The sequence below is a fragment of the Hemicordylus capensis genome, chromosome 2 (assembly GCF_027244095.1).
Source record: "Hemicordylus capensis ecotype Gifberg chromosome 2, rHemCap1.1.pri, whole genome shotgun sequence".
In the NCBI taxonomy this organism is placed as follows: domain Eukaryota; kingdom Metazoa; phylum Chordata; class Lepidosauria; order Squamata; family Cordylidae; genus Hemicordylus; species Hemicordylus capensis.
In genome coordinates this window covers 200,087,643-200,159,731 of record NC_069658.1, presented here as the reverse complement: position 1 = coordinate 200,159,731, position 72,089 = coordinate 200,087,643, and the positions used below count along the sequence as shown (strand labels likewise).

Sequence of the window (72,089 nt, the reverse complement as noted above, 5' to 3'; positions counted from 1 at the left end):
GCAGTCACATAACCTGTGAAACCCACTTCCGTTGCAGCTCTCACTGCCACATTTTGAACCAGCTGACATTTCTAAGCACTATTCAAAGATGTGGAATATGTTGCAGTCATCAGTCAGGGCAGAATTGACATTCTAGGGGGAAATTATGGATGCAGCCCTTGGGCATCAGCTGTTGGGGGGATCTGGCCCTCCAACTCCTTTGTGTTTCACACTCCTGTATTAAGCAGGCCCACTTTCTCCTTCCCACCCAGACTACCACTGACATCCCCATCTCCCCTCTCTTTCTTCCTCTCCTTATGTGCAGAGCACCACCAAGACAATGAGTTCCCAGTCTCCACTGGCTCATGGAGAAGAAGCTTGCCTGAAATAAATAACAACAAAGAAATGAACCCTAGGAAGGAAAGATGCCTCCAGGAAGATGAGGGCAAAGGCCTGTTTCTAAAGCGTGGCAGGAAAAGCCCTGACAACGTCATATTTCTATCTCCCCCCAGAGCCCAGATGTTCCCAGACAGCTTGACAGAATCAGCAGTTCTGTGCAAAATAAACACGCCAGCCAGAAAGCGCCAAGATCAGCAATTCTTCAAATGATATCTGTTGGCTCAGAGTAACTCCACAAAGACTATTATGGGAAGAAGAGGGTGGTGTAGCCTCAGAGCAGAGGGCTGATGCTGTGGTCTCCGGCATAGGGAAACAAACATATTAACATCCCCACACCATTGATTGTTCTGATCAGTACGTCTGGGAGGACTAGTTTTCTTCTGCATTCTTTTAGACAGTGAATGAGACCACTTCAGAGAGGGTGGGGTTGCATGCTTGAACACTCCCCCACAAAAGAATAAATCAATCCCCACACATTTCAGAGAAAATAATAGTCTGGAACCCTTCTTCCTTATACCTCAAGTAGATATTACTTTCAGTATACAACTGGGGTTAGCATGCTTGGTTTTATTCAGTAAGTAGCTGTCAAATTGGGCCTGCCATGGATTAGGACTACGTCTGGGTGGGTGGACGTTTAACCGCCTGCCCCTGTCATAGTCCTGATCCAAATCAAAGCTCCACTGCTGGTATTTGTCCTAAGAGAGGGAAGTTCCTATTGGGGCCAATGGGAGCTTTTAAACTAGGCAGATAGCAACCGTGAGAAGCCCCAGTCTGGATTGAGGCTGTGGAGTGGACAGAGGGTTAACCTTCCCTTCCCAGTGCCATGAACACAATCCATGGTGGCCCTGCTCCAACTGCTATTTGCTTAAGGAAAAAACACAAGCTTGCTAGCCCTAATAATGTACATCGTGAGATCTGGTTTGACCCTCCAACATTTTACAGATGAAAACAGGGACACTCTGGTAACATCCCTATTTTTATAATCAGGGTCACTGCTTGAACCTACCCTCTGCCATCATTACACATTGCTGAAGGCTCTGCTCCAAGCTTCAAAACAAGCTTCAGGGGCTCATTACAGTGCACAAAAGGAGAGGTGAACGTTACAAGCCTCCAAATTCTTCTCTGACATGGATTTAAATGTCTGTGGAGAAGACTTGCCAGTTCCCTTGCTCCTTTTTTAGTGTAATAGATCTCTGTGACTCCATCACATCAAATTGGGGCCAAATGGGGGCTTTTGAAGGGTTGTACCCTGGAAAATGGGGAGGGGCAAGAAAAACCAGCTTCCTCAATGGAGCCCACAGCTAACCCCGAGGGACTTCCATTGGGGGTTTTCCTGCTTCCTCTCACCACCATGCTTCCGAGTCCATCCATTTAAACAAGCTTTTCAATTAAACAAGAGAGATGTTTCCCTTCTCCTTTGTTAGGAAGCTGTCTTTTTTGGCAGGCAGGGAATAACTCGATTCATTTGCAAGACTATCCAAGAAAATCCTGGGAAAGTTTTCTTATCTCTTCTTCTACCTTCTGTATGCTGTGTTTAAGTATTTTGCAATTGTCTTCCTTCCTTCCGTTTCAAAAGTTGTTAAGGGTGGGAAGAGTTGAATGCAAAAATAAACCCTTATTGCCCTATGATACATTAAAACGGTTCAAAGATCTCATCAACTGCAGTCTGTGTAATAGCAGACTGTACTGCATTGTGCCTTAGTGTTCATGTGTGTACATTTCTGCACATGTGCACAATAGATAAAATAGATCTACCCAGAGATATAACATCTAGAGCCTTAGGGAGGAAACTTAATCCTGAAGAATGCCAGTTTTAATAACTTACATTATAAACATTCTAACTGGATATCTCTCAAAGTGAAAAATGGGGACAAAATGGGGACAATGATCGACAGGTTTCAGGAAATCTGGACTGTCCCTAGAAAATAGGGACAGTCATCTATAATCTAGTTTCCTATGTGCAGGGAGATTTTCATATTGCATGGGGCGGGGCAGCATTCAGTCATGCAAACTCTTGTGGTCTGTAGTGATACTGCCCATGAACAGTTGTGCCACTTCATTTGCTGATCATATCTTTTTTTTTTAATGTGATCAAAGAGAAGGAGCCTATTCTATCTTTATGGTGTAGGATTGCACATTTGTACAGATATAGTTTCTTTAATTGTCTAAAGAGCTAACACAGACTGACTGGGAGACAAATTTAAATGGTACAGAAAATATCTATCAACAAAAGGATTTCATATAAACTAATTCCCATGCAGACAAACGTTGAGCTGGGCCTTTTGTCTCAATGAAAATGTGGTTTGGCAAAACAATGGGTGTGCATATGAGCAGATGGGTCCCTCAGGACCTCCTGCCTAGTGTAAACTGCCTTGGATATGTGTGGGATTCTGTGCATGAATTAGGAATGGAAAACACTTCCTAGGTGTTTTATAGATCAAAGAGTTGAATTGCTGTTTCTGGCCCAAATCCAGAAGTGAAAGAACTTGTGCTCTGGGTGCAGGCTGATGTTGCAGTGAGAGTGAAAGGCACTATAAACAGATCGGAGGAAGGGGCTAGAAAGCATGGGATAAATCCAAATGGAACCTTTGAAGCTTTGCATTTTTGATTCTTCTTAACGGCTAAAGAACTCCTTTGTCTCAGTACATCTCGACAATGCAAATGGGAATCAAAACCCATCTGGGGGTAGCTGACGAAACCAATCTGCACAGTCTGGCAGAATGGGCCGAGATCTAATTAAATGTTACACACAAACACATGTAATAAAAACCTGGTGCCCTCCTTCTTGGCAGCAAAGCAATGTGGGGAGGGAGAAACAGTGTGCGCCCACCACTTTTCTGAGCTGAACACCATCCTGCTGTTGCTGTCCCCAATCACAGTGTTCTAGATGCATGTTTACTCTGTAAACAGGCTACCAGAACCCCATGATGGTGGAAGGAGGTGGCCTGGAGGCAACTTTCAGTAGAAAAGCAGCGTGTGTGGAAAAGGGCCATACACGCACACATTAACAGCTTCTCCAATTGTCCCCTCTGCATGCTGCTTTGGGGCAAAGAAGGAGACCATCAGGTTTTTACTGCATATCTTTGCATGTAGTGTTTAGTTGCCCAACAAATTGCTAGCTAAAGCAAACTGGAATTTTCCATGCACAGAGCTGCTTTGAATTTGGGGTGCTGAAATTAATGTTGCTGCAGAACTGGCAGTGCTCGTATGTGTATGCTGCTTGGGCTGATGCTGCTGCATCCCCATAATTCCATAAGAACTCAGATACCTCAGAGAGGAGAGCTGGTCTTGGGGTAGCAAGCATGACTTGTCCCCTTAGCTAAGCAGGGTCTGCCCTGGTTGCATATGAATGGGAAACTAGATGTGTGAGCACTGCAAGATATTCCCCTTCTTGGGGGATGAAGCCGCTCTGGGAAGAGCAGAAGGTTCCAAGTTCCCTCCCTGGCTTCTCCAAGATAAGGCTAAGAGAGATTCCTGCCTGCAACCTTGGAGAAGCCACTGCCAGTCTGTGAAGACAATACTGAGTTAGATAGGCCAACGGTCTGACTCAGTATATGACAGCTTCCCCTATGTTCCTGTGTTCCTCTTCTTAAGACTCACCAGCTCCATCAATTTTTTTAAAAAGCCATATCAAAGATTGTGAACTGATTCAGTTTTTCCTCAAAAAAAACATAATTAGCAATGTTAGAAAGACATTGAACCAGAACCTATGCCAAATGGCATGATTAGGCATTTCAAATGTCCATCGCAAGGCTCCATGAGCATCCGGGTTAGCACAAATTCAAATGGTTGGAAGCGTGTCCAGAAGTTCCAAAGTCAGAGGAAGGCACTTCAGTTTGAGACAGTTAGTTAATTTATTTAGGATGTGACAACCTATGCAAGGGGGAAGGAGCTGTCTTCTTTGGAAACGGAGAAAACTGTAACTTTTGGACTGACCTAGATGGGCAGATAAGCAGAAAGGTTTTTGTCCAGTGGTGTCACATGGGGAGAATGGCTCCATGTTCAGAACATGGGCAGCCCTCCCACTTACAGAGGCACACTCTGTGGCAGTGCATGCACTCTGGTGCACCCCCACTAACTCCCACCTGCAAGGGGGCCACAGCGTTCTCCCTTCCCCCAGGCCAGGGCTCCTGCTGGTGCCGGCCACCTGCAGCCACTGATGCAGTGGCATCTCCTGTGGCTGCTCACTCTACCCAGACTCCTTACACTGGCCAGCCTCCCAGTCAGTGGAAGGAGGATGGGTGCAGCAGGTGAGCATGGCCAAAGGCAGCAGCTGGAGGTGGGTGGCAGCAGCCTGGGGAAGGGGAGAGTTCAGCGGCTCCTCCCAGAGGCTCTGTGGCTCCTGGAAACAGGGCACAATGGCCTTTCAGAAACCCATCAGTACTATGACAGCTCTGCCCATTTTCATCTATGTAAATCCTTTGAAGACTTTGAGTAGTGGTTCTGATGGACAGCAAATCTAACTGAAGGGGATTTTTGCTCCTGCTTGGAGAGCAATTGGGCCATCGGAGGCTAATTGAAGACCCAATGGCCAAATTCAGATGTAGCACAAAATCTGAGTTAAACGGGGCAGGGTTTGGAACGATCTCCAAATTTGTGCAGCTGCAGTTTCGAGCTGAAAGTGACCTGTGATTTTCCTTGCCAAACTCCAGTTTGAACCTTCAGTTTGCATAAATGTTCACCACCAAGATCTCTGGTTTGGCTGCCGAAGGGTTACAACTGATCCCAAATGCCACCATATCACCGCAGTTTCGTGCCAGTTTTCAAACTGCGCTCATAGAGACGGCGATGAAGAAGAGACCCTCCTGGGGATGTGGCTGCTCCGTGGCTGCTGCACTCCTGCCGCAGCACTCCAGTCAGAGGAATGATTCTGCGTATGTGATTATGGCAGATGCTGACCCAAGGTGGACCCCACTTGTTCAAGAGAGTGCCAGGCCCTAGGGACACCCCCTCACAACTCATAAGAAGAACCACCAGAGGTTCATTTGTGACACCAAAACAATCCCTTCTCCCACAGACTGCTCTCTCCTGAGAGTGTCAGGCCACTGGGGCTCTAGATCAAGCCAGGTTGCTGTATGAGGAAAAGCTGCTGGGATGGGTACACTGGCCACTCCTCTCCCTATCTTGTTGACTGTCACTAAGTAACTGTCGAAACTTGCCCCCTGACAGCCCGTCTGCCCATGTGGAAACCAGACAGAACCCATGTGGCAGACAGCCCGTCTGCCCTGGAAACCAGAGCTCCCCTCTCCCGAAATTCCTCGCACTGGCAGATCTGTATACAGAGCAATGCCAGACCAAACCCAGGAATTTCGAATGGGTTTAAAGATCTGTCCCCACACCCAGTGTTCCCCACCACCCAGTCTGTGCATGCAGCCACGCTCTAACACATGGAGCATCAGAATCTGGGTGTTTGCTTCACAGGGAAGGGAGGGTTGTAGTCCTTCTGTTCTATCTTTTACCATGGAGAGTTGGGGGTTTCACACAAACAAGGAGCCCATTGTTGGGTTAGCTCAACTCGTGAGCATGCAGTCCAATGGGGGACCTCAGGGTTACAGTTACATGGCCCTCCCCAGTAGACTGGCCCTATCATGAGAGGCCTAGCCCACTGGCAGTAAGCTGCCAGTGGAGCTGGAATATAGTTTGGTCTGCATTGACTGCTTTGATGCGGTGATACCTCGCAACAGCATCCTAGCTCATGGCAGACCCCACCCCGCACCGTGGATCCTTTGGCCTTCCTCATATACATATACCCTCCTAGGAAGTCTTCAAGTTCCCTTCCCTTTCTTGAGTAACAGGGAAATTGATTGATTAAGTGCCATCAAGTTAGTGTCGACTCTTAGCGACCACATAGATAGATTCTCTCCAGGATGATCTGTCTTCAACTTGGCCTTTAAAGTCTCTCAGTGGTGCATTCATTGTTGTTGTAATTCAGTCCATCCACCTTGCAGCTGGTTGTCTTCTTCTCTTTCCTTCAACTTTTCCCAGCATTATGGACTTCTCAAGGGAGCTGGGTCTTCGCATAACATGTCTGAAGTATGCTGGTTTGAGTCTGGTCATTTGTTCCTCGAGTGAAATAGTGCCCTCCAATATCCTCCCACCCTGAAATCGTGCTTGTCCCCCAAATATCCCCCCCACCCCAAATCGGGACTATTTAGGTGCAGGGCTCTTAGGAGGGTGGCAGAACCATCGATGTCTGAAGAAGCACTGGCATGGCATGGCATTTAAAGGGATTTAAATGCTCTTTCCATGCCAAGGGCAGGCAGGAAGCTGCGAAAATGCACAATCATGCTCAGCACACTCCCTTCAAGATCGTGACCAATCATGGCCGCTCCGCTGACATGCTGATGCTTTGCCCACAGTCTGGCTGTGGGGCCTGCTGTGATTGGCAGCAGGGAGGGGCGCCTCTTCCCGGGAACTGGAGGTTGGCAGACTGTGGCTGGAAGAATGTTTGTGGTGCAATTTAATGTTTCAAACTGAAACCGCGGGTTCCCCAGCCTCCGGTTTTATGCTACATCTGAATTTGGCCAGTGCCTCAGATCCTTCTTTGGCAAATCTATTCACAAAATTATCATGCTTTACAGAAGGTCTAAAATCCAAAGATAGGCCACAACAATCACAGGAAAAACAGAGGTGCCTAAAAGAGCTCTTTGACTTCAGTCCTAGGCACATTTAATTAAATTTATAAAATAAACCAGCAACGTCCAATCCCTTGAAACAGTATTATAATATCTGGCCCTGGTGATCACATCTTAGTCAAGACATAGTGAAATTTTGCTCAGTTTGCACAGCCCTGAAGGATATATATTTTGGCCTCAAGGGCCCAGAGGACTTTTGGTGGAAAGGGAGGTCATCAAAATCCCTCCCCCACCCCACTGGGCACGTGCACATGCATGAGTGCCTGTGCTGCATTAGTTCAGACTGGTGCCTCTCACGGAATACTGGTGCTTCATTCCTTCGGATGTCACTCCTTGGCTATATTATAATGAAGCTATTCACACATGCATGCAAAACAGGGCTAAGGAAGTACCGCCAGGATTGGGCCTGATCCCGGTGGCGAGTGCTCTCCTAACCCCGTTTATGTGATCGTTGACCAGGAGTGGCTGCCTGCAGCCAGGGCTGGCCGACTGCAGGGCTCCTGGTCAGCTTCGGGGAGGGTGGATCCCCATAATGCACCATGCACTAGTGTGGTGCACTATGGGAGCTCCGGGGTGGTGGGCAACACAGGGCAATGTGCCCGGCACGCCAACCCTTGGAGCTACTGGCAATAGCCAGTAATCGTCTGGGCGGGTAATAGCAATAGCAATAGCACTTACATTTATATACTGCTCTATAGCTGAAAGCTCTCTAAGCGGTTTACAATGATTTTAGCATATTGCCCCCCAACATTCTGGGTACTCATTTTACCGACCTCGGAAGGATGGAAGGCTGAGTCAACCTTGAGCCCCTGGTCAGGATCGAACTTGTAACCTTCTGGTTACAGGGCGGCAGTCTTACCACTGCGCCACCAGGGGCTCCTTACCTGCGCCACCAGGGGCAAGTAATCCACCTGCCCAAAGGAAAGAACCAGATTATCTGTGGGGAGGGAAGCTTTTTAGGGCTTCTTCCCCTGCTTGCCCTCTTGCTCTTTCTCACTGCTCAGAGATTGTCCATCTGTGAAGGGGTAGAATGGTCCTTGATTTCATTGTTATGGCTCAGGTCCAAACTATACGCTAGACGCAGGCCTACTCAACTTTGCCCCCCCAGCTGTTTTTGGACTACAGCTCCCAGAATCTCCTGCCACAGTGGCCGATAGCCAGGGGTTATGGAGCTGGAGACCAACAGCTGCAGGAGGGCTGATGTTGAGCAGCCCTGCGCTAGAGAAAGGCATGTGAATGCCTCCAACCATGTCTCCCTGGTAATAAGTAGCTAACAAATACACGTGATGTGACACCATCATGTTATTGTTTCCCTGACACCCATATGCTGCGGCCAATGAAGCACAGCAGGGGGGAAGGAAATGCTAATGTGATGGTGTCCCTTTGCATAGATTCCACATGTTACCAGGCAGATATAGGAGGGAGCATTGGTTTGTCGTTTGGGTCTCACTATCACTGTTGAACCCAACTTAGGAAACAGGAAGCAGTTTTTCCACTGAAGCAAATCAAAAGGGTGATGGGAATCTAAACTGCTCATAAATAACATTCATACATTTTGCTAGCAACATAAAACGACAATAATAATAAAATAAAAAAAAACCCTAGCTAGACACATACTTTCTGAAAGGTATAAAACAAACCCCTTCCAAGGTCTTCAAGGAGAAAACTGCAAATAAATTACTAACAGCATTTGACATGGTTAGCAGATGCCTTAAGTGGGGTTGTGGGGGGTAGATGAGAAAGAGAGAGAGGGGCTGAGAGAGAGAACGAGAGAAAGAGAGATTTGTTTCTAACAAATGGATTGAGTGTTGGGTTGTTGTTTTTTCTTACTCTCCTTATTTAATAAAAAAAGTAATCATAAGTCAATGGCATAAATACTGAAGATGACAGCACTGTTAGTTTATAGTTACAAATAGATAAGGAGATGAATGGAGATATATTGGTGCCTTTTGAGAATAAATAGCAAGCAAGCTTCTGTAAAGTGCAGTGAAACATCTACAGTGTTTTCACGACTCCTGCTTTTTCACCCCAGAAAGGAGGGGAAATTATCCAGGGGGAAATGGCCCAAAAGGAGGGGGGAGTCCATTTTCAATAATGAAAGGCATAAGGAGCTCACTCAATTTTGTTTTAGTTTATTGAAGAGAAGGTTTAAAAAGCAATTTGATTTGCATCCAAATTTAGCACCAAGTAATACAGAATATGGCACCAAGAAATACATTAAATCTAGTCAACTTGTCTAATACATATATACAGGTCACAATCCAGCCAATGTGAGGGATTTAATTAGGTGCTTAACCCTCCCATTTAAATCAATGGGATTTGAGGAAATGCTTGATTTTGGCTCTGTCATGCCGTGTGTGTGTGTGTGTGTGTGTGTGTGTGTGTGTGTGTTTGTAGATCTAGATTTTCACCATATTTGGTGGTTCATTTTTATTCTCTCCCCAACCAGTGGTAGCTGGTGCTCACTGGGACTTGTAGGAAGGAGAACAAGGCAGCGGGAATAAAAGCAACTCTAGAAAGGGTACCCTTTTCCCCGCTGGGTCCAGTGTTCCCTGTAACAGGGATTCCCAGATGTTGTTGACTACAACTCCCAGCATCCCCAGCTGCAATGGCCTTTGGCTGAGGATTATGGGAATTGTAGTCAACAACATCTGGAAAACCCTGTTACAGGGAATACTGTCTGGGTCCGCCATGTGTAGCTGCCCGTCTCCCATCCCCCAATTTACAGCATGCACTCCATAAAAACACACACAGACACACACAGACATGTTAGAAAGAATTTCTCTTTGGTTGAAAGTAGTGAAAGCATCCACTCATACAGTGAAATAAAGGTAGAACTCAGAAACTAGAAAAAAGAGAGAAAGAAAGAGAAAGCAGAGAGGAAAGGGAGCAAGAAAGAGAGAGAAGAGGAATAGATCCCGTGTTTTGGGATGGGAGAGCGCTGCCCCATCTGCCCTTAGGGACCAACCTCTCCTGTCCCCAACACACTCCAAAAACTAGAGCAGCAGGAGGGTTAGGGAAAGAAAAGGTAGAAATGGATGGTAACTAAGAAGAGCATGGGGTAATGACATTAGCCATGGTACATGGCTAGCCAATGTCCTCCAATATCAGGTATGATTGCAATTCTCACTATGTGGCTCTTCTTTCCAGTGAGAGGGGACATTCCTTTGGATGTTGCAAGAGCACAGAGGTCAATGGTCACTAAGCAGTTTGCCTGACTATATCCCAACTTTAGCGGCCTTTAAGAATAATATTAAGAGAAATAACAAGGGAAAGCCAAGGGGCTCCAACTGGAAGCCCCACATATTATGTAGGCCCTTGTGAACAACTAAACAGTAATTTACAACATTCTGCAGTGTGCACCCCACACCCCAAACTAACTGCAGGCTTTAGCAGTGACACAGGCGCAGCCAAAAATATCCTTATCAAATTTTCTGTGTGTCATTGTTCTTCAGAGATGGTAGTGGCATAAGCAAAGGCCAAGGGAACTGTGATTCACATCTTCCAGGCATGAGATTGAAATGAACTGCAAAATCCTGAGATTGATTCGTCGAAACAGCAGCCATAGCTGGCTGTTTTGACTAATCAACCTTGAAATGTTTCGAGCACCATTTTGAGGCGTGTTTTTCCAAGGAGAACTGGTCTAGCAACTGGGGCAACTGGTACACCAGTCCTCCGAGGTGGAATGATGCACTAATTCTGGGGTGGAGGCCTGCTATATCTACCTCCTGTGGTGGGTAGACCAGCCCTTTGCCCCAGACTTAGCACCTCAGCCCGCCTCGGAGGAATGGTGTACCAGGTAGACCAGTCCTTGGAGGCAGGCTGACACACTAAGTCCAGAGTAGAGGGCTAGTTTCTAGCTTTCCCCAGAAAAACAGGGGAGCTCAAAACGAAACAGCAGAGGTCTGGTCTACCCACCGTGTGAAGCGCATAGACCAGGCCATGTAAAGTGGCTAGCTAAAACATTTTTGCTCTGATCCATGTGTCCTAGAGAACAGATATCTCTAGGGCTGATTCTACTGCTCAGATTGAAACTGGGTATTTTCAGCCAAAAGATACACAGCAGGTGTATCAGAGTCTTGTAAGTCATATTTTCACACATTTCTCAGTAACAAAGAGGCCATTCATCTTTCTTTTTTCTGTATGTAACACAAAACGTAGAATTACACCTGGCCATTCCTGCATGAAATCTATAAAGCTTAAAGAGACACCCCAGCTGGATCTGTTGGAAATAGGCACCGTGTGCATAAAGACACACCAAGAGGTTGATTACATAACCATGCATTCATTGAGAGTTACCTAGGAACAATATTCCAATCATTAATTTTCTTCGGCTGTAGGCCTAAACTCACTAGCTAGGGAAAGGGGCTAACTGAACACAGTGGCTGACATCCAGATGAACAATGTGCTGGTGCAACAATTCTGACATCCACAGAGTGCATCTGCTTGGAAGGTCCTATGCAGCCAAAGCACCTTAAAAATGTTTTGTGTTTTTTTCATGTCAGCCGAGAAGCTATGAAGAACACGAGATGCAGAGTGAGGGGGTGTGTGGAGTGGTACGTCTTGGAGCCAACCTTCTCCTGCATCACCACCACCTTAGATATTTGTTTGTTTATTAGTTACATTTATATACCGCTCCATCCAAAGGCTCCGGGAAGTGCACAGCAAGTAAAACAAAAAGAAACACCATTTAAAACAATGGCATAAAACAATATAAAAACAAATTTAAAACTGTTTCAAACTATTTAAAACCAATTAAAAATATTTAAGAACCTTGGAAGGCCAGGCTGAACAAATAGGTTTTTAGGGCTCTCTTGAAGGCCAACAATGAGCCCAAACTACAGATATCTGCCGGGAGTGCATTCCACATCTCTACAGCTTGCGCACAATCTGTTTACTCACCACTCCTACTCATGGAATATTGCACACACACACACACACACACACACACACACACACACACACACACACACATTCAAGACAGTAAAAAAGTAGTACTGAAAAGGTCCAGCTCTCTCGTGGATCACAGTGCTAATTGTTAACAAAACTTGTGAGAAAGGCAAGTTCATCTGGCCATCTAACAACTTTGCCCACAGAAATTAAAAGTTAAGGTGGCATAAACTGCCATCTGGAAAGACTCAGAGTGCTGAATGTGATGTGGCTTCCTTCATAATTGTTGTAAACTGCCCAGAGATGCAAGTTTGGGACAGTATAAAAATAGGTTAAATAAAGAAATAATAAATAAATAATTTAGATCTGTTTGGTGAAGAATATAGCAGCCTAGCCTTCATGAATTCACTCACTATGGTGAATACTTCACTTATCCAAATCGAGAGCCAAAAGATGTATCTGCTATAAAGAAGTATCCTCGGTCCTTTTCAAGGGATCCAGGGAAACTGATTTTTCTTGTGACTTCTTTCGTGAGAGATAGACCCACAGGAGAAGGTCAAGTAATCTTTAAGTTATGGAAACACCATCTGATGCCTGTTGGGACTTCTTTACCTACAGAGAAACAAATTGAGCCCATCAGTAGTGTCCAGTAGGAGACGTGTATATTCATTCAGGAACTTCACAAACGCAATATAGGCCAACAAATACATGCTTGAAAGCCAATGCACAGCACTCTAAAAAATGAAAACAGCAGGATTGATCAGGGTGTTGATTTCGCTTTGAGGAAGTCAAGTATCAAATCCAACCTCCAGTTTTGTTATTCCAGACTCTCAATTGATACTGTAGATTATCTCCACATGCCTTCAGACAATCCTAGTAGTTTTTCTTTCTCCAACATCTTTTTGTCCCATGCATCCCTGATCAGGTCACTGTTCCAAAGTGAAGCTCTCATTTGCAGCCCAGATGTAATTCCACGTTCCTGCTCTGGTCACCATCTTGTTTAGATAAAAGGCTAAATGTTAGCTACCGACATAACTTTCTCACAGAATGTGGCGAGTATCTGCCATCATTCAAAGTCATTAAAGGCAGGCTGGATGCCTTCTTATCGCTATGACAGGCTGTTCTACCACAGGTGTTGAGCTTCATGCAGGAATCTTTGGATGCGTAACTTTCCCATGTGTTCTTCCAGAGAGCAGAGAGGATTATCACAAAAGGCCCCCTTTGCCCTTACAAGCCCTGAATGGATACAGTTTTCCTTACCCTGCTGTTTGACTGCCCTGCTAATCTATAGGCCCCGTTGATGGTTTATCAAAGCATACCACAGTCTCTCAGATCATTTTACTGAAAGCAATCTCAGGACATTGCCTTAATCCTCCTACATGTTGTAAAGTCATTTACACATTCCTCTTTGATGAGGTTCAGGCCCTCCTGTCTCACCACCAACACCAGAGATGTCACCTGGAATGTGCTGGTCCCTGGTTATCATTTGTCATTTCAGCTCCTCCCCAGGGAAGCTCTTTCTTGGAAAGCTGTCGACGGCCTGCAGTGGAAGCGGAGGGTGCTTGAAGGATGTGTCCCCAATATGACATCCATCAATGAAGACTGTTGCTGTCATGTGTATCAACACTGTCATCGAATCTCTGCACCAGCACCCCAGGCTTCTGATCATATCCACTGCTCTTCTCTGGAAATCAAGGGAATGAGCATTCCAAAGTGGAGATGACCTTCTAGCAGAAAGCAAAGGAGGAGGGAATTTTTTTTGTCATACAATAGAATCAAAACACCTTGGAAAATTAATTCATGGTTCCAGGCTGTTATGCTGTTGTAAGGCCCAGACCAGGATCATAGATGGCCATTCCCAAATCTATGCTGGGAAGATGTTTCTCCAGCCCAGGGTCCTTGAAGACAATTGCAAAGGACTTGAGTTGGATCCAGGAGCAAAAGAGCTGCTACAGGTAGCAAAATTGGAGGGAAGCAGATTTTGAATTGTTTATACCTCACTCATCTACCCACTTGCTCAATCTTGCCACTGTCAGCAGAACTCCAGTCCAGCTCTATGGGCAGTGTGATATTTCTGTCTTCTCCCCACCTCCCTCCCTCCCTCCCTCCCCTCCTCCTCTCCTTCCTTTCAAAGCTCAGTGTGTGAAGAGGAAGGGGAGGAAGTGCTGCCACTCACCTGCCTCCTGCGTGAGCACCAAACACAGATCTCTTTTCCCACATGCTCCAAACACCCTTTCCCCCCCATCCCCTGACTTGGCTGCTAGGCTTGGGAAGAATGGTTGTTGCTGTCACACCTGGCAGTGCACTGAAAATGCACTGGAGGTGGCAGAAGCAGAGGCTAGCTGTGCCACACCCACCATCCAGACAGAAGGTGCAGAAACGACTGCACTTCCTCCTCTCCCCCCCCCCCCGCTCCAATTGCCTCCTCTTCACATATAACACTTTGAAAAGAGCGGAGGGTGAAAGGAACAGGGGAAAGGAGCAGGAAGAGGATATGGAGTGCTGCAGTGCCCAGAGGTAAATCAATGTAAATAAAATTATGCTTGGCCCTTGCCACAGACAATGGCTGAGAGAGTCCTCCTCCTTTTGAACCTCATCAGCACCCATGCTTCTTATTTATGCTCAATATGCCATAAAAGAGTGTGTTATAGTGAGGCTTGCCCATTGTTTTCTATAGCCAAGATGCTGTTGAGAAGCACCCACAATGTGGGTACCATTGGACAGCAATGATCAGTAGAATTCACGATCTGCTAAAGCATATGCAATGTTTTGGCGGAAATGGCTCTTTAAAAAGGTCATGGAGTCCTCCCCTTTACTGGGATTTTCCCTTCTCTGATTTGGAATGTAATCTTCATGCAGCCTTGCTTTTTACTTGAATGGGAATTATCTGTAAATACACAGTTTCAGATCATCTCATAAGAAAGAGGTCCCTACTTAGGTTCCCAGATGTTGTTGGACTACAACTCCAATCAATCCCAGGAATGAGTGAATGGGGAAGATGGGAGCTGTAGTCCAACAATGTCAGGGAACTTCCTATCTGTACCCTGCGTGTACCCAGGTTCACTTTTAAAATGCGCACATACACAGTCTTTCATACAAAAAACATATGTGTACAGACACCAATACACATGTACAAGAAAATGCTTGCATAGGGCTACTAATGGAAGGACTGGAGACATTTGCAGGGGACAAGCATATGGTGGCTGAGTTTGAAAGCAGCTCTTGAGAAGACAAGACTCAGGCCACAGGAGGCAGCAAACTTTTGTTTTCTTTCCTAAAGAAGAAAGCAAATAAACAAACAAATCAGCAAGGAAAAGGTGGGGTGGGGACAAGGTAAGTTTGTTCAGGCTAGTCTTTTCTAGGGTTTGATTTCTAGCTGACAAGGGGTTTGTTTCTGACAGAGCAGTTTCAGTTGTGGCTAGAGAGACAGTGGGTGGGAGATTACCTGCAGGTGAGTCACACAGCTTGTGGGAGAGGCCCCACATTCCTGATGTAGCTCAGTTTGGAAGAAGCTCTTGAGAAGACAAAGCTCAGACCAGGGCAGCTTTGCTACCCAGAGCTTTGTGAATAGGAGTTTGCTAACAGATATTAAAAGAGTTTTGCATGGAGTTTAGTGGGGAAGTGTGTGAGGAGGCACACAAGTGGTCCCCCTTTTTCACAAAGGAGTCTCCCAGCATGAGATACTGTGAGTACTACCACACTTTTGTAGTTTTCTTGGTGGACAAAGCTTAAAACCATTAATTATCCGAAAACTGCTGCTAAGACCTAGCTTTCAAGTAAATAAGCTCTATACCTGTATATTCTAAATAGCCAATAAAACCAGTTCTGAAGGTAGAATGCCAGCAGCTGAGGGGATGCTTCCCAGTGTATTGCATGGAGCATGTAAGTCATGGGTATGCGCTCAGTGCAAAGAGCTCCTCGCTCTCAGGGAACAAGTTCATTTCCTCAAAGCCAAGGTGGCTGACCTGGAGAAGCTCAGGGAGACAGAGAGGTACGTGGATGAGACCCTCAGGGATGTGACTGAGGCATCCCACTCCCAGGCTGACAGCCCCTCTGCTGTCATGGAGAATGAAGGTCTCAGGGAAGGAGGACATTAGTCTGAGGAAGAGGGGACTGATCCCTTAGAAGAGACCCTTCCTTGGGTGATGTCCCCATATCTTCTCACATACAGGATACTCCACCAAGGGTTGGGGGCCACTTAGCAGTGAGTGATTTGATCATTAGGGGCATAGAGATATGGGTTTGTGACCCGCGTGTAGACCACACAAATACTTGCCTGCAAGGTGCTAAGGTTGTGGATGTTACTCAGCATCCAGATAGGCTGTTAGGCAGTTCTGGGGAGGAGTCAACTGTTGTTGTATATGTTGGCCCCAACAATGTTGGGAAATGCAGTCACTGATTGGTTGGTTGATGATTGGTTCTTCAATTTCTATACCACTTTTCATTAAAATAATCCCAAAGCCATTTACAATATAATTAAAACAATGCACAATTATAACACAAGAAATACAGATATTAAATATAAATATATAAATAATATATCGCTATTTAAAAGTTTAAAAACAAATATAAAAGAGCAACACACAAAGCATCATCAGTAAAAACTGTACTCTCATATAAAAGCCTGGGTGAAGAGCCACATTTTTACTTGTTTTCCAAAAACTGTGATGGAGGCTGAGGAGCAGATGCCAGCCAGGAGAGCGTATCGAAGTCCAGGACTCCCAGGGTAGCATTCTTTGAAAAGCTACCTGATCCACACACAGGGCCAGTGAGAAAGGCAGAGCTGAGGGGTGTCAATGTGTGGATGAGATGGTGGTGCTGGGAGGAGAGGCTTAGATGTGTTAGGCACTGGGATACATTTTGGGGCAAGCAAAGCCTGTACAAAAGGGACAGACTGCACATGAACCAAGGTGAAACCAGACTGCTGGCACTTAAAAGCAAAAAGGTCACAGAGAAGCTTTGAAAATGGCACTTGGGGGATTGCCAACAGGAACTGGGTAGTATCTGGTTCAGCAAGCAAAATCCCCTACGGTGCGAGGGAGGGTGTAAACCTTTTAGATAAACCAGGAGGAGACAGAGTAGAACCAGGGGTAGAGCAGACAGTAAGTAACACATGTAAGCTGGTCAAAAAGGTCAAAGGACAGTAAGGGAGAAAGCACGTGCCAACACCAGGTTAGAGACTCGGCTTATAGGTGTTTATATTCCAGTGCCAGAAGCCTCTGAGCCAAGACGGGAGAGCTGGAGTGCTTGGTTGCTAAAGAAAACATAGATATAGTGGGCATAATGGAAACCTGGTGGAACAGTGAGAACCAGTGGGAAACTCTTATCCCTGGATACAAATTCTACAGAAAGGACAAGGAGGAGCAGATTATGGGCAGAGTAGGACTGTATATTAAAGAAAGGATAGAATCCAACAAGCTAGAAAACCTAGGAGGACCAGAGTCCTCCACAGAATCATTATGGGTGACAATACAAGGACGGAAAGGAAATGTGTTACTAGGGATTTGCTGTTGCCCTCCTGATCACAATGCTGAGACTGACTTGAAATTGGAGAAGCAAATCAGAGACGGGTGAAAGAAAGGCAGAGCTGTAACAATGGGTGACTTCAATTACCCTCACATAAACTAGGTAAACTCATATTCGAGTATTTATTTATTTTTTATTTTATTTTTTACATTTATATCCCGCTTTTCCTCCAAGGAGCCCAGGGCAGTGTACTACATACTTAAGTTTCTCTTCACAACAACCCTGTGAAGTAGGTTAGGCTGAGAGAGAAGTGACTAGCCCAGAGTCACCCAGCAAGTCTCATGGCTGAATGGGGATTTGAACTTGGGTCTCCCCGGTCCTAGTCCAGCACTCTAATTACTACACCATGCTGGCTCTGTCAAGAATTGACAGAGAGGCCAAATTTCTAGACATGCTAAATGACTGCCTTAGAACAATTGGTCATGGAACCAACCAGAGTGAAGATGGACTTAATCCTGCGTGGTGCCCAGGATCTGGTGCGAGATATCAGTGCCATGGAACATTTTGGCAACAGTGACCATAGTGTGGTCCAATTCAGCTTATATGCGAGTGGAGGATTGCCAAGGAAGTTCAACACAGATGTGTTGGACTTCAGAAGAGGAAACTTCTCAAAAATGAGGGGATTGGTAAAAAGGAAACTCAAAGGGGAAATCAGAAGAGTCAAATCACTCCAGAAAGAATGGAAATTATTCAAAATCCCAATAACAGAAGCTGAATTGGATTGTATACCAAAAAAGAGGAAAGGTAGTACCACCAAGTTCAGGAGGACTCCAGAATGGTTAACAAGTAGAGTCAGGGAAGCTATAAAAGGGAAGAAGACTTCCTTCAGAAAATGGAAGTCCTGCCCAAATGAAGAGAACAGAAAAGAACATAAACACGGGCAAAAGAAATGCAAGGAGACAATAAGGGATGCAAAAAGAAAGCTTGAGAAACATATAGCTAAAAGTGTCAAGGGGGATAACAAAAACATTTTAAATATATCAGAAGCAGAAAATCTGCCAGGGAGGCAGCTGAACCCTTAGATGATGAAGGCTTAAAAGGGATTATTAAAGAGGGTAAGGAGATTGCAGAGAAGCTGAATGAGTTCTTTGTATCTGTCTTCATGTCTGAGGATACTGACCATATACCTGCACCAGAACTGAGCTTCTCAGGCTTGGAAGCTGAAGAACTGGGCCAATTTGTGATGAGAGAGGATGTTCTAAACTGTCATGAAAAATGAAAAATTAACAAATCACCAGGGCCAGATTTTATCCACTCAAGAATTCTGAAGGAACTCAAATGTGAAATTGCTGATTTCCTAGCAAAAATATGCAATTTGTCCCTAAAATCAGGCTCTGTACCAGAGGAATGGAAAGTAGCTAATGTAACTCTGATTTTCAAAAAGGGATCCAGGGGGGGATCCAAGAAATTACAGGCTGGTTATCTTAACTTCTGTGCTGGGTAAATTGATGGAAAGCATACGTAAGGACAAAACTGTTAAACATATAGAAGAACAGGCCCTACTGAAGAAGAACCAGCATGGCTTCTTCAAGGGCAAGTTTTGCCTCACTAGCCTTTTGGAGTTCTTTGAGAGTGTCAACAGGTATGTGGATAAAGGTGATCCGGATGACATAGTATACTTGGACTTCCAAACAGTTTTGACAAAGTTCCCCACCAAGGGCTCTTGAGTAAATTAGCAGTCATGGCATAAGGGGACGGATTAATGTATAGATTGGTAATTAGTTGAAGGACAGGAAACAGAGGGTAGGAATAAATGGACAGTTTTCACAATGGAGGGAAGTGAGGTCCCACAGGGATCTGTATTCGGACCAGAGCTCTTTAATTTGTTCATAAATGATCTAGAAGTTGGGTTAAGCAGCAAAGTGGCCAGATTTGCAAATGACAACAAACCATTTAGGGTAGTGAAATCCAAAACAAATTGTGAGGCATTCCTAAAGGATCTCTCCAAACTGGGTGAGTGGGTGACAAACTGGCAAATGTGGTTCTATGTGAGCAAGCGTAAAGAGATGCAAATTGGGGCAAAAAAAAAACCCAACTTCACATATACACCAATGGGGTCTGAGCTGTCAGTGACTGACCAGGAGAGAGATCTTGGGGTCATGGTAGACATCTCATTGAAAGTTTCAACTCAGTGTGCGGCAGCTGTGAAAAAGGCAAGTTCCATTCTAGGGACCATTAGGAAGGTGATTGATAATAAAACTGCTAATATTATAATGCGCTTATACAATCTATGGTGTGGCTACATTTGGAGTATTGTATACAGTTCTGGTCACTGTATCTCAAGAAGGACATTGTAGAACTGGAAAAGGTGCAGAAGAGGGAACTCAAGATGATCAGAGGCCTGGAGCACCTTCCTTATGAGGCAAGGCTACAGCATTTGGGACTTTTTAGTTTGGAAAAGAGGCGACTATGGGGAGACATGATCAAGGTGCATAAAATTATACATGGAGTAGAGAAAGTGGACAGAGAGAAATTTTTCTCCCTCTCTCACAACACTAGAAACAGGGGTCATCCCATGAAACTGAAGGTCAGGAAATTTGGGACTGACAAAAGGAAGAACTTTTTCACACAAAGCATAATTAATCTATGGGATTCTCTGCCATGGGATGTGGTGCTGGCCACTAGCTTGGATGACTTTAAAAGAGGCTTAGAGAAATTCATGGAGAACAGGTCTATCACTAGCTACTCGTCTGGTGGCAATAGGCCACCTCCAGCCTCAGAGACAAGATGCATCTCAATACCAGTTGCAGGGGAGCAACAGCAAGAGAGAAGGCATGCCCTCACCTCTTGTCTGTGGGCTTTCCAGAGGTATCTGGTGGGCTACTGTGTGAAACGGGATGCTTTGCCTGGATGGGCCTTGGGCCTTATCCAGCAGGACGGTTCTTATGTTCTTAGAATCAGAATCAGCAGGTAGGAAGGAAGTGCTTAACCCTTTTCTTATCAGCCAGTCCTCAAATGCCTCCCTGACCCAAGCCACATTCTAGACTTCTTTCCCCTAGCCAGCCTCAGAAAGCAGAAGTCAAGACTGGCAAAAAATCAGCTGGGGAAGCATTTGGAGGATGTAGCAGGGGTTAATTACCCCTCCCCCTACATTCATGTCATCTCAGCAAACTCAAGTTTAGGAACACGCATTTGCCAAATTAACGTGTCCCACTGACATCTTAAAAGTGCTGATTTTAATGACAAGAGAAATGTTTGGAGACTAGCTTTATTTATTCATTTTTGAAAACTCCCTGATGTTCAATTTGGGCAATAATTACTGTCTTTAACCAAACTAGTTTTTATCATAAACATGTTTATTCTTGCTGCATGAACTATGCAATTCATCCAGGGGGGAAAGAGCAGTCCTTTTACAGCTCCGCTGAGATGCAGCTCTTCTTACACGCAGCTGGGCTTCCACAGGTTGGGGTGATGGCAGAAGACAGAAGGTCAGTCGGGTCAGTTTCGGGGGGTCAGTTTCAGTGGCCATGCCCTTATGCTCTGTACACTCCAGTTCACACTAAGGGGCAAATTCAAGCAGTCAACAGAATGGGCATGTCTGACTTTCAAACAGATAGCACAATCTAATAGTTTTGTTGGTCTAGAGTTTCAATATTGCACAGGTGGCGGCGGGGGGGGCAATAACATCCTAGATCCAAAGCCTCCTCCCAGACTTTGCTGTAATATAAGGGGCTGCAGGATAAGTAGCAGGAAATAATAATTACTACAGATGGAGCAAAATATATTCTTCTGCATTGTTCATTTGTTATAATTTTGCAATGGAGCTCAAAGCAGCACACATGAGATTCAAGTGGTCTCCGATCCAGACACGAACCAGATCCCAACCAGCTTAACTTCACAAAAGTTGTGGCTTTTGGAAGAGATTGCTAAGCATGAGGAGAGAACAAGAAAGGACAAATGTGGGAGAGAACGCCTGACATACGGAGAAGCTGGCATACTGCACCATGGTACATCCGCTTCATGATGCTGAATGCATGCAAGTTGCAGAAATGCAAACATTCTGTAAATGAAATTATATGAGGAAGCCTATTATTATTATTATTATTATTACTACTACTACTACTACTACATTTATATCCCGCTCTTCCTCCAAGGAGCCCAGAGCAGTGTACTACGGACTTAGGTTTCTCCTCACAACAACCCTGTGAAGTAGGTTAGGCTGAGAGAGAAGTGACTGGCCCAGAGTCACCCAGCAAGTCTCATGACTGAATGGGGAGTTGAACTCTGGTCTCTCCGGTCCTAGTCCAGCACTCTAACCACTACACCACGCTGGCTCTATTGGAAATAATGGGCTTATTCTTGTGTAATGGCATTTGTGCATTTCCACAACTTGCTTGCGTGCGTGCATGCAACATCACTAGGCTGATGTGCCATTGAGCATTATGTCAGCCAGATGGTTTTTTTAAAAGGCAAAACACATGAAACAATCAATGCAAACCTAGATTACATGCTCTTAGTCTCCAGGACTTCTCTTCCAAATGTTTTGTCTGTGAGAAACAAGCATTTGGTTTGGGAGGGATGTTAGTAGCATACCCTTAAAGGTGGTATTTGCATTGTTTATTGAAACACCTAAGCTCTACATCAGTCTAACCACCAGGTGTGGTGGGGGATCGCTTTGGGTTACAAGAAAATCCCAGATATGAAGTTACATGGAATAAAACCATGTGGTGATAGCTAGGTTAGGGACCTTGTTGCTGGGTTATAGGAACATAGGGAACTGCCTTCTACCGAGGCAGACCATTGGTCCATCTAGCTCAGTATTGTCAACACAGACTGGCAGTGGCTTCTCCAAAGTTGAAGGCAGGCATGTCTCTCAGCCCTATTTGGAGATGCCAGAGAGGGAACTTGGAACCTTCCCAGAGTGGACTCATAACCTAAGGGAAATAGCTTACAGTGCTCTCATGAAGTCTCCCATTCAAATACAAACCATGGACAGACCCTGCTTAGCAAAAGGGATACGTCTTGTTTGCTACCGCAAGGCCAGCTCTCCTCCTTTATGATTCAAGATTCTCATGCAGCATCTGCTTGATTTGGAATTCATTCACTTGCTTCGCTGCAAAGCCTGCTGCCAAAGATTCCAGACCAAGGAGATTTGTCTCCTTAGCAGAAAAGTCTAATCAGTTCAGGTCAGTGTTTTCTCCTCCTCTACTGGAACCAATCAAGCGGTGGGCTCCTCCCAAGAGCGAATGAACCTTTTCTGACATTTTGGAAGACAAGGATGGCTACTTTTATGAGCTTCCCCATCCCACGCGGGTCGCAGCTGAAAAGGTTGTTGTTCTGCCTAACAAGGAGAAAGAAAACACACTAGAAAGGGCCAGGTGACCTTTCCAAACAGCTCTGCTAAGGATCAGCACTATATATATTTAAAAAAAAAAAAATTCCCCAGCAGGACCGAGAAGAGGAGGGGAGGGAGGAACTGCTTTACTTTTTTGGCAAGGAAACTTCATCACTATACACTTCTCGACTGCAGAGGTTAAGAGAGAATGGAGGAGATACAAATGTCAGCTCAGTATGTTGCTCCTGATCCTGGAACTGAGCCCATGGCAAGGAGCAGTATCTTGTTCTAATGAAGAAAACAGAATTTCCCCCAGCAAGCACAGCTTTCCTGAGAAGTGGCTGAATATTGGTATCGCGAAGTCAGCGTAATCAGACATGCTGTCCCTGGGCAGGGATATTGGTTTACTGAAAATCAAAACCTAAAAGTTCCTTACCATGAAAGCCTGATTTTGCAAGTTCACAGTAAGTCAATATAATTATTGGGGCGGCGGGATCACAAATTATGCAAGAGATTTACTTTCAAAGATTGAAGAAGGTCTAAGAAAGCAAGGCCAGTTCTCCCATTTTCACTAAGAAAAGTATATTTTCCCCCTAGCAAATAATAATGTATCATTATTTTTTCAACATCTGCATAACACTATTGATAGTCCAGTGTAAGTATCAGGATTTTAGGTGCAACCTAAGTATTTAAAATTTAAAAAGCTGAACATTGCAGACTGTATTCATTTGACAGGTGTGATGAACATACTACAAGTCCCCCAAAAATTCAGCTTGGGGAGGAGCTGCCTTTTTGGAAATGGCAGATACTATGTTGAGTTAAAAGCACCTATATCTCTGAAGCTTACAAACCAATTCAACAGTCTTGCAATCAAGATGGCCAGAAGCTCTCAGAGAACAATTCTGAGAGAACTGGAGTTTATAACCTAAGGTTTTGGGGGATTTTCTGCATTATTATCACAATCATCAAATAATACATACCCTGCAGTTTACAGATGTTTATTCTAAATGAACATCTAATAGAACATTTCCTAATGAAATTAGAGATTCCCCTTCTCTGAATGTTTTTAAGAAGGAACTGAAAACATACCTGTTTAGCCAGGCTTTTAGTTTATAGTGTTAAAGCTTCAGGTTTTTATTTGTATTTTTAAAAATTGTTTTAATTGACTTTTTTGTATGGGGTGGTATAGAAATGCAATAAATAAATAAATAAATAAATAAATACCCAATCAAATACTAATTTCACCAGGCTGTGGAGGTTCAAATCACTTTACATATATCATCTTCTTGTAATCCTTACAACCAATCATTACAAGTTAAGTGAATATCACCATACTGCAGATGGGGCGGAGCGAAGGCTGAGTGGGAGTGGCTTGCCTAAGACAAGGTGAGTTTATGGCAGAGACAACATTCAAACCAAGGACTTCCTGGTTTGTGATGGAAAATTCTGGGAATTCTGGGTTTGTTTAATGAGCAGAGGCTCTGACCATCCATCCTGTTTAAGCTTTTATTGATCACGGTATGTGGGGTGTCCCTCTTCCAAGAGCGCACACATAGGCTTTTGGCAAGAGTCTTTTATACTTTTTACAGGCTATAGGATTGAGTACAGAGCCTATCAGAGGCCAAAGTTTCATGGTATACACCGATCATACTAGTTCAAGCAGAATAAAGCTTAGACATTGGTAGACAAGAAGGTGGACCAGTTACAAGGCAGAAACCAGCAATAATGCACCAATCAGCTTTAGCTGTGCTTATGCCTAGTCAGGCAGGGCAAGCTATGGTCAACAGGTTTTTATCTCTACTCAGACGGGGCAGAGTATTGTTTCCAAGAACAGGGGCCCTTGTTACAGCAGGGTGCAGAAACTTGTGACCTTTAGGACTTACATAGGTTACACAACTGGGTGAAAGGGGATAGTGGAATTCTCCCTCATCATTTGTCACTTGATCTCTTAGTCACTGTGTTACATCAGCTCTCAGACTAATGTATGCATTAAAAAGTCCAGCTAACGTTTCCATTTTCCATAAGAAAACCTGGTCAGTTCTCCAATTTCTCCAGCCATTCCTTCTCTGTCGCCTTCATTTTTCATTCTACTATTCTCTTCTACTACTACACATGTGGCTGAATCATGGATCCCTTGGATATAGAATAGAATAGAATAATTTATATACTGCTTTTCAATGGAAAAGTTCTCAAAGTGGTTTACAATGAAAAAAGAATAACAAGATGCTTCCTTTCCCCCAAAGGGCTCACATTCTAAAACGAAACCCAAGGGAAACACCAGCAGTAGCCTCTGGAGGAATGCTGTGCAGGGGCCCTTGCATGTACCCCTCTGTCTGTGCTCTACTAGTCCCTGAAATTGCCTGCAGGAGCACACAAAGCCACAAGCCGCCCAGGGTCAGGTGGAGGCACTATCCCTGCTGCCCTCGGGTGCAGGATGCAGATGTGCCTGTCCATGAACACAGGCCCTTGCTCCAGCTACCCTCTTTGTCCAGATTCAGCAGCAACATTTCCACTTGCCACATGGAGGTGCCCACCCCTACAATCTGCACCTCCCTGTGATCCTAGCTTGACCACAAGTCTGCCACCTCAGAACCCAGCCACTCAGTTGGTGACATGTTGCAAAGGCTAGGTGCTACCTCCAGTAGCAGTGGAACAATGGCAAGAGAGGGCAGGGCCGGTTTAAGCATACTGGCAACTGCAGGGGGGCACAGCATTTGGAGAGGCTCATGCTGGGCTGGGGCCTGGGGACTTGCAGAAGAACAGCAAGAAATTCTTTGGATCCTTGCTCAACGTAGTACATAACATCTAGCAGGGAGGTTGTTAGAGATGGCCTAGATGTCATCATAAAAGCCTCACTGAGGGAGGGCAGGATGCCTCCATGTTTGAAAAAGGCAATTGTGGATGCTTTGCTTAAGAAGCCTGCCCTAATTATAGGCCAGTCTCTAACCTCCCTTGGGTAGGCAAGGTAGTTGAGAGGGTGGTGGCTGATCAACTCCAGGCAGTTTTGGATGATACTGATGATCTAGATCCATTTCAAACTGGCTTTAGAGCAGGCTGTAGGGTGGAGACAGCCTTGGACGGCCTGATGGATGGTCTCTACCAAGGAATGGACAGATGGAGTGTGACTCTGTTGGTTGTTTTGGACCTGCAATGAAAATGAGGCAAATAAAAGGAGAAGCTGCTTGATGTTCTCTTTCTTTTGTTCTAAATTGTTGCCAACTTAGCTGAGGCAGAGGATCAGCTGAGGGATCATGATGCCAACAACCTCCCCACTCTTTAAAGGAAATTAGCTGTACAGAGGGCCCCCAAGCCTAATTTTGTAGTAGGCCCCAACATTTCTAGAACTGGCCCTGGGAGAGGGTAATATATCTGTTTGTGGGCTTCCCAGAGGAATCTCTGTGGGAAACAGGATGCTGGACTAGATAAGCCTTGGGCCTGATCCAGCAGGACACATCTGATATTGTTATGTAAGCCTGGAGTCTGAACTCCATTTGACTTGCACCCTAATGCTTCTCCCCTTACAGCAAGGGGGCATTTTTGCCTTACGATAGAGGATCCAAAAGCTGCATCTACATCTGCACACAGGGGTCTAGCAAGGTTAGAGTGGGCCCAGAGACAAGATTTTAAAATCGACCCACCCCCCTGCATCCACTGCAGCTCAGCTCATGAAGTAAAGAAATCTTAAATGAGGCCGAATAGTGGTAACAAAAAGCATAGTAAAATTTGTATTTTTTAATATGTGTGTGTGTGTGTGTGTGTGTGTGTGTGATATATGTGTGTGTGTGTACACACACACACACACATATAGGTGAAACTCGGAAAATTAGAATATCGTGCAAAAGTCCATTAATTTCAGTAATGCAAATTAAAAGGTGAAACTGATATATGAGACAGACGCATTACATGCAAAGCGAGATAAGTCAAGCCTTAATTTGTTATAATTGTGATGATCATGGTGTACAGCTCATGAAAAACCCAAATCCACAATCTTACATGGAACCAAGAAGACAAGGATTGAAGAATAGAACAATATCGGACCTCTGAAAAGTATAAGCATGCATATGTATTCAGTACTTGGTTTGGGCCCCTTTTGCAGCAATTACTGCCTCAATGCGGCGTGGCATGGATGCTATCAGCCTGTGGCACTGATGAGGTATTATGGAAGACCAGGATGCTTCATTAGCGGCCTTCAGCAATTCTGCATTGTTTGGTTTCATGTCTCTCATCCTTCTCTTGGCAATGCCCCATAGATTCTCTATGGGGTCAGGTCAGGCGAGTTTGCTGGCCAGTCAAGCACATTACACTGTATACTTTTCAGAGATCCGATATTGTTCTATTCTACAATCCTTGTCTTCTTGGTTCCATGTAATATTCTAATTTTCTGGGATTGTGGATTTGGGGTTCTCATGAGCTGTACGCCATGATCATCACAATTATAACAAATTAAGGCTTGACTTATCTCGCTTTGCATGTAATGCGTCTGTCTCATATATCAGTTTCACCTTTTAATTTGCATTACTGAAATTAATGAACTTTTGCACGATATTCTAATTTTCCGAGTTTCACCTGTATAATATCTCCTATGTGCCACAATAGAACATCATCCTAAATTATTTTTTAAAGGTTTTGTAAATTGTGGACGATGCAAGTCATTTAATGGTACTAGAGAAAGACATGCTATTCTGGTAGCTCCAGGTCTTAACACTCACATCAGTTTCGGAAGATGAATACAATTGAAGGAAGCCTGGGCGGGTGCACGGCTGGGGGAGTCAGTCATGTGACTTGTTTCTGGGGCCCCCCCAAGGCAGTGGGCCCCCAGACAACTGTCTCCCCTTGCCCTATTATAGTTACGCCCCTGTTTGCACACGCCCGCCCGCCCGCACACACACACACACCTCTTACCATAAGCACAGCAGACAAATGCCATAAAGACCTGTCCTCTTGTTTTTGATCTTATTTCACATTATCAGGCAAGATAATTCCTTATGACTCCTTAGTATGGTGCAACTACAGTTCCCTTCCAACAGTTTGTGCTGTTACTAACAAAGCCAATAGAGTAAGTTGAAGAGGAATAAGAAATTCTGACCTGAAAGATGAGGCATCTGCTTGGGGAGCATATCTTTCATCAAGATGAACACCATGCCCAGAATACCATATAGATAGATAGATAGATAGATAGATAGATAGATAGATAGATAGATAGATAGATCAATGTTGGATTTTATTTGGGGAGGAAGCCACCTAGATTTTCTAAATCAGTCCTGTTCTGGCTTACATGGGATATAAGAACATAAGAACAGCCCTGCTGGATCAGGCACAAGGCCCATATAGTCCAGATTCCTGTTTCACACAGTAGCCCACCAGATGTCTCTGGGGAGCCCACAGGCAAGAGGTGTGTGCATGCCCTCTCTCCTGTTGTTGCTCCCCTGCAACTAGTATTGAGAGGCATCGTGCCTCTGAGGCTGGAGATGGCCCACAGCCATCAGATTAGTAGGCACCTGTGCTCCATGAATTTGTCTAAGCCCCCTTTAAAGCCGTCCAAGCTGGTGGCCATCACCACATCCCATGGCAAAGAATTCCATAGATTAATTATGCACTGTGTGAAAAAGTACTTCCGCTTGTAGATCCTAAATTTCCCAACCTTCAGTTTCATGGGGTGACCCCTGGTTCTAGAGTTGTGAGAGAGGGAGAAAAAATTCTCTCTGTCTGCCCTCTCCACTCCATGCATAATTTTATACACTTCTATCATGTCTTCCCTTAGTTGCCTCTTTTCCAAGGTAAAGAGCCCCAGATGCTGTAGCCTAGCCTCATAAGGAAGGTGCTTGAGGCCTCTGATAATTTTTTGGTGGCCGTCTTCTGCACCTTTTCCAGTTCTGCAATAATATCCTTCTTAAGATACGGTGACCAAAACTATACACAGTACTCCAGATGTGGCCGCCATAGATTTGTATAAGGGCATTATAATATCAGCATTTTTATTTCCAGTCCCCCTCCTAATGATTCCTAGCATGGAATTAGCTTTTTTCACGCCTGCCGCACACTGAGACGACACTTTCAATGAGCTGTCCACCACGACCCCAAGATCTCTCTCCTGGTCAGTCACCGACAGCTCAGACCCCATCAGTGTATATCTGAAGTTGGTGGTTTTTGCCCCAATGTGCATCACTTTAAACTTGCTTATATTGAACTGCATTTGCCATTTTGTCGCCCAGTCCCCTGGTTTGGAGAGATCTTTTTGGAGTTCCTCACAGTCTGTTGTGGATTTCACTACTCTAAATAGTTTAGTGTCATCCACAAATTTGGCCACTTTGCTGGTCACCCCAACTTCTAGATCATTTATGAACAAGTTAAAAGTACTGGTCCCAGTACCGATCCCTGGAGGACCCCACTTCCTACCTACCTCCATTGTGAAAACTGTCCATTTATTCCTACTCTCTGTTTCCTGTACTTCAACCAGTTACCGATCCACACATGAACCTGTCCCCTTATTCCATGACTGCTAAGTTTACTCAAGAGCCTTTGGTGGGGAACTTTCTCAAATGCTTTTTGGAAGTCCAAGTATACTATGTCAACTGGATCACCTTTATCCACGTTTCTGTTGTCACTCTCAAAGAATTCCAAAAGGTTAGTGAAGCAAGAATTTCCCTTGCAGAAGCCATTCTGGTTCTCCTTCAACAAGGCCTGTTCTTCTATATGCTTAACAGTTTTGTCCTTAAGTATGCTTTCCATCAATTTACCCAGCACCGAAGTTAAGCTGACTGGCCTGTAATTTCCCGGGTTCCCCCCTGAATCCCTTCTTGAAAATTGGAGTCATATTGGCTATTTTCCAGTCCTCTGGTACAGAGCCTGGTTGTAGGGACAAGTTATATATTTTTGCTAAGAGATTGGCAATTTCACATTTGATTTCCTTCAGAACTCTTGGGTGGATGCCATCTGGCCCTGATGATTTGTTAATTTTTAGCTTTTCAAGACAGTTTAGAACATCTTCCCTTGTCACCTCAAATTCACCCAGTTCCTCAGCTGCTAAACCTGAAAAACTCAAATCTGGAGAGGTTATATGCAGGGGCGTAACAGGGGGGGCAGGCAGGGCACGTGCCCTGGGTGCCACTTTGTTGGGTCACGTGGGGGGGTGCACCAAAAAGTGCCACGGCCCCCCCATCCCCCCCCTGGATTGCGCGGCGGTGGTGGTGGGCGGCGGATTGCGCGGCGGTGGCGGGCAGTGGTGGATCATGTGCCCCATGGCTTGTGGCGCACAGTGGCAGTGTGGGAGTGACCGACTGAGCGCAGTGGTGGCAGGCAGCGGCGGATCACACGGCGGTGGCGGGCGGCGGCGGGAGTGAGCGCGGTGGTGGCAGGCGGGGCAGCGGCAGATCACCGAGTGCACAGAACGATGCCAAGGCCTGCCATCTGGCCCGGCGTCACTTCCCAACTGCACAGGCGTGCCTGCGCAGTTCATAGAATGAATTGCGCAGGCGCACCTTGCAGTTGGGAAGCGACGCCGGGCCAGACAGCAGGCCTCAGCGTCGCTCTGCACACTCGGTGATCCGCCGCCGCCCGCCACCGCTGCACTCACTCCTGCCGCCCGCCGCCGCCCGCCGCCGCGCTCACTCGGTCACTCCCATGCCACCACTGTGCGCCACAAGCCATGGGGCACACGATCCGCCGCCGCCCACCGCCGCCGCGCGATCCGCCGCTGCCCGTCACCGCCGCAGAGTCCGGCCAGGGCGCAGGTATGTGGGGGGCGGGGGGGGGCGCAATTTCAGGGGCAGAGCTTGCCCTGGGCGCCGTTTTCCCCCATTATGCCTCTGGGTATATGGTCAGTATCCTCCGCCATGAAGACAGCAGAGGATATGGTAGGCTAAAGATATGGTAGACTAAGCTTTCCTAATGGCAAACTATATTGCAAACCCTCTAAATTAGCTATGATGTCAACTTGAGATACTCTAGATAAATTACTTCAAGCTAGAAACCAAGAATTGAAAATGAATTTGCTTAGTCTTCTGTGGTACTGGAATGGAGCTTGGGGAAAGGAGCTTAGCTCTAATTACCAAATTATAGAGCTGTTGGAAATATGGTACAAACTGAAAGCTAAAGAAAGCCAACCAAGGACTCTCTCCACTCATATCTGTTGTTTGGGGTGAAAAAGACTAGATTTGGCAGAGGTGGGTGATATTTTTAGGTGGATTAAGCACCAGAGATAGATAGATAGATAGATAGATAGATAGATAGATAGATAGATAGAGCGAACCACGGTTCATATTAGTGTCTGTGCTGGTCAAGTTATATGGTAATCTGGTCAAGTTATATGGTAATCATTTTTTTAAATTAATGCACAAATATTCTGGGGGGAAACCTGCTCAAATCATACCTAACTCTTTTGCTCAGTTATGATCTCCCAGAGGCATTCAATAAAAGATGGGTGTTAAAGCATATTACTTCATGTTGATAATAGGTCCCTTTCTCATTGGCAGCTTGCCTCAGGCCAACTGGCCGAAAGAAAGAAAGAAAGAAAGAAAGAAAGAAAGAAAGAAAGAAAGAAAGAAAGAAAGAAAGAAAGAAGCTGGATTTTATTTGGAGAGGAAGTCATTTAGACTATAGATATGCTTTCTCTTTGAAGTTTTTTCCCTAAAAATCAACTTATTTTTATTTGTTCCTAAGCAGAATTACAAGGTATTTGGAGACTTGATCTTGATGCTAAAGAGGGAAATTAACCTGAGGATGATGTTGCTTTGCCTTTGACCTCTTAATTTTGAGTAGAGTTAGGTTCTAATATTAACTGTAGAATTTTAGTGATGTACATTTGGGAATTAATCATGATGGCTTGGAGATCAATTTGTAATGTAAGTTAGTGACATTTTAACTATGAATTATGAGCTTTGGCCTATATATGCACACTTTTATTATATTCTCTAGCTTTGACTTTTAAAAAAATTTCTATTTAAAATAATCAAATAATCAACTGTATGTTGCTTGGGCAAAAGGGCACCTTTTAAAGTGGCAGTTTCCTTATATTTAGCAGCTGTTCCAACTCAGTCCAGCGTAGTGTCTTTCCCAGTGGCTGTTGCTGGCGACTCCTTTGTGTTTCTTTTTAAATTGGGAGCCCCTTTGGGACAAGGAGCTATTCAAACCACTGTGAACATTTTTTGTTAAGAAGAACCAGAACCAGAACCACCGCACTGTTTCAGGCCCAAGACCTACCTAGTCCAGCATCCTGTTTCTCAGAGATGATGGCATACCCTCCACCCTCTCTCCTGCAGTTGCTCCCCTGCAACTGGTATTCAGAGGCATCCTGCCTCTGAACCTGGAGGCAACCTATAGTCATCAAGTCTAACAGCCACTGATGGACTTGTCCTTCATTCATTTGTCTAGGCCTCTTTTAAAGCCATCCAAACTGCTTGGGTGTCTCCTGCTAAATGAACAAAGAGGCACCATTTTAAAGTGGTGATTCACTTTACTGAGCAGGGGGAGAGCAACTAGCCCTATCCATCCCCAGCACAGCATCCCTCCAGTGGCTGTTGCTGATGTCTGTCTTATGTTTCTTTCTTAGATTGTAAGCCCTTTGGAGACAGGGAGCCATTTTATTTATTTATGTATATCTATGTAAAGCATTTTTGGAACTTTTGTTGAAAAGCAGTATATAAATATTCATCATATTCATATTTGTATCACCACATTCCATGTCAGAGAATTCTGTCGATAAATTATGCATTGTGTGGGAAAAGTACTTCTGTTTGCTGGTCCTAGATTTCCTAGCAATCAGTTTCATGGGATGACTCCTGGTTCTAGTGTGGTGAGAGAGGGACAAAAACTTCTCTCTATCCACTTTATCCACACCATGAAAATTTTTATTAATCTCTATTGCGTCTCCCCTTAATCACCCTTTTTCGAAATAAATAAATTAATGATAAATTATCAATAGTAGTAGTAGTAGTAGTAGTAAATAATAGTAATAGTAATAATAATAATCCCCCCCCCTAATTGTTTTTCTAAATATTCTTTCCAGCATGTTCAGTTTGTGCTAAAATGCCAAGGCATAGAGCACAGGAAGATCCTGTGTGGACATTCATGCCATCAGGAGTGTAAGAACATAAAGAAAAGATGGGGAAGGAAACCATCTCGTCCCCCCACCTTCAGTGATGACAGTGGCTTGGAATTTTTTGTTACACTATATGGCGACAATCCAGTGTGCAGTTATCCGCCCATACATTCCGCTGGCTTCTATGGTGATTAAGCTTGTATCTCTCAGCACAGGATTGTGGCCTATAAATCTACGAGAGCCCGCCTTGAGTTCCTTGCAGCATCAGGTAACAGCCCCAGTGTCATGTTACTGTCCCAGGGCACTTCCACGGAGCATTTAGTTACAGAAGCACACCTGTAGAGCTGGATAAACATTCCTGGAGTATTTGTACAGCTGTGGCAGGAGCATAATCATCATAATTCAAGCATGAGCACCACAGCTTGGATGAAGCTTAAGGTATGGATTTGGAACTTAAGCTGAAGAGCAGACGGCAGTGACTTCACTGCCTCCCTGGCACACAGAGATGACCATTCTGGGCTGAACTGTTCCGTTCATGTGAACTTCCCTTCAGGGTCCCTTATGGGAGAAGCTTCGGATCACATGGACTCAAATATAGCTTTTAGGCAACACTGGCGTCATACCCACAACACTGAGAGGATAATTTGGACCTTTGCCTATGTTATAGAGAAGCAGACATGAGGTGGTAATTGAGGTCTGAATTTCCCATTTGGCAAAGGGAATAAATATCAGGAAAATGCCTCCCAAACGGTGTCAGCAATATGAAACTTGGAAAACAGACTTGTGTTTTCAAAGTTTTGTATTGCTGACACAGTTTTGCAGACATTTTCATGATATCTAACATTCAACAAGAGCTTGAATTGGAGAAAAAGGGAGGACATATATACCTCACTTTTCTTCCATAGAACTCAAGACAACATGCAGAGAGTTCCCAGAGGGTCTTTCATTCAGGTACTGACCCAGACCTGCTTAACTCAGCAAGATTGCTGCACTGTGTGCTTTCGGACCTAGTTTTAAGTTAAGCAAGTTTCAGTGGTAGCACAGAGGCAGTGGCTGATATACTGTGCAACGGTCCATGTGCACTTTAACAAAACGTGTGTGTAGTTGCGCAAGAGAGCTCTTGGCCAAATGCAAAAATTGTGCACATGCAGTTGCACAAAGGACAGCCATTATTTTCAATGGCCATCCATCAGGCAACTCCATTTGTGCAATGTTGTGTGTTTGTGCAAGAGAGGTCTTATGCAACTATGCCCACATTTCGTTGAACCATACGCAGAAGATTGTACAGTATCTCAGCCACTGTTTCCCATGGTGTACACACAGATTTTTAACCATCAGTAATTCCTGCTCAAACAGGTCTTGCAGGCTTTTTAAAGCACTAAAAAAACCCTGCAAATCCTGTTTGCCGGAGCTGGGATGAGGCTTCACATGTACCATTTGTATCATTCTGAAAAACCACCATCTGCCTCCAGCCTCAGTAAGTAAACAAATCCTACTGCTTTCCCACCTCATTCCCTTACATGTACTTAATTCTATCAAGATGACAGGGGAAATAGTAGTCAGACAATATGTCTGAAAATCTTTAGATTTTAATTTTGAGAGGTTTTAGGCAGAGTAATGGCAATGTTTCCCTACTCCCCCACCTCTGCCTCTGGCTTCATCTTCTGGGTACCTTCAACCACCTGGCTGCATCAGTGGAAGAAGTGAGACAAGGCCATGGGCATCAGCCTACCTGGGCCCAGCTGTCATTTGGTTCCTCCCCTCCTGGAACTGCCTTCATCAGCTCAGCAGCCATTCCAATGGGTCATTATGCAGCTTCAGGATGTAATAGTTTGGTCCCTGAATGCTTACATTTCCTCTTTCCTCCCTATAATGTTTTCCTCTTTGATTATAACCCCCTGCTAACCTGTAAACCACCTGGAGTGCTTTAGAAGGAAAATGGTACAGTATATAAATGTAATTGTTTGATTGATTAATCCATTGCCAACCATGCATAGCACAATTGAGCAGGTCCTTGCATACCATCCAGCCTGCTGCAGCATGCAAAGCTGTATGAATGGGGTACCCATTACAACTAGGAGGTGTACAAGTGGGAGCCCCTGCCTGCCATGTTCTGCCTTTAAAAAAAAAAAAAAAAGCCCCAGCTGATATCTTCAGCATCCTCTTAGACCACTGAGCGTGCTCAGTCCACATCAGGCTGCTTTTGTGTGGAATGTTCCTTTACTTTTTCTTTTAATTTACAAACTTATTTTCTTCTGCATACTAAGGAGTTCCTGAGTATGTAGAAACTACTTCCAGTCTGATATGCACCTGACGATCGAGGGGGAGAAGGGGGAGGATGAGGTAGAACCATATTAAGCCAGGTGCAGGAGAAAATTGTAAGAAGAAATCAGCAGTCCTTTGTAAGCTCCCTTTCCCCCACATCACTTTGAGACTGGGGTAACAAGAATGCAATCCCCTTGCAAATCTAGTGTGGCATGCACTGGACTGGGGAGAATTCAGTCTACTCATATCTTGGCAGATGGGGCAGGGGGGACAAGCTGTGAGAAGCTCCTGGACCTACAGCCAGGAATGATATGCTCTGTGCATTGTCGTCTCAGGAGGTGAACCACCAGGCTATAAGTTGGCACATCTACCTAGGCAGTCAAGGATTCCCAGGAACTGGAGTCACTCCACCTTTCCAGACTGGCCATTGGCTCTCTTCCACCGGAAAGACAATAAACAGCTTCCTGTTTCAGCTGGAACTTATTTTATTTTATATACTGCCCATCCAAAAATGGATCAGGTTGGTTCACAATTAAAAACAATTAAACCCTTAAAGATATTAACATACGACTGGTTTAAAAATAATAGAAACCACTAAAATATTATTAATAGCCAAGCTGAAAAGATGGGTCTTATGGCTCTCTTGAAGGCCTCCAGGGATGATAAACCTCTTATAACTATGGGAAGCACATTCCACAACCTAGGTGCAACTACCGAGAAGGCCCGGTCAAAAGTTGCCACCGGATGAACTTGTGGAACCCCAGGATGGGCCTCTCCTTATGTATTTATATTTTCCACCTTCCTTCCATCATGCAACTCAAGGCAGCATACATGTCTCCCAGCTTCCACCCACGCAGGCACTGACTAGACCAGGGCTGTCCAGCTTCAGCACTCCAGCTGTTGTTGGACTACAGCTCCCATCATTCCCAACCACAGAGGCCAATAGTCGACGGAAACTGTAGTTTAACAACAGCTGAAAGGTTTAAGTTATGCAGCCCTGGAGTAGACCTAGATCTGCTTAGCTTTTGCAAAGTGGCTGCATCATGTGCCTTCAGACTCTGCTCTGCTACTTGCCTGCAGAATGAGGATCTCTTTCCTGACTTGGTCTCTGGCTGTCCTCTCTCCACTACTGGTTTCCACTCTGTCGCACAAAGAGATTCTACCTGCATCAGAACCCTCTTTCTCACAGGGATTCTCAACGTGTGGGTCCCCAGATGTAATTGGACTTCAACTCCCATAATTCCCAACCAAAGGCTACTGGGGCTGGGGATTATGGGAGTTGAAGTCCAATAACATCTGGGGACCCACACGTTGAGAAACCCTGCTAGAATGAAGTAAGCAGCCTTGGCTCTGCTGCTGTTGTTGAACTACAACCCCCATTGTGGCTGAGGTTGTCCGTCCTTGCAAATGTTTAGGTCCCCTCTTCCTGTGCCCCAGCCCCTCCAAAAGGAGGTGCACCCTTGAGTCTGAGGACAGTCAGTGGTCAAGAAGGGGGGGGGGGAATGGAAGTGAGGCCATTTCAGTTCAGATTAGGTCAGTTATGTCAGCCGAGAAGAAGTGGGATAGCGTTAGGTCCCCCTGAAATGAAGCAGAATGGCATATCCCACCCCGCTTGGAGCACCCAGTATGGTGTGCATTAATGTGCACTTAAAACCAAATGGGCAAGAACAGTCATGTGAACCTTCACTGTGTGTATATCTTTTCTTTTAACAGAAAAGCAGTAGGAAAGATCACAGCCTTAACTCACACCAAATGTAGAGTGTGTGTGTGTGTGTGTGTGTGCGCGCGCGCATGTGTACCAATGTATATTTATTATTATTTTATGCCTTTGGAGAAATATAGGGCCTGACCTCTCCATGCACCCTTAGCTGCAAATCTCCTGTTATGACGGCAGCCAGTGTTCCCTTGGTGCCTGAGAGGCAAGATTACAGCCCATAAGTAGCCACCAATTCGTTATACTGCTTGGCATTCTTTATTTGCAAAGCTCTGTATGGAGAATAACAAATTAGCCATTCGAACATGTCTGTGAGGTGCCTTTAGACTCCTTTGTACAGACAGAGAAACCGAAGCCAAAACAGCAGCAAAAAAGAGGTATAAAGACTTGATCCTGAAAAGAGAGCAAGTTGTGAAAGGAACACTTAGCTAGGAATGTATGGCAGTATGGAGTGTCTTGCTGGATCAGAACAAGGCCCATCTAATCCAGCATCTTGCCTTCAATAGGAACAGATCAGATGTCTCTGGAAGCTCACCAAGAGAACGAGCTGGAAATCTTTCTCCCCTGTTGTTTGTCCACGGAAGCTGGGCAATCAGTAGCCTAAAAATGTACCCTTCTTCTCCATGGCTGAACTCTGAAAAAGAAATAGTTATGCAAGTTTACAGCAGAATCTGGTAGTGGGCAGCACTGAATAGGGCTATTCACACAATTCTCAAAATGAAGGCAGGAGGCAAGCAGTCTAGGTTTGGAGGCTCATGTGAGAACCCATGCAACTCCTTCCAAAGTAGCAGCTGTCTTACCTCAGGTTTCTGCTCATGCAGGTGCATCTGCTGTTCCTAGCTGTCCCCAGGAGCCAGCAGTCATGTTTGTAAGAGAGCACTATGGCTAGTGGGGATGCCATTTGTGAATGTGCCACTCTGCAAAGCACACTCTATGGTCCTTTCCTAGCAATGGCTTCAATAGGGCTGGGCCCACCTCCAACCCCTCCATGGCCAATCAGAAGAAGGCTGATGCTATAATGCGTGCTGGGGTAACTTTTTCAATCCGCAGAGGACCCAGCTCCCAAATTAAAAAATGGAGACCACGGCTGCATGACTCGTGTGATGCTGGGTTTGCAGAGCCAAACAGAGGTTCTGCTCATCTGTGAGAAAAAGGGAACTCTTTACCCCTCCAAACCACCCCCAGAAGCTCATGTGAAAGGCCTTAATGTATAAGTGCCCTGTGCTCTCACCAAGATCCCCCCCACCTCTTCTCACCCTTGAAGCAGTTTTGCATTTTTAAAAGAACTTGCTACTACAGTTACACTATTTCTTTCTTACTATCATTCCTAACCCTTGCTAACTGGGCAAAGAGGCACCCTTTACCATGGTGATTCTCTTTATTTAGCACAGGGGGAGTAACTGGCCCTATCCACCCGCAGCACAGCATCCCTCCAGTGACTGTTGCTGGTGTCTATCTGATGTTTCTTTTTAGATTGTGAGCCCTTTGGGGACAGGGATCCATCTTATTTGTTTATTTCTCTGTGTAAAGCGCCCTGAGCCATTTTTGGAAGGGCAGTACCGAAATCAAATTATTATTATTATTATTATTATTATTATTATTATTATTATTATTATTAAATTCATAAACATTAATCAAAGTGGTGATACCCTTTATTGAGCAGGGGGAGAGCAACCGGCCCTATGCATCCTATGTATTTCTTTTTTAATTTGTGAGCTCTTTGGGGACAGGGAGCCATTTTATTTATTTATTTATGTCTAGGTAAACCACTTTGGGAACTTTTGTTGAAAAGCGATATATAAATATTCATCGTGTTTGTCATCATCATAAACATACCTACATGCAGAACTTGAAAGGCAACCATCTAAAATATGTGGAGAGAGAGAGAGGACATAAATGTGAGCAAGCATTTAATTTGCAATCTGTGATGGAAAGCCCCATTTACACTACAACTGAGGGACCCGCTGTGACTTCTCTCCTTATATCAGTGGTGGGGCAGTGGGGTGGAAAATGAGCTGCAGGTGTCGCTCACTCCTACCCTCCTAACCCTGCCCCAACTGTCTCACTCTCTCTCACCTTGCCCTGTAAGGCGTAGAGTAGGTCTAGGAGTCCCATCTGGCAATTATCTTTGCATCAGAGAAGCTACTGAACTTCAGCTCTAACCTACATCGCTTGGGTATGTCGGAGCTTCATGACCCATGAAAACAGTCCAGGTTGGGGCTCCTCCCTCCCCACACCAATGTTTTCCCAGTTTCCAGGAGAGGCAATGCTATGGTGCAAAGAACCAGAGGAAACACTGCCTAGAGATGTATATATCAGGCAGTATATAAATAAATACATAATTAATAAATAAGAAGCTACAAATCACAAAAGTATCTTGCCAGAGTATCTAGATCAGCTCTGATATTTGATCAGCAGTGTCTGCCCTTGTGTTAACTGAGACACCTCTGTTCCCTTAAGGGTGTAATGCAGTGTAAAATAACTAAACATCATGCAATAAGAAACCAACCAACAAAAAACCCTCGCATGAATTGCCAAATGTGCCACAAAGACACATTGGATTTAACTGCAACTCGACCCCTTTCTCATGAAGTTGTTCAGCCATTACAATGTATATATAGATCTCTGTATGTGGTCCAGTTGCTAATGCATAGCCAAATCGGACGTCACACTGGATTCTGCCAGCCCCATTGTTGGAACTTGAGTAATTTGACCTCAGTTTTGTTTTGTTTTTTGCAATATGTGCACTGAACTCTACAATTCTTAAAATTTTAGGGCTGTATTAGTCACCCACTCATACTGTACTTAGCACTTTATATAGGCACCGTGTCAGGGAGGAGCCGATCCGAGAACTTAGAATTTGACTACATGTGGCTAAGAGTGAGGAGAAGAGGATCAGCCAAAGGCCAAGTGGAAAAGATGGATTTTGAGAAGGAACGGAAGGGAGGGAGGTGGCACCACATGGATGGTCAGGGAGGGAATTCCACTTATATTATTATTATTATTATTATTATTATTATTATTTTATTTTATTTTATTTTATTTTATTTTATTTTATTTTTACATTAATATCCCGCTCTTTCTCCAAGGAGCCCAGAGCGGTGTACTACATACTTGAGTTTCTCCTCACAACAACCCTGTGAAGTAGGTTAGGCTGAGAGAGAAGTGACTGGCCCAGAGTCACCCAGCAAGTATTATGGCTGAAAGGGGATTTGAACTCGGGTCTCCCCGGTCCTAGTCCAGCACTCTAACCACTACACCACGCTGGCTCTCTATAGGGGACATATAGGGGGCAGCAAGGGGGAAAGAGCAGAGACACTGACTGAAGAGAGCAGGAGATCATGGGCTGATTAGGGTGGTAAAGCTGGAGGAGCAGGAGTTATGGGCATGTATATAATAAGCAAGCACAGTTGAAAGATGTGTGGCGAAAAGGCCATGGATTGTGTAAGGACAAGGAGTGTGTGCCAGATACAGAAGGGGGACAGGAAGCCAGTGAAGTGATCTGAGGACAGGTGCCAGGGGGAACACATTGGGTGGCACCCAGACTAGCAACTGCGCAGATGCAGCCGTGCAGACTTCCAGACTACCACTCTAGTCCGGGTTCCAGACTACTGAGTTCCAGACTACCACTGCACTTTCACCGAAGCAGGGGAAGGGTCAGTTTTAAGAGGGGGCTGGCCCCCACCAGGGATGTGTTGGGAAAGTCAGGATTTGGTGCCTTGTTTCAAGCACCATGCTACCTTGGGCTGCCCCTGCTCCCTCCCTTCACACGCATGCCCTGCCGCTTGAGAAGACTCTGGCTGAGCTAAGAGCATCTTCTCCTTGTGAGGATGCAGCTCCTGTCACATCCTTGAAACACGGCTCTAGATGTCAGCCAATATTCCAGGTGAGGTCTGGCCAGTGCGGAACAGAGTGAAACAATCAGTCCCTTGTTATCTGGATGCTACGAGTCTGTTAACACAGCCAAAGATTGCATTAGCTTTTTAAGCAGCTGTATCACACAGTTGGCTCTTTTTCAGCTTATTGCCCACTAAGAGACCTAAAGGCTGTTCTCACAAGCAGCCTAATCGAGGCTAGGGCAGCCCAGCCTGGGTTAGGATGCTCATGTGCCGTGCCGGGATCCATGCATTCCTGGCGCTGCCCACCCACCTAATCCCCACTTTGAAACAACAACAACAACAACAACAATAATAATACCCCAGCACTGGGATTGTGTGTGGGGTGCCTAGAGTGCCCATCTCATGGGAGTATCCCCCAATGCACCACGCTCATCCTACCGTGCATTGTGGGATACATGGAGGCCAGGAGGCATCATCTTGGCCTCCAGACATCCGCATGTGAGATCATGGTCTGCACTCCCACCAACGTTGCAGGAACATCTCGGGGGAAAGTAAGTTTTGTGCAATCTTTCTACTGCCCGCCTGCCTTCTAGGTCCCTTTCACATGTACTCCTGCCAGCCTAGGTCTCTCTAGTTGAGTGCCTCCCACCTATATCCAATCCCTGATGTGCTAGATTTTACTTGCAGGGAGGTTTGTGTGCATGATGGTGCACTCAAGAATCCTACATCTTCAGTCTGAATTGGTCCTAATCACTCTCCAAGCTCTGAATTCTACCTCCTCATTCTGCTGTGTGTGTGGTCGGGCCTCAGGGACACTTACAACATCGCTGTGAGATCACCCTTATGCCCTGTTGCAGGTGAGAAGCTGGAAGTTTTGTGATCGCTTCCAGAGAGTGTGAGTGGAACTAGCCTATTGCAACAGTACCAAGGAAGGTGCCATAAAATGTACGTTGCCTAGAGATACACATATCCTAGAGATACACATATCAGGCAGTATATAAATAGGATAGATAGATAGATAGATAGATAGATAGATAGATAGATAGATAGATAGATAGATAGATAGATCACTTTGTTTAAAAGCCAGTTGTTGGCCTGAGGCCAACTACTGAATTTGTTGATTGTGTGAGATTTGAACTGGGTGAACATCCCAGGTCATCCTCTTCGCTGCTATGTTAAGAACATAAGAACAGCCCTGCTGGATCAGGCCCAAGGAAGCCCATCTAGTCCAGCATCCTGTTTCACACAATGGCCCACCAGATGCCACTGGAAGCCACAGTCAGGAGTTCAGGGCGTGCCCTCTCTCCTGCTGTTACAACCCTGCAACTGGTACTCAGAGCCATGTTAAGTAAAGTAAAGTTGTGCCGTCGAGTCGGTGTTGACTCCTGGTGACCACACACCCCTGTGGTTTTCTTTTGGTAGAATACAGGAGGGGCTGACCATTGCCATCTCCTGCACAGTGTGAGATGATGCCTTTCAGCATCTTCCTATATCACTGCTACCCGATATAGGAGTTTCCCATAGTCTGGGAAACATACCAGCAGGGATTCAAGCCAGCAACCTCTTGCTCCCTAGGCAAGTTACTTCCCTGCTGCGCCATTAGGTGGCTTTATGTTGTTGTGTTACATCACTGCTATGTTGCACCAGTTGTTTTTATTACAGTTAGAGATAAAATTAGAGATTTCTGTTGTTGCCCCCAAGGCTCTGGAATGCCCTCCCGGTGGGTGGGTGCCTGTTCTCTGGCATCTGTGACTGTTTTTAAAAAAACCCAGCTGAAAACACTTTTATCTGTTCAAGCATTTACCCCTTAGTGGTTTCCATTCTCTCCTTCGCAGCTGCTCTGTTTTGTTGTTCCCATTGTGCTTTGTAGTGTTTTTATATTTGCATGGCTTTAATATTTTAATGTGATTTGTTGAAATGTTATTGTATTAACGTTTGTAAACTGCCTTGGGATAAATTTTATGAAAGGTAGTGTATCAATCAGTAGATAAAACAGATGAAGAGATGAAGCTGCTTTATATAGACCATTGGGCAGTCTAGTGCCCATTAACTCTGCCCACGGCTCTCCAAGGTAGGCAGAGGTACTTCCCAGCTGTACTTGTTGAGATTTTTAATTGGAGAGGTGGAAGATTGAACCTGGGACCTTCCACAGCATGAAGCAAGGGGTGCTCTGCTGCTGAATTCAGGCCCCTCCTCCCCTACCAGGCGGGGGAAAGGTCCTGGCTGAAAACACCTGCCAACACTTTGAGTCGTTCATGCTGCTGCTTCCCTTATCCACCCGTAAACCAGGCATGACTGTGAAAGTAGTGCAAGCATCTCGGTGGAGAAGGATCCCACAAGCAGGGTTAGTTGGATCCACCTCCATGTGTCTTCACCACAGGCATTTGCATTCCCTAGCTACCCAGCATTCCCCTCTGCCAAGAAAAACGACAGCTGCTGGTTTATTTTGCGTGCAAGCCCGAGTGCCATGTTCACTTACAAACGGCTTTGCATTAAAAGTCAACCTTATTTAGTCTCTGGGAAATTAATGATTGCCAAATCCAAAAGGTCTCCCATATTTGAGCAGTCATTTGGCGTCTTGACAGGGCTGCGCAGAAAGAGAGCTAGTCAAATATGACAATTGGCTTGAAATATGTAGGCATCTAGCCCTCTGTAATATATGGACTGCATTCCCTGTAAAAATTATTTATTAGGAACTTTTAGTTACTGAGTGGCACCGTGATTTAGTGCACTCTGTACAATTGCTATGTTTGCCTCTGGGACCCCGGGGTTCTAATGCAACTTGCGAGACTGAACTTAAGTGATGCTAAAAAGTTACTGAGGCTGTCTCAGCTCACTTGAGGATGAACCATAAAACTGTCATAACCAGCTTAAATTAAGGACCCTTCGTGCACTGGGATTTCCATAGGACATCTTCCTACCATGTGCTTCAGAAGATGAACCACACAGAGGAGAGAGCAGGGGGGTGGTGAAGCACAGAGGGAGGAGGGGATTCCTTCAACTTCCATGGCCAGGTCAGGGCTGGGCTAAGAGGCAGGACTTCCTTCCAAATCCAAGGTCACTTAGCAGGGTACAGGCTGCAGTGGTGTTTGAACTATAGGGAGCCATGGGGTGGGGGTGGGGGCTGACCCCCTTACATTTTGTGCCAGTCTCCCAATAGCTGGTTTAGAAGGCTACAGGGGGCATGGAGGTGTCTGTCTAAAACTGGGGAAAGTGAGGATTGTGTATTTTGTTAAGGGCCCCCCCACCTCCTCCCTTATAATTCAAGCACTTGGTTGAAGCCCATGGAATCAGCACAGGGGCTGGCATACTAGCAAACTTGCATCTGGAGTTTAAGGACATGTTTGCACAATTGTGCAGAAGTGCACTTGCACAAACACACAAAATTGCACAAATGCAGTTGCATATTAGACAGCCATGATTTCCAGTGGCCACCCATCACACAACTCTGCTTGCACAATTCATGCTTTTGCACCATTTTGTGTGTTTGTACAATGGCTACCTTAAACTGTAGGTGGGACTTTGTGCAGTATGTCAGCCAGGGGATGGGGCTGAAGATCAGAGTCACAAATTGATTAAAGGGAAACCCTTCCAGGTTGGTTCTCCACCCACCCCAAGTCCCAATTCATCCTCTTGCCAGATCTTTTCATATAAATGCTAGAAATGTTGAGTTGGTTGCCAGATGGGTTTTGGTTTTGGGTTTTTAAAAGCCTAACTCAGTAGCATTTTCACTTTCTACAGACACTTGAACAGTGCTGCTCACACACGCGCACTCACAGTCAAACTACACATTATGAGAAACGCATGCTTAGCACTTCCATACTGGGGTGGTGGTTGTTGTTACCATAAACAGCAGCCCCTGCAGAGGACAGTAATCTGGACTGGAACTATGCCAGAGATAAAGGGGAAAGCCACCTTCCCCAACACTGCAATCCTGATCCAGACTGGGACCACTGCAGCTGCTCTTTACAATTTAAAACAAGTTGTTCTGGTAAGAAATAATCTGCCTACTTTCCTTTCACTATAATCTTAATTGATAATTGCCATCCTCACAAATTAGCCCACTTCAGCCTTAAACGTTAACATGTCCGCCATCTTGAATAGGGTTGGATGACATCATCAAACTATGCCATTGAGTGTCCCTATGTGTCACTCACTACAAATGTATCAAATTTGTTTCAAATTGGTTAGGCAGTCCACAAGTAAGTCCACTTGTGCCTCAACTGTTCACGTGTCCACCATCTTGAATTGGGGTGGATGACATCATTACAAACTATGCCCTCGAGCCATCCCTCTGTGTGTACCAAATTTGGTTCAAATCTGTTAGACAGTCAACAAGGTAGCCCATCTGCACCTCAAACATTCATGCATCCACCATCTTGAATCAAGTTGGATGACATCATCACAAACTACACTGTTGAGGTACATAGGAACATAGGAAGCTGCCATATACTGAGTCAGACCATTGGTCTATCTAGCTCAGTATTGTCTTCACAGACTGGCAGCGGCTTCTCCAAGGTTGCAGGCAGGAATCTCTCTCAGCCCTATCTTGGAGAAGCCAGGGAGGGAACTTGGAGCCTAGACGCTCTTCCAGAGCAGCTCCATCCCCTGAGGGGAATATCTTACAGTGCTCACACTTCTAGTCTCCCTTTCAAATGCAACCAGGGCAGACCCTGCTTAGCTAAGGGGACAAGTTATGCTTGCTACCACAAGACCAGCTCTCCTCTCCTTATGTATCACTCACTACAACTGTATACCAAATTTGGTTCAGATCAGTTAGGTGGTCCACAAGTTAGTCTACTTGAGCCTCTGCCATCTTGAATAGGGATGGATGGTATCATTACGGACTGTGCCGTTGAAGTGTCCCTGCAGCTGTACTTGATTTGTTTCATATTGGTCAAGGAATTTGAAGTTGATATACGGGGGGTGGGGAGAGAGAGAGAGAGAGAATGCAAGGTGATCTCATAAACTTAATTTCCTTAAGGAAAGTAGGCTAAAAACAGCACAGAACTGAAGCACTGGGTACATGCTTATCAAAACATGTTTTTGGATAAGGTGACTACTGGATCATTGAGCTCAGCCCCAGCTGGACATACACTGCTGCTTTTGAGTGTGCAGTATGCATCTGTGTGGGACAGCAGTATCCCAGATGCCAGGGATCCTGGGAAATTCTGTGTTCCCAGCAGGGCCGGATTAACATAGTAGCAAATGTAGCATTTGCTACAGGCCCCGCGTTTTCTAGGGCCCCGCATGCCTGGCTTGAACGTCTGCCCCTTCTTTCTGCTCTCTATTTGGTGCTCTCTGCTGACTCTCTTCATTGCCTGCTGCTGCCCATTCTCAACTCCGGCATCGCTCGCCTCGCTGGAGGGCGTTTAAGCAAGGTCTTCCTGGCACCATGGTGTTGATTGGGTTATCTATTATGTTAAGCAGCACGGGAGGGAGTAGTAAGAATAACAATAGGAACAGATAGCTTGCAAAGGGGTCTCAAAGATAACTTAATCGCCAGGGAGTTGGGCCTTATTTGTTTAAACTGTAAAAGTTTTTAAAAACATACACAGAGAGAGTAAAAGAAATAAAAGCAGTTTAGATTAAAAAACAACTAACTATTAATGCCGGGCGGAAGAAAGGAAGCTAAAGAAGATGCTAGTTGAATGTTGCCAGCGTTTTCCGACTGACTGGGAGAGGGTAAAGATAAACAATGAGAATGTGTACCTTTAAGAGGAAAAAGAAAGCCGGAAGTAACTCAGATGCACGGCAAGAGGAGTCTCAAAGTTTAGTGGATCTATTGAGGGGAGCTTGGAAGGAGATTATATTATGGTCTTGTTGGGTAATGTCACTTATATCCTCCTTTAGTATCTAGTGCTGTTGGGAGGGAATCTGTGATCATTGCTTTTCAAGGAACTGCCAAATTTAAGGTGAGCTCCTTTCCTCTCCTCTAGAACTGAAATAACTACTGCTGTGTTGCCAACTTCATTAGCTTTACATTGGGATGCCTGTTGAAATTGTCCAAAGATAAACGGAGGCTGCAAACCTAAACACACTTACTAGAGAGTAAGGCTCATTGAGTTCAGTGGGACTTACTTCTGAGTAAACATGCTTAGGGTTGCACTGAATGATTTGTGCATTTCCTCCTTTTAATATTAAGCATGTTAGTGTAATTTAGATTGAAAGAGGCTGTGCCTCCTGCCAAAAGATTGTCTTTTGGATACTTCTGTTTTCATGGAAGTTGCTAATGAACCTCATCATAATCACATTCATTTGCAATGCATCAACTATTTTAAATATACATCTGCTTTCCTGTCAGGCTTGCACAAGAGGTTAAACATATATTCTTAATATTGTCAAATGACCCTTTTAATGTGATGGCTGCTGGGATCCAATATGTTCTGCACACATTGGAATCAAACATCCACTGTTGTGTGCCAAAATTGCTAATAGGTTCAGATTTCTCAAAGTACAGAATTCCTGAGAACCTTTTAATTTGAACATTCAGAGTTTTGTTCCCCACCCCCTTTCTCTTTGTGAAAATAACTCCAAAGGAGAGCCCATGGTCAGGAGTCACAAAAGTGTGGGGGGGGGGCGTGTTTTGCAAAGTTTGTTGACTGGCTGGCTCAACTGAGTGGAGGCATGGGGCGGTTGGTGGGGGGGCACTAGGCAAATGAAAAAATTGAATTACTTTACTATGCAAGTAAATAATTTATGTTTCAATATTTATGTGCATTTTTTTTAATTTGGGGCCCCTTCATAACATATGCTACAGGCCCCACACTAGCTTAATCTGGCCCTGGTTCCCAGAGCTCCTTTCTATGGAAGTCAGTTGCCTGTGGGTTTCAAACTACCCCAGAGCTCCTTGTACCTTGGATGCTGCTCAACATGCAGTGCGGACAGGCTCTGTTGAACCTTGGGAGGTAGGGTATATGAATATCAGAAACAAAAAGAAGAGGTGGTGGTATGGCTGGGGTAGCTGTGCAGGTCACTTTCACCCTGCGTCCCTGCATGACTCAAGCAGCCCGTGTGAGAATCCAAGAGCAGACTCAGCACGCGGTTCCTGCCACCACCAGTCACAACAAGGGAGAACCTGCAGTTTGCTATTTGCTCTACCCCGCATTCCAGGTCCACCGGACTCTCCCATCTCCCATCTTTTCTCTCATCTGCCCCCTCCCCACTACCACCTCACTCAGGCATTTTTAAAATCAAAGGTTGGCAGTCCTGGAGAGGAGAGGTTCATCACAAGAAAACTAACAGGAGACACTCCTGATGGGCAGTGTGGAATCCCAAGGAGGCAAAAGTCCCCTGTGGGAAGAAGTGCTCCAAGCTGCAGGCAGGGTGTCAGGATCCTAAGTCAGGGACGCAGCCACCCTTGTGCGGATAGGTCCAAAGGACCCGGCCCCCATTCCCTGTGGAGCCGCCCCATCCAGCCTAGCCATGCCTCCTGCATCTGACATCAGGTGCAGGGGGTGTGGCCTTGTGCACAAACGGGGCCCCGGGGCCCCGTTTGAAGTGCGCACAGCCAGTGCTGCATTTCCATCCTTCCCTGCCTCAAAAGGCAGAGAGATACATTCCCAGGTCCCAGCCAGTCTTGGAACCCAGCGCTGGCTGAAACATCTCACAAACGGGGCCACATCAGACACAGTGTGCATTGCCAGGGTGTCTAGGGTTGCTGCCGGTGGGTTGCACCCACGCCGCTGCCGGCTTCCTACGTGCCTGGCCAGAGGCATAGGAAATGCCCCACCCCTGGATATGACACCATGCTGGATCTCAGTGACCTGACCCAGCTAGCTGCCCTCTGCAGCTGGGCTACAGACATGCCTGTTTGTGTCGTTACAAAAAGCTTGTTGAGACTGACAGCAGCAGCAGCTTGTTAGGCAAAATGTATGTTCCAGGAGCCTGAGCTACTGCAACACACACAGTTATGCCTTGAGAACTATCTCACTCAGTCCCCGCTATGAGCAGCAGAATGCTCAGCACCAAGGCCACAAGTTCCTTCCTTCCTGAAGCACTCGGGAATCTGAAAGAGCCAGGAACTGTTGCATACTGAGTCAGACCATTCGTCTATCTAGCTCAGTATTGTCTACATAGATTGGCAGCAGCTTCTCCAATTTTGGAGGCAGGAGTCTCTCTCAGCCCTATCTTAGAGGAATATGTGGGTGGCTGCGAAGAGCATCTGTGCTCCTCCTTTTACCCAACGATGTACTCTGCTCATTTGCATTGCAGGCAGTGACCTCTCCAAGCACCGCTCTGAGGGCTCTCATCATCACCAGCTTCTGGTGCCGCTCTCACAAACAGAGGCCCCCCAGAGGTCTCCTTGCAGTAATGCTGCTAAACCATACTCTTCCCAGTATACCAAGCCCTACCTTTCTTGGGTTGATCCCCATGGATGGACTCTTCTGAATGGAACCCCATTTCCTCATATCAAAGATCAGGAAACAGAAAGTCGCCAAGAGCTCAACTGTAGATCTTGCAGATTTATTACTTACTTACTTATATGCCACCCAAAACGCAAGTCTCTGGGCAGTTTACAACAAACAATAAAAACAACAACTACAAAGGTTAAAACATTACAAAAATTTAAAATTTAAAATGTTAAAACTAAAATCATCAAACTATTAAAACAGCATCTAATTAAAAGCCTGGGTGAACAAATGTGTCTTGACTGCCTTTTTTAAAGTTGTAAGAGATGGGCAGCAGGGGGCTCATTTCATTTCAGGGATGCTGAAATACGCAACACATTCCTTCTTTAATTGTAGGAGTGATGTTGTGCCATGGATATTTCGCACCGATCTCTCCCTCCTCCCTCTCCCACAGTGTCCATAGCTGGAAGAGCTATGCAGCCACAGCCAGGATGCCATTTCAGTCAATGTTGAATGGCTGTGTTACCGTAAAGATGCGGATTCATTAATGACCAGGCTAATTCACAATCATAAATTTATTAGGGATATTCTTCTTTGGGCCTCATTACATGAAAGCCGGGAATTGGTTGGGGGCTGGGGTCCATACGTATGCACTTGCATTTGGATATCGTTAGAGCAGGACGACAGACTTGTGATCCACGAAGCCAAAAGCTGCCCACTTGCCTCCGATAGTGGCCCACCAGAAGGCTCGATAAACCACCTCTTTTTCCTACCCACCTGGGACTGCAAAAGCAGGGGGGTTGCCAGGTAGCTGGCCGGCCACAACATGTGCCATAGTAAGTAACTCATTGCACAGGTCTGGCTTTACCCAGTGGCTAACTTCTGAAAAACAGATGTGCTAAGAGGATAACTTAAGCCTGCCTGGATGCCATCCTCCCTAATTCCAGATGCACAATGTGATTATCCACTGCTGAATGAGATTATCCACTGCGGAGGGAAATGCACTTTACACATGCTCAGAAGCACTCTTCCTTCTAATGGGAATGCACACAGTCATTTGCTGTGGTAAATTTCCACAGTATGCATGTAAACACTTTAAAAAGCATATTGTTGTTGTTGTTGTTGTTGTTGTTGTTGTTAATTAATTCTATTTCTATACCGCCATTCCAAAAATGGCTCAGGGCAGTTTACACAGAGAAATAATCAATAAATAAGATGGATCTCTGTCCCCAAAGGGCTCACAATCTAAAAAGAAACACAAGATAGACACCAGCAACTGTCACTGGAGGTACTGTGCTGGGGGTGGACCGGGCCAGTTACTCTCCTCCTGCTAAATAAAGAGAATCACCACATTAAAAGGTGCCTCTTTGCCAAGTTATGCAAATAAGGCAAATGTCTTTTCTGTCAGGGATCCCCCTACCCCAGGCATCTAGACTGATTAGTTTGGGGTGTCAGGCTAAGACTGTATTTTAAATTCACTCCACCTTTCATTTGATTTAAAACTGCTGTTTTGTGGTGTTTTAGCATTTAACATTGGTGGTGGTGTGAATTTTTTGTTCGTAATTGAAATTTCAAAGTGGGATCATTTCTTTAAATAATAATAATAAAGAAACCATTTTATGACACATGTTTCCACATCTCTTATCGCACATAAGAAAGCTTGTTGGCTCAGGTCAGTTTGAAAAGCTGAAAAGTTTGAAAGCTTGTTGCCTGAAAGCTTGTTGCCTCAGGTCAATTTGGTCAACTGCATGGCTTCACACAACTGGTTTATCAGGCGGTTGCATGCATACTGTGGGGAATGCCAGACGAATGCTTTCTTTAATCAATGTAAGGCATGGATCAGCCAATTAACTATTCCCCATCCATTGGCGTTATTCTTCCTGGCCTAATCAAGACTATTGGGAAAAGTCTAATCACAGTCCAAGCCTCTTTCCTGACAACTGTCTACATCTCCCTCCCTGAGGAGGCTCTCATCATTCTGTGAGAACCAGTACACCGACCTCATTCACAGAGCAGAGGACCTTGCTGGTGAACGCTCTCCTTATCTCACAATGGTTTTATCAATCTTAGTTCTCAACAGGCTGGCTGGTGGCCAGCAGGCCTGCTATATTTTCACTTTCCTGTTCATCCATGGGAGAGTATATTTGTTACTTAGATGGCATGCCCAGCCTTTGAGGCATGGAATAATTTGTCTGCCTGTGCTTCCCACTGTGTCTCTGCGCTCGCTCCCTTCACTGCTTTATCCCATTTGATTTCATCTAATGCAGGCTGTATTTATCCCACAAGGTACTTAACTGGAACTTAGCCTTCTGCTATTGCAGTCTCACTCTAGCTAGAACCTCACACACTAAGTAGGAGTTATGCTCCCTCACCAGGCCAGGCTGTAAGTCACAAACTGATAGCGATCTAAGACTATTTCACATCTCTGCTCTCTGTTCACTGGCATCAACACCAGAAATTTGAAGGGGTAGATATAAGGACATGCAATAGACACCACTTGTAGAGCCACAATTGACTCCAGCTCTCTGGTTTGTGTCCATCTTGGACAACATCCAGACTAAGTTAGTCAGGACTAAGTCCCAATGAAATTCATGGGAGTTAAGTTAGTCATAACTAACTTGTCTCCACGATTTTAATGGTGCTTAGTCATAACTAACTAATCTGGATGCTGCCCCATATTTTTCCAGGTGCAGATGTCTCTATCATATTTTATGGGATAAGCAATGATATGACATGACTGATGTATATACCACATATAATTGTGTGAATTGGATATTACTGCTGTGAGATGTTATTCTAAATAACAACACATATTCTGCAGTCAAGCTGAGAATGAATTGTAACAAATCTAGGAAAGAGGATGTTGTACCCTGTTCAGCAGCTAGACCCCTTCAAACTTCAAGTAGCTGAAGCACCAGATTTGCATTAATCACGGGCCCCACATGGTATCAGGCAACATTCTGTGGGGACCAATCTGGAGCCGCAGGGACAGCAAGTGTCAGCTGGTAAAGTTGTGCCGTGAAGTCGGTGTTGACTCCTGGTAACCACAGAGCCATGTGGTTTTCTTTGGTAGAATATAGCTGGGGTTGACCATTGCCATCTCCTACACAGTATGAGATGATGCCTTTCAGCACCTTCCTATATTGCTGCTGCCCAATATAGGTGTTTCCCATAGTCTGGGAACATACCAGCAGGGATTCAAACCAGCAACCTCTTGCTCTCTAGGCAAGTTACTTCCAAGTGTCAACTAGTAGGCAGGAAACGCTTATTAAGTACCTTGGACAGCTCCAGGCTGATCCAGACAGTGCTCTGATAAACCTCAGAACTCAACTGTCATTCAAATTCTGGTGCAGGACTAATAACTGCCCACACTGTTTCACTCCAGTAAGAACTGGAAGGATCTGAAAGAAGCAGTGCTCTCACTTGGAGCTTTGCACTTCAGTGCTACTGCTGAGTAATGTCACTTCTTGGTGTGTCTTCTGCCAGCTTGGGTTGGGGCTTACAGTACACTGAAAAGGATGGGGTGTCAGGGTTGCGCTCTCTCTCTTTGAGTGTTCTGAGTTGCTAGAATCTGACAGTGTTCTGAGTTGCTAGAGTCTGAGTTGCTAGAATCGGAGTCCTCTTATTTAGAGAGCCCTGTGGGTTCCTCCCTCTTAGCCTGTGCTTCAGGTAGTATGAGGAATGCAAACTCACCCATGCTGGTAAAAGCCATCCCTGTCTTCAAAGTTCTCAGCTTGAGATCAGAGTAATGGCAGTAGTCAGATTTAGCCATGTCATCTCAAATCAGGTTGCAAGAATGTTTTCCTGGGACATCTGAAAGCACCCTTGAGTTGAAGGGTTGGATAAAACCAATTCACCCTCTGAAGTTAAAAATTTCAGTGGGTTAAACAAAACCGAAACTTGTTTGGGCACTGGGAAGTAAATAAAAAAGTACAGGAAAATGAAACTTATTTTTTAAAATTAGTAATGAAAATGTTGAATAGACGCTTGTGCTTCTTAAAGAACCCAAAAAAGGGGGGGGTCTTGCCTACAAGGGACTTTGATGGGAACAAAAGATCCACTCATAGCAGCATAGAGGATTCCAGCCCCTTCAAATTGCACATAACCACAAATGACCCTCTGCTGGTCTCCCACACATCTGCATGTCTGATGAGAATGAAAGTGGAGCCAATGTGTGGGCTGGGATGCCCAGAGGTGCAATGTCAACATGGAGGTTTCCCACACTGTACTGCATCTTTTCCCCAGCTGATTTTTCCGGTACTTCTTGTTTAACAGCAAGAAGGTCAAAGTGGGAGCAGACTATATTCCCACCCTGCTGTGCCCTTTCTGAGTGTGATGCTTGCTCAGGAAATCTCCTTGCCTAAACATTTCACCTCCTTCCAAGCAGGTGTGCAGCAAAGGGCCTCAGAATGAAAGCCCAGTTACCACTGTCTTTCTCGCCTGACTGAAGGCCAAACCCCTGGCCTAAGGCAGATTTCACAATTACAATTCTCCTTTTCCAATTTCTGAGAGATGATGGTCTGAAAAGTGGGATATACATATCCTATAAACAGAAGCCCTATTCAGGCATTATGTTGTACCTGCATTCAGATCTCTGTACACATGCATATGTTTTTGTATGAATGACTATACCTGTGTGAATCTAGGTAGAGGCTCCCTGGAATGTATGATACCAATAGAATATGTACTGCTGAATCTGCATTCAACATAACATGAAGATAACTGTACCTGCATACAGACCTGTACTTGGGTACACAAATTGTACAGTGTTGTATAACGCATTAATAGGGCTAGAGGATGCCTGATAACTGGGCAAAGAGGCGTCTCTTTGATATTTTGCAAGGCAAGGGGGGCTCCAGAAGGGGGGCAAGGGGGCAAGCACCCCCTCAGACAAGTAGATTCTCCCCCACTTGCCTCCCCATTTCTGTTTCAGAAAACTAATATATGGGACACAGCTCTCCCACCCATGAATGCACTTTGCATAAATGCACAGGGTCTCACAACATACTCAGTAAGAGCATACATGGCTCAGCCTCACCGATCACTGTTAACTCTTCCACCATGATTGTTCTCATCATGAGAACGTGGCCGAAGGTTCTTTTTAGATTGTGGGAATAACAAAACTAATAACAATATCAGTGACCTGTTGCATGCACTCCAGAGCATCCCTGACCAGTGGGATTTTCAGTGTTCTAAGGCTGTCTCAAGGCCATTCCCAGTGTCCAAAGAGGATAGAAAGGTAGACCATGCATCCCGCCTCAGTTCTTTAGGCTCAGACTGAATCAGAATTCACTTGTACTAGCAGGGCAGGCAGCACACATTCGAAGAAATGGGTGGATTTGCCCAAGTCTACCTGAGATTGTTTCTCAGGTAGAAACAACCTGAGGGGAAATAGATGAAGATCATTCACACAACCAGCCCTACCCGGATAGGGCTGGCCATGTGGCATGCCGGGATCGGTCCTGATCCTGGCACTCTGTACCAGGGTAGCCTGGCTTTTGCACCCAGGGAAATAGTGAGGTAGAAAGGTGTGACTGCTCCCTTCTACCCCATTTCCCATCCGTGTGGCTGCTAGGGCTGCCTACAGACTGGGCAGCCACAGAGCTGGGCAGCAGGAGCACCTGGCAGCAGGGAAATTCCCCAATGCTCTGTGCTCCCCACGCAGTGCATTGTGGGATGCTGGAGTACTTCCTCCTCTGGATCCCTGCTCTGCCACTTGCCACCCTGGCATTTGTGTTGGCGCACGAGCAACAGAGGGACAGGGAGTGGCAGGATTATCTGCGGGGAGGCAGGTAGGAGCCCGTCTCCCTGCCAGCCCTCCTCTGCACCCCATATAATGGTCGCTCCTTCACCCAGCCCCTATGGTTTCAATGGCCGCCGGCCCGCTGGTGCAAGCCCTCCTCCCTCACTTTTAGCCCACGTAAAAAAAAACCCTGGCTACCCAATTGAAGAGTGCCAAGATGGGGACCGATCCTGGCACGAGCAGTGTGGGTAGGGCTGTGGAAGACTGGGTAGGGCTGCTTGTGTGAATTGCCTTACTGAGTTTATGCACACACGCACGTGTGTGCGCACACACAGGTCATGTGGGACACCGGAACCAATCCTAGCGCTACCCTGCTGTGGAGCCCCGGTTTTTTACCCAGGCTAAAAGTGAGGTAGGAGGGCATGTGCACGCCCTTCTACCCCACCACCCAACATGTGGCTACCACAGAGGCCAGAGAGAGGAGCACCTTAGCCTCTAGAACTTCAATGCACCGCACAAGCAGCACGGTGCATTGTAGGCTTTCTGGAGGCTGGGTGTCCTTCCCCCAGCTTCTCTATTGCCATACCACTCTCTACAGAGGCACTTGTCTGAGAGCATAGTGTTGAGCAGGACAGCAGTGGAGGTTGTATGGGGGTAGGCAGGACCTATCCTGCTTTCTGCCCAGCCCCGGAAATGAGGTCATGTGAACAACCTCATAATATGCCCTGCAAGTCTCCCAAATGTAGCTTGGTGGACTCATCTAGAAGGCCCACTTCTGCATACATCTTTTAACAAGGTGGTTTTTAAAAAAAAAAAGTTGAGAAGTCTGTCATGAAAACCCAATGTGCCTGCCAGCTCCCCAACAAAAATACTTACTTTCAGTCCTCTTCTTTCTTTGTTGGATAAAAAAGGCTATTTCCTGCTACAACTTTCCACACAGGTAGCTATTTACTGGTTGCAATGCAAAAGGTGGGCAGGGGGGAGACTCTGACTTACAAATCAGAGAGCCCTTCATTTGTAGCTTCCTTCTATTGCAGGGATTGGATGCATAGAGCCAGAGAGATTTCATGGGGAGGGGGCAGGGCAGTGGAGGTGGGGCGTAGGCAGTCCCCAGCTGTTCAGCATTTGGTTGGGTGAGGGAGGCTGTCCCCGGAGTCATTAGACTCCAAAGGACACCTCGCCCTCATCATGTTCCAAGTAGCAAATCCTATGTTAAATTTAATTTAAAAGCCATCTTTGCCTTAAATTTCAAAATAAACCTTCTGTACAATAATAATGATAAAGCAGGGAGCTGGCACTCTGGACAGCAGAGATTTTTCTTGTTGACACCAAGTTTCCGATTAAAGGCAGGCAAACATAAATCCTTCTTCATAATTGCTGCACTTGGTTCACTTGCATCCCTTAGCAGAATGGATTTTGCATCCTTCCCCCCACACACCCACTGTCCTCTCCAGCAAATATCAACCTGCCCTGTCCTTAGCCCTGCATGAGAGCAGAGAAGGGATCCTTTCTTCCTCACAGTGAAGGTGGGGAGGGGGAGGAGAGGCTGACCTACAACTTTTCCTGGGGCAAGTCACACAGAGCTTTTTTACATGTTGCAAAGTCTAACCCGAGGTCACCGATAGTTTGAATTGAGCCATCCTAATCTAATAAGGGAAATGCACGTGAGGATGCAGGCTTCTGCTTGTGTCTCCTGCTGTGGATGGAGCTACATATTTGGATTCCATTGCACTGGCTGAATGTATCTTTTGATATGGATGGGGATGCACGTGGCCTATCTTTTTGGGGGACCACTAGTTGTCACACACAACCAAACCTGGATCAGGGGTTAAGGTCTCCAGTAGCTGAAAGCCCCCATTGCTGAAACATAGGAAGCTGCCTTATACTGAGTCAGACCATCAGTCCAACTAGCTCAGTATTGTCCACACTGACTGGCAGCAGCTTCTCCGAGATTTCAGCAAGCCCTACCTGGAGATGCCAGGGATTGAACCTGGGATCTTCTACATGCAAAACAGCTGCTCTGCTACTGAACTGGGTACTCTGTGAAATTAAGTATATGCACACATATTGCAAATAAACTGTAAGGCACAAGGATGATTGGTTCTCCAACCAGGACCCTCAGTCTGATTTATTTATTGTTAAATTTCTATACCACCTTTTATTAAAACAATCTCAAGACGGTTCACACAAAAGTTAAAACAAGCCTACAAAAATCACACAATTAAAATATTAACTAAAATATTAAAATACAGATCTCATTAAAATATTTAAAAAACAAGCACAATATAACCATAAAGGATACAAAGCAGCAGCAATAAAACCAATCATATAAAAGCCTGAGTAAAAAGCCAAGATTTCACATGTTTTCAAAAACTGTGATGGAGAATGAGGAACAGATGGCCACCGGGAGAGCATTCCAGAGTCAGGGGGCAACAACTGAGAAGGCCCTGTCCTGCATGCACGACAGCCGAGCCTCCCTCATTGTCAGCACCCAGAGCAGAGCACACACACCCCAATGACTTCATCAAGCGGGCAGAAACTTTTGGGAGCAGGCAGTGAGCAGGTGGTGTCCCGAAGGCACACCGGGCCCAGTTATGATTGCCACCCCTCCAGGAACTGGCATCAGTCTCCAGTGAAAATAGAAAGCAATTTCAATAGTTTGATGGTGTGGAAAATATTGGGGGAACTATTGGAGGAATAATTTCCATGAAAAGCTTCAGTCAGAGTGGGCAACCCTAGGCACTATTCAACTCCTGCCTCCAGACCAGCTCTCTGTTCTGAGCAATTGATCACATGGGAGTCAGTAATGTCCCTCTGGTATGCAACCCTGGCCTGTTTCTGACCAGATCTCCTGCCTCTGCTCACGTCTGTCTGGTCTGAGACCCTACCCCATTCCTTCTACTTCTGGCCCTCCACTCTATGCCTGCCCACATCAGAACCAGACTCCTTATCTGCAGCCTGCCTCGGAACTTGGCCAAGGCCTGACGCTAATCAGTTTACTCAAGCCAAATGAGGATAATGAACCAGTTCTTATATCAAACCACTCCGCACCCTCCTAGCAAGCACCAGTCCTGCGACAGGTTAATAAGACCCTGTCAGAAAATCCCATTTCCCATCTCCTTCCAAGATCAACAGGCCATCTAGCTAGCCTATATGGGCTGAACAATGCTGTGAGTTTGAATTCTGGATGTTTGCCTGTTTTTGTAGTCTTGAGAGGAGACTGAAGCAAAGAGCCAACCCAATCTCCCTATCAGCATACTATTATCAAGTGTGTTCCCATCCCATAATATCAAGGCTGTTCCCATACCACATAGGACATGACTGAATTTTCTTTACTTTACTGTGTTTACCAAGAGGTTGGTAAAATGGTTTTTACCATGTATGGGGCAAATGGTATTTTTGTTTGGCTTTAAGGGGCTAAAAGGTATGATGCCATTCAGCAGCTTCCTATATCGCTGCTGCCTGATAAAGGTGTTGAAACATACCAGCGGGGATTTGAACCAGCAACCTTCTGCTTGTTAGTCAAGCATTTCCCTGCTGTGCCACTTAAGGTGCCTACCTTAAGGGGGAGCCCAGGCGAAAATCAAGTGCCAGGAAAGAAAAAAAGACAATGAGCCCATTCACACAACCGGGCACGCAGTGAGGGAGGGTTCAATCTACCTCCCACTAGATGATCCCTCTCTAGCCTTCTGGGGCACAAGCCGTGCACCCACATGACCTGCACTGCCAAGAGCAATTCAGATGCGACTTGTTTTCCTGGCCTCTGCATATCCCACAAGGCACTGCGCAACGAATATGGTGCCTTGGGGGATTCGCCCCTCTCTGTGTCGAGTCTCATGAGCCCGGCAGCCGGGTTAAGGGAGTGCTTGCTCTCTTAAGAGCCTGAGCCGGGCTTTGAAGTGGGGTTAGGCTGAGTGGGAGCACCCAGACTCAGGCTGCTCTAACCTGGACTAGGCTGCTCATGAGAACAGTGTCAGGGAGAAAACATAGGTCTCATTGTGGAAGAGGGAGGAAAGGGTGGATCCAGGGAGCCAATAGATAGTCCTGGGGTGGGGCAGGGAGCAACTGGGAGGCAACAAGAAGAAGCAGCATGAAAGAAAGGAAACTGAGGCTGTGTTCACACAATCACAGTGATCCTTCTGTTCCTGCAGAGCTGATTGTGAGAACGCAGCATTTTGGGGGAATCCTGGTCAAACCACTGGCATTAACCATGCTAAATAATCAGGACCACTATGGTTTGATCAGAATTACCTGGAAATTCTGGGTTCTCAAAATCAGCTCTGCAGGGCTCAGTGATCCTGGTTATCTCTTTAACCAGGATTGCCATAGTTGTTGGAACACAGCCAAAGAAAGTTGCAGTTCCTAGAGGGAGGGGTGAGATAGCTTTATCTCAGCCATCCCAATGCTTAAGGATAGCTCTAGTTTGACAAGAAAGAGCCCCCCCCATGTTTTAGGGGGGCAAGAATCGGACTCTTCCCAATCCCTAACAGCTTTGAGCAGCTGCTTCAGCCTGCTCACTCTGCCATTTCCAGTGATACAGGATGGGGAGGAGAAAAGATGGGTGTCTCCAGAGTTGGTTGTTGTCATAGCAACCTGGCCTAGCCTGCAACACTGGACAAACAGCAGTTTTCAAGGATGGGCTTCTCCATTGTCAAGCAGCCAGAGCAGAGGCTTTTGTACCAGTGCTTTCCCAGCAGGCCTTGCTGAATAGGTGCGGGTTCATGAACCTTCCCGGCAGCTGAAGAAACAAACAAATATTTGACCTTCGACCTGCTGATGACGTTTCAAGGATCCTGATGGGAATTTTGATTGGGGATGGGGGGAACTGCCTTGGAGATGAACAATGGTTTTATCTTCTTTGTTTCTTCTAACCCAGTTACACCCCAAAACCCAGTTTTTAAACCCACTGCAAATGAACCTGAGACACTGACGACCAGTCAACCGAGATCTTTTGTTTCATCTCTGCAGACAGTTGTCTTATGCTTTGTGGACAATATTATCCCCTTAGAGGACACAAGGAGAATATTTGCATATGTCAGTCCTCAGAATCTCCCTTCACATTTTTCTCTGTTTTGCCATTCAAGAACACGGAAGGACTTAAAAACAAAATGTCGCCTTTTGCTGATGAGAATGTTTTTCCTTCACACATATGCATTGATGAACTATTGCAGGGTGGTGACTAGAATTTTGTAAACTGCTATGTTCAGCATTGCTAGTAAGATCTGTGCTATCACACATATCTCTCCAATGATTCTTAACCCGAAAATTTTGTGCAGAATCTTCTATCTGGTACTGAACTTGAATTCCAAGAATAATTTTAATCAAGTTTCCAGTTCTCATGGCTGTGGAGATATGTGTGAAAATAGGAAAGCAAAGACTTCAAAAGGCCCTGCTGCTCAGGGAATAACATATGTTAATGCCCACCGGCATGGCTGCCAACTATATTTTTCTTCTTATATGATCCCTCAACCTTTTTCTTACCTATATCTAGGGCTGAGAATGATTCTAGGCCTGAACCTTGGAGAAACCACTGGCAGTCTGTGTAGACAATATTGAGCTAGATAGACCAATGGTCTCAGTATACAGCAACTTCCTATGTTCCTAATTCAGCATTCTGGGACACACACACACATACACAGACATACATGTCAATATATAAAGCTTCAAAGTAAGCAAAGTTACATAAGTAATATTAGTTTTCACCCTTTATTTTGAGAGCAAAATTTGAGTTTTGTTTTTTGTTTTTTTTTTTAAAATACAAATCTGATGAATAGGATGGGCAAAAATTCAACAGATCAGGCTTTCTCAGCATTACACCTCTGTGCAGGAACAGTTTCACCTCTTGAATGTATCCTGCCATGCAGCTATTAAAGGCACAGGAGCCTTGTCAGGAAAAGGCAGCAACCTCAGGGGACATTGGTGGCTATGTTATTTATCATGTTTGTATCCTATTCATCCTTCAAAGAGATCAGGGCCGTGCTCATGTGATTACCCTGTTTTATCCTCACAATAGCTGTGTGAGGAAGGTTAGGCTGAGGTGTAGAGACTTGTCCATGACTCTCTTGGTTGCACAGTGATTTGAACCCAGGTCTCCCCGGGCCTAGACTTAATGTTTAGAACCAAAAGAGATTCCGAAAGCTATGTAACAAAAATGCAGAGGCAATCCTTTCCAGGGAGCAACAAGAACAACTCGTCCCTGACCACTACACGCCCTGATTCAGCATTGTAGCTTGATTATTAGTGTACAGATGTCATCGACAAAAGAGAGGCCCTCACTGCAGCTTGTGATGTGGAAGTCTCTATTTGATCAGTTTTTCTAATTGCAGCAGGTACTCCACATGCTGAACAAGCTTGAAATGGACTAGACCAGGCTGAAGAATTGTCCAGATCGTTAGTTACTTCTAGACTCCTTATATTCACTCTGAGAAAAGGTGTTTAAAACCTTTTTAAAAATATTCTTAAATGTCATGTCTTGGACTTGCATTTAAAAGTGGGCAGGGGGCTACATGAGCATTCATGTGGGTATGTGGCTAAGCACTCATCCTTTCATAAAATATATATAGTTATGAAGCTGCTTTATGTTGAGTTAGAACTTTCGTCCATGTCAGTCAGTATCATCTACACTTGCTGGCAGGTGATCCCCAGGGTTTCCCATGGGGAACGTTCCGAGCCCTGCCCACAGATGCCAAATATTGAAACTGGGATGATCTGTATGCAAACAGCTATAGTGTTAGGATTAAAAGCCATTCTCCTTTGAGAGAGAGAGAGAGAGAGAGAGAGAGCGACTGACTTTGGATACCTGAATTTCAAAATGGGTACTTCCCTGTTATTAAGAAGACTCACATATGTGCATTGCAATACCACAAATCTGCATCAAGTACTGGAAGAGTCACGGGCCACATTCGCACATAACACAAAACCAGCTGTCCCTTCAGCTCTGGTTTTGGAAACTGTATGTCCAAATGTGAGCAACTGTGATTTCATTGAGAAATTGACCTGCAGCTTCCCTCCTCGGGCAGCAGTGATATAGGAAGATGCTGAAAGGCGTCATCTCATACTGCACGGGAGGAGGCAATGGTAAACCCCTCCTGTATTCTACCAAAGAAAACCTGTGGGCGCCAGGAGTTGAAATTGACTTGACGGGACACTTGACTTTCCCCCCTCCCCGAACTCTAATTTATACCTTCAGTCTGAAGTAAGTACCTCCAGTTTTGCAGTGCCAGCGTTACGTCTGAATGCTGGCACCCTAGGTTTCCCTCCTGCAACCGGAGTTCAGGGAGGAAGCTCCTCCCTCACTCTGGCTGCTATTGACTCCAGGGTTGTTCTTCAGTAAAGAAGGGAGCCCAGGCAGCCAGTTCCCCCTCCTCTCTGCAGGCAGCAAGACTGCAGAGAGGGAGCTCTCTATTTCATCTGAATGCAGACTGGAGAGCGGGAGGAGGAGGTCCATTGGACTTGCGCTTCTGTGTTAGGTCCAAAGGCAGCCTCTGTCTAACACTCGTACTCAAAAGCACTCAGTCAATTGCAGCACTGCTGGTTACACTTTTGGGGGACGGTTTGGGTTTGCCCAGGGTTATAGCTTGAAGTGCTATCAAAAAACCCTACAAAACCGGTTTGCCAGAGACGGTGGCACACAGAGACAGTGGTTTGCCACAGATGGCTGGCACAAAAAACCCCAACACACAAATGTGTGTATCTCAGGGAATGATGCCTCTGCGATGCAGCTTCCGAGTCCCCGCAGAGCTATCATCTGCATCTGTACGCAATCTGAGTCTGGAGAGGAAATATTCGATGGAGGGGGAAAGGGAATGGCCTTGCTTCGCTGACATGCTTGGGATTCTGGTCAGGCTTAGCAGCTGGCAGGCAGGAATAGCAGAGCCATTTATCCTTGAGCAGCAGGTACTGAAAGGGCTTCCCTTCCTCCAGGAGATCAAGAAGCAGATAAAACTCACCTGCTGCAGCAGAGGGCATTAGAGGAGGGTGGTGAGTACCACATGCTGGGTAGTCCAGTTGCTCGACCGGTCAAGATGTGAAGACCGCTGAGGTCTGCTCCAGCTATTGCAAGAGGAGAAATAATATATACGTCATACATAAGATGAGACACTTTTCAAGAGGAACTGAATCCAGGGCTGGCTTGACAGATTGTATATGTGTCTCAAGTGTCACACATGTTGTGCATCTAAGTCTAGTCTGCACTATATTTAGCAGGAAGCCACATCAGCTTTGCAACTACAACTTACACAAGTGCTGTAATGTACTGACCTAATCCTGAAAGTGATATTGTATGGAAGGTAGGTTGGAATGACGCACTGACAGATATGCAGATCTGAAGTACTGACATGTATCAGTACTAGGTCTGTGCACGATTGCACATTTTGGATTAGATCCAAATCCAATCCGATCTGAAACTATAGATTTCAGTTTTGGGTCCTTTGGGTCCTTCAGAATATCATTTTCATTTGTGGTATTGGATTTCCTTTCAGAAACCTGATAATTTTTGTTTAAAATCCCCATGGGTCTATGGGGAAATTTAAAAAAAAATCAGTAGGGGAAAATGGCTGGGCAGGGAGCTCTGTAATTTGGCACATATATAGGAGGAGGATGGCAGGGCCCTGTGTATTTAATTGCAATTAAATCATCCCATCAATTTATTTTTAATTATTTTTTAAAAAATAACCCAGAAATCATACTCACATCTGAGAATTGCAGCAAAAAGTGATGTAACATCCAAGGATAACAGGGGAAGTGATATAACATCAGAGAATCTACCATTTTATTTTTAAAATTGTAAGTAAATAATCACCTAAATAAAGAAATAAATGCACAGGTGGGCAGGCAGGCAGAGAAGCCAACTCCCCCTACCAGCCACTATTGGTGGGGTGTGGTGGACTCTTTTGTTTTTCTGCTGCCAGTTTGTACTCCAAAATTCCAAATTTTCCCCAGAATTTTTCCCAGAATCCCTGAAACCATACTGGATAATTCTGATCCAATATAGGCTCCCCTATTTCAGATCAGAATTATCTCAAACATCCTTTGAAATGGCCTCTATCAGACCATTTCTGAAATCCAAGATCCAAAAATGCACAGACCTGATCAGTACCATAGAGAGTGGCTCACTTTCTACCCCTTCATAGAGGCTCAACATGTGGAATGGGGGTAGGATCGTGTCCATCATCCTGATCTCTGTGCAATGATATGCAAGTCAGAACAAAACCTCTGCACATTCAACTTATACACACATCGGTTCTCTTCTAATCTTTGGATCAAGATGTGGAGGTTGATGCGAGGGCAATAGTCATGATACCACTCCCCTCTCCATGTGTTGGAGCCTATGTGGTTTCTGGAGGTGTGGGAAGGACTCTCATGTAGTGTGATAGCTAAGAACCAAAGCTGTGAACCAGAAACCCCAAGGCTGAAATCACCCCTCTGCCATGAACTCACTGGGGGCCTTAGGCAAGCCTCTGTTTGTATCTCAATCTCAACCTCCCAGGTGCAATATGGGGATAATTATACTGGTCTACCTTAAAGGGCTGTTGAAAGGATCACAGAGATGATGAATGTGCTTTAAAGGGCTACATAAATAAACGTTAAGTATGATTAAGCACGTGTTCTAAGTAATAGAGAAATCCACATTTTGAAATGGTTGCCAATTTTTTGAAAGGGATTCAAAGGACACAGCACGTTCCCTGCCCCATTTGGTTTTTTTAATCTCACAAGAAACAGCTGCACAACTCTGTAAGTGGCTTCCTGCCCTTTCTCCATACATGCTTGGCTGGAAGCAAAGCTGCTCCCCTCAGTCATAGACCAGAGGTAGGAAGAGGCTGGCGGGGTGGGGGGGAAGGGGCAGCACTAAAGCAGGGGGAGGTCATGGAATCCCCATGTCACATCAGATCTGGCCCTTGGGGTGCCTTTGTCATAGGGCCCCAAAGCCAACAGCAAAAATTATTTAAATTGCCCATTGGCTGCAACCTCAAATAAACATTTCCAGAGAAGCTCCCCCTAGTGGTTGTTTTGCTCCTCACAAGTTTCACCTGAGGCTGAAGATGTGCCAGGGTGGCACACATAAACATTTCTAAAATAAGGGGGAGCAGAGGTGTCTGAAATGAGAGGCGTCGATTTTACTCTGAGAAAGGTGGAAAGTGTGGAAATAAGGGACATCTATTACATTTTGTGAAACTATGATGCTTTGCTGTAAAGGATGACCCTTTTCGATGAGAAATGTTCCTTTAAAGGTGGAACATCTGGTAACCCCAAAGAGGAGTAACATATTACTCCAATACTGAAGAACCAAAACATGCTATCCACATAAATCATAGGAAAGATAGGATATAGACTCTTGGAACTTTCTGATTCATGGCAGGACCTTAGTTCTGCTTTTTTGAGGATTGGGGAGGAGAGAGATCCAGCTCCTAATCTGCCTGGCCCTGCACAAATCTCAGCATTGTACATTATTCTCCATTAAAGCATGTCATCACATAAGGCCATGAAGGGGCAAGATATGTGAAGTGCTCTAGGATCGAATCAAACTGCTAACAATGTATGGCATTTAGCAATGGCAAGCACTCCATGTGGAAGACAAATGAAAACATGGGGTTTTTTCTATTTACAATAGGCCCTAAACTAGGGGTTCTCAACCATGAGTCCCCATATATTGTTGGACTATATTGTTGGACTTTGACCACAATGGTTAAAGACAGCGGTCAAGGACCCCTGTGGTAGGGATGACAGGTGTTGTACTCCAGCATCTGTGGACGCAAGGTTGAGAAACCCCTGCTCTAAAGCTTCCCTCAGTAAACTCACCCAAATTATTATTATTATTATTATTATTATTATTATTATTATTATTATTAACATTTATATCCCACTCTTCCTCCAAGGAGCCCAGAGCGGTGTACTACATACTTGAGTTTCTCTTTCACAACAACCCTGTGAAGTAGGTTAGGCTGAGAGAGAAGTGACTGGCCCAGAGTCACCCAGCTAGTCTCATGGCTGAATGGGGATTTGAATTCGGGTCTCCCCGGTCCTAGTCCAGCACTCTAACCACTACACTACGCTGGCTCAAATGACTCATCCTATGACCTCACAGATCACAGCCTGGTCTTTATCAGAACGTTTATAAATGAACAGGCTGGCCTATACTGGGAGGTTGTTTGGCCAATCAGGGAACAGGGCTGAAAGCCAAGAGGAGCCTGAAAAGACCATCTTATTACAGCAGAATGAAATGTTCTGTGGCGTCTCCAAATTCCTTGAGTAGACACGACTAACTTGGCTAACCATGTTATTTCTCTTGTACCATTTGCTTATACATGTTTTACTTCAGCTGCTGTATCACACCAGAGAGCCACATCAAACAGGCACCACCCATCCAGGGTGTCTTCGATAGCCAACCGCACTGAATGGCCAGTAGTCTCTTCCTGAAGCATAAGAAGCAGCATTTGTTTAGTGGCAAGATGAAAAGTATCCTGCAGCCCGATCCTATGCAGAATTGGGCATCTAATCACACCTAACTCTCTGCATAGGGTTGCAGCTTTAGATTATCAGGTAGTGTCCAGACTGCAGTGAAGATTAGCGGGATTAGTGATAAGAAACAGTAGGGCTGTTCGCCCAAGCTAAGCTAGGCTGTTTGTGTGAAGTGCTGGGATGGAGCCCAATCCCAGTGCTGCCCCTGCCCCAAGCCCGAGTTTGCAACCCAGTGTTTAGCCGAGGTTAAGCGAACCCATGGTGAACCATTGTTTAACCTTAGTTAACCATCACCATGGTTAACTATTGCTTAAACTCAGCTGGTGATTGTCTGGGCAATCGCTGCCACGTTAAGTGGCTTCCCCACAGCCTGCTGCCATTTCCGACAGCAAGCCAGGGGGGGGAGCCACTGCGCTCACAGCACGGGGCAACCTAGGATGTGGGAGGCAGGAAGTCCTCCCACTCCCAACTCCTCCTGGCACTGCAACACCGCTCAAGTGGGCGTGCAGTGGGGGTGAGTGGAGGGCAGCCGCTGCTCCTTGGCCAGGGAAGGCACTGGCAAATTCGGCCAGCATGGTGTAGTGGTTAGAGTGCTGGACTAGAACCGGGGAGACCCGAGTTCAAATCCCCATTCAGCCATAATACTAGCTGGGTGATTCTGGGCCAGTCACTTCTCTCTCAGCCTAACCTACTTCACAGGGTTATTGTGAGAAGAAACTCAAGTATGTAGTACACCGCTCTGGGCTCCATGGAGAAAGAGTGGTTCCAAAAGACCTTGGAGAGCACCTCAACACCATAGGGGCCACAGAAATCACCATCAGCCAATTACAAAAAGCAGCTTTACTGGGAACAGCCTATATTCTGCGACGATATCTATAACAACAGCAACAACATTGACAATAAAATTCAGCCATCCCAGGTCCTTAGGAAGGACTCGATGTCTGGATAAAACAAACCAGTCAATAACACCTGTCTGACTGTGTAAAATAATAATAATAAGTTGGCAAGCAATTGAAATCAATGGGAAACAGGGGGCTAGGGGTTAGGTGTGGTCACAAAAAGACCAAAAAATCAAAGAAAACATATTTAGAATGTGTCAAAAATCACCTGGAATCCCTTAAAATCACCAAGAATAAGCAAGAGGAGTGAGCAAATAGAACCTCTTGAAAATTTTGAACCCAAAAAAATCACTCTATGGTAATTTTGAACACCAAGCCCCCCAAAAAACCATTCAAGTCACTTTAAATTGCAAGAAGCTGGCAGGGTCAGCAAGAGGAATGAGCAGCAGATTGAACCTCTGAACCCTCCCCCTATTGCAGAAAACCCCCTAAAATCACTTTAAAAAATCCTCCCCAAACTGCATATATTCAGGTCGTGGTTGGCGAGACCGGTCACAATTTCCCATTCACAAAAACTGTGATTGGGAAAACCACGTTCGGCAAGGGATGACTGTATAAAGCATTAAGAAAACTACTCCGTAGGTAGGAAGTGACAATGAAGTAGGCAAAAGAAAGGCACTTGGTAGTGAAAACTGATCCATGCACTGTAGTTGTAAGGGGGATTGGGTGGTACGAATGAAGAAGTAGAAATAACAGAGTTTGAAGGCCTATTATTTAAAAAGAAAAAAGAAAAAGCTTTTTAATATATTCTTTCAGGAAACAGACACTGAGGGTATTCTCATGATCAGTGGAAAGCGGGCGAAGGGAGCTTAGCCCGCTCCCCACGGATCATGGGAATCACCGGGCTTGCAGGCGAGCCCGGTTTCCCCCAAGCGGGTCACCTGCTTAACTCCCCTCCCCTTAGCCCAGGTTAGTGGAGCAAGCGCTCCGCTAACCCAGGTTTTTTTGGTTGTGTATTGCTGCAGCGCGGCTCCACGCCATGGCAACACATGAGGAGACCCCCGCCGGGAGGCTGAAACAAGCCTCCCGCTCCTGGTGGTTTATCCAGGATGCTCCGTGCACTTGTGCGGGGCATCCTGGAACTTCCGGGGGCTGCACAGCCCCCAATCCCCGCAGCCCCCACCAGCTCAGTGATGGAGCCAGCAGTCATGTGGGCGGTCGATCCAGCCAGCCAGGGCTGCCAAAACGATCATCTGCTCTCCCCGCAAACCTGCTCTCAGCGAGTCTCACTGATTGTGAGACTCGCCTCACTAGCTTTTTTCAGACAGCTGAAGTTGATCTGAAGGAGGCATCACTGCCTGCAGAGTGTACACTCATCCCACTTATATCTTTGATAGATAGTTTCAGCAGGAGCTTTTTCAGACAGCAGCTTTTCCACAACTTTACTTTGGGGAGGTGGATGTGCAAATAGATTTACCCCAAAGTCCATGCAATATTCAGAGAGCACTTCACCCACAATTCAGATTTTCCCCTCCGTGTTGGAATTTGGCCCAATTTATGTCCAGGGTTTTTTTAAAAATCCTCTTTTTGTGTCAGAGTATCCGTTATGCCCCAAACGCGCAGTAAGGCCTTGTGGTAAACTGGCAATAGAGCCTGCTATCTGAAAAATCTCCAGGTTTCTTTCAAAAACCTACAAAAACCTGTCTGGCCAGCAGTGATTCTGGGACAGACGCAGCATGGGTGTATACTCCATGCAAAGCACCTAGTAAGGCAGTTCACACAATCAAGAATAGGGAGGGGAAGTGTCCTATCACCCTATCTCGGGAGCTGTAGGTGCTCCTCATTTTGATCTTACACAAGGGGAAAACCAGGTTGGAGGTACTGAGCATGTAATGACCATCTGTTAAACAGGAGCTGGTTAGGAGGGCTTTTCCTCCTACCTGACTCAACAGCTGGATAAAGCTGCTGAGTAGCACCGAGCTCTCTTACCCAACAGGAAATGAGCTGATGATCACTGTTGGTGCCTTCTCCAGGTTTTTCCCTCCCAGACAATCAAAATCAGAAGCACACACAGCTCCCCAAACAGGGTGGGACACTCCTCCTACCTTATTCTTGATTGTGTGAACTGCCTTCCTCTCTCTTGACACTTTCAACCTATGCTTGGATTGTTGGAGACATAGAGCTTTCCCAGACAGCAAACTTCACCATGGGTTTTCTGCGAGGCTTTACTGCGAGTTCAAAGTTGCCCCCCCAAAATGATTCAAAAAGTTGATTTTTTTTAACCCCAGATATAAATTGGGCAACACTCTATGAAAACCCCGAATTGTGTGTGAAGTGCTCCCCAATCACTCACAGGGACTTCGGTGTAAATTTGGCAGATATGTGAAAGCACACCCTCCATTCCTGAGGAGATGCAAACTAAACAAAAAACCTTCCTGTTCCCCTTTTGTATTATCTGCCTCAGTTGCTGTTCTTTTAGAAGCTTACAGGGGCATGATTTGGCTGCTATCATGCCCTCCCTGTAGGGGGCTGGGCTTGTGAATTATATTAGCCCCCCAACCCCCAACCTTTCATCCCATCATCCATGCACTGCTTCCACCTCGCTTAAAACCTGTGTCCAGACTTGGTCAATGTTCTGCATGGGTTACACCTGTATGCCACAGTGTCCTGTGTTTTGCATTGTTCCACATTCATTCCTCATTTCCAAGTTCAGAGACTGAGAGGGGCACATTCTTCAAGATGCGAATCTAGACCAGCCTTATTCTTAGATGAAAATACATGACTGCCTAGGGCAGCATCTTTCATAGCATGGGGGTAAAAAGGTGTGCCGTAGCGGGGCAAGGGAGGGAAAATGAACCGCATGCCCCAGTGGGACAAGGAAGGGTGGCACCCCTGGTTTGCCACTCACTGTGCCCTTCCCCATACCTGCATCTGACTACCTTGCCCTGCCTCATGGAAGGGCTGCCCCTGCCTCTCTCTCTCTTTCTTTTTCTCCCCCTAAGCCACACGGCCTTGAACAAGCATGGTGCTGCCCTATCAGGGTCCTCCCTTCTTGTACCTCTGCAGCGGATTTCAGAGCTCCCCCCAGCCATGCCCATTAAAGCCGCCTCCGGCTCCCAAAATATCAGCTCATCAGCATCAAGCTGACAGATGGAGAGTCATTGCTATTAGTTGCTTCCCTTATCAGCACCCAAAAACGTGGTCTGTAAATAATGCATTCAGGAGGGAGCCACTGGCTGCTTATTTATGGGGAAGGAGTTGTTTGTTTGGTGTCAGATAGCAGGGAAGCTCTCATCCTAGGGAGTGGATCTGGCTAGTTAGTGCTTAGGTTGGCATTAAGGATCCAGAGCTTCCCCCAGCAACCTCCAGGCTGCTGCAAATGAGAGCTAAGCAGACCTGAAGCCAAGGCAGCATATTTCCACCTTTGGGGAAGTTAGGCCAGCGGAAGACAAAGGTTTGTAGCAAAACATGCTGAGCTTTGAACCTGGATGTCTCTGCATATTTGTTCTAAGTCCATCTGAATACAATCTCTGCAACTTCTCCCCATGCTGAACTTTGAACCTGGATGTCTCTGCATATTTGTTCTAAGTCCATCTGAATACAATCTCTGCAACTTCCATTAACATTATTCCTCCTGGAGTTTTGCAACTGTTTTCATTTTATTGTTGGACTTTGGTAGTATTGTCAACCACTTTGGATATGTTTCATAGAAAAGTGGTATAGAAATATTGTTACATGTACCAGCACATTGTTACTTCCCCCAGCAGTGCAAAGTAGCAGACGTACAGCACTGCTTGGATTCTGGCTTCCTTTGGAGGAGAGATCGCTGCAGGCTCATTATGCCTTTGAGATATTGAGCCAGCGTGGTGTAGTGGTTAGAGTGCTGGACTAGGACCGGGGAGACCCGGGTTCAAATCCCCATTCAGCCATGAAACTAGCTGGGTGACTCTGGGCCAGTCACTTCTCTCTCAGCCTAACCTACTTCACAGGGTTGTTGTGAAAGAGAAACCCAAGTATGTAGTACACCGCTCTGGGCTCCTTGGAGGAAGAGCGGGATATAAATGTAAAAAATAAATAATAAATAAATATTTGGTTTACTTACAAATATCCATGTTGAACATTAGGGTGGATTGGAATGCTATGAGTCAGCAACAGATTACATCAAATCCCGAGAGAGAAAATCCTGCACCCTAAAGGGCGTCAGCTCTCTACCCAGCTGCTTAATCCTAGTTTCTCCAAGCCAAAGTGGTTGACATCTGGACTATGCTACTCATCAGTAACTCTGAATAACTATTCAGGAGTTACTCTAAAGGAGGACTTAATTTCAACAGGACTTCCATCAAGTAATTCAGCCAGGATGTCAGCCAGTCTTTTCCCCTCTGTCTCACACCTAGCCTGTCCCAAGCTGCTTCCTTGGTTCCCTCTTTACAGGGGGGAGGGGGGGATTGGATGAGTCCCCTTGCACTCTCACAACAGGTGGGTACATGCCATCTCACCAGCTTTATATAACTTTCCCCATTAGGATTATTCAGGGCCATTAACACTCCCATTCAGAGACATCCACTGACCTCCTGAACTATCAGCCAGCACACCGCCAAATAATGAGTTGGCCAAGTAGTCATTATTTGATCTGTAGCAATATTCTGAATGAATGAATGAAACTGAGGACATGAATGTATACCAGCCTCTTGGAAAGACTGGACAGACCTCCCTGGGGCGGCCCTTAGATAAGGCGAGGTGAAGTCACCTCAAGCAGCAGATTATTGGGGCGTCGGCGTGGTGGCAAAATGTGCTCCTGTTCCCTGCTTTTTTAAAAGAGGGTGGGGGAGAAGGGGGAGGGTGCACACAAGGGAGGGCAGCATTGGGCATCCTGCCTCAGGCACATAGAGGCCTTGAGTCACCCCACGACCTCCCCATTCCCACAGTTTCTCCTGTCACTGCCTGTGGATAGGGAGGGCTCCACAGTGAAGCCGGCAATGAATTTAGGCAACAGGGATAGGGTGACAGGCCTAGGGCTTTCCACATACTCTGCTTTTGTGCAATACACTTGCCTGGTTTGCCGCTTATTTAAAAGGCACATCTTCTTCACTCAAGGTTACAGTTTTGTTGGTGGGATCTTTTCCAAGTACTCCATGGACTCC

The 72,089-nt window shown here is 45.6% G+C and overlaps 1 long non-coding RNA gene across 1 annotated transcript; it reads right to left on the bottom strand.

The window, feature by feature from the left end:
- Positions 1–36,964: 36,964 nt before the first annotated feature.
- On the bottom strand, positions 36,965–71,243 carry LOC128346754 (uncharacterized). Its single transcript, XR_008317170.1, has 3 exons — positions 71,051–71,243; positions 62,602–62,704; positions 36,965–37,353 (listed from the first exon to the last, which is right to left on the bottom strand). It is a non-coding gene; the product is annotated as an uncharacterized LOC128346754 (long non-coding RNA).
- Positions 71,244–72,089: the final 846 nt, after the last annotated feature.